General features: G+C 47.4%; 2 protein-coding genes and 1 pseudogene across 3 annotated transcripts; all 3 read right to left on the reverse strand.

Annotated features, from left to right (window-relative positions):
• Positions 1-9,187: 9,187 nt before the first annotated feature.
• LOC132424163 (Golgi-associated RAB2 interactor protein 4-like) lies at positions 9,188-11,280 on the reverse strand. The gene is made up of 2 exons (XM_060009975.1): positions 9,961-11,280; positions 9,188-9,923 (listed from the first exon to the last, which is right to left on the reverse strand). Exons 1-2 carry the CDS (start codon positions 10,989-10,991, stop codon positions 9,188-9,190), a joined length of 1,767 nt encoding a protein of 588 aa, XP_059865958.1. The 5' UTR covers positions 10,992-11,280.
• Positions 11,281-30,774: 19,494 nt separating this feature from the next.
• LOC132424175 (Golgi-associated RAB2 interactor protein 4-like) lies at positions 30,775-32,570 on the reverse strand (annotated as a pseudogene).
• Positions 32,571-38,444: 5,874 nt separating this feature from the next.
• ATF3 (activating transcription factor 3) lies at positions 38,445-50,457 on the reverse strand. Of its 2 annotated transcripts, none has more exons than XM_060009988.1 (4): positions 50,289-50,457; positions 44,144-44,391; positions 40,181-40,284; positions 38,445-38,972 (listed from the first exon to the last, which is right to left on the reverse strand). In XM_060009988.1, exons 2-4 carry the CDS (start codon positions 44,385-44,387, stop codon positions 38,775-38,777), a joined length of 546 nt encoding a protein of 181 aa, XP_059865971.1. In that variant the 5' UTR covers positions 44,388-44,391; positions 50,289-50,457; the 3' UTR covers positions 38,445-38,774. The 2 variants fall into 2 exon arrangements, with proteins under 2 accessions (XP_059865971.1, XP_059865966.1); XM_060009983.1 differs by lacking the exon at positions 50,289-50,457 and adding an exon at positions 49,692-50,107.
• Between the last annotated feature and the right edge of the window lie 20,535 nt (positions 50,458-70,992).

A 70,992-nucleotide genomic window follows, 5' to 3' on the forward strand; every position in this document is an offset into this window, starting at 1 on the left:
GCAGCTGTCTGAGAGGAAGGACTCAGTCGATACAAACATTGTCATATGCGGCAGCCCCAAATAAGATGCAGTGAAAAAGATGGCAGAACTTGGAGAGAAACACGGGGTGGGCTGCTAATTTCTTGGCCCTGTGCCCAGTGTGGCAGCTGCTCATACAATTTCTACTCAAGCTGATGCAGTCACAGCAGCAGACCGTGTGGACAAGGGCCAGGCATGGGCTCTGGCCAACCACAGGCTAGGAAATAACACTGTTAGCTGATGATGGTTCCTTTCCTTTTTTCTCCCTCCAGCAGGGGAGTATGAAGTATGAAGGAAAAGAAATGGCTCCTGTATTCGTTTGGCTGGAGAAAGGGACCCCAGCAAGAAAGAAAGGCATGGGACCCTTTGTGACTTGTTTCTACCACTCCCAATAGAGGGCCCCTGGGGAGGGCCTGGCATTGCGAGCAGGAAGGGACTGAACATTATTAATGGTCTCTCTCCATGTCCTGGGCCTCCCATCACTTAGAGCTGGCAGAGGGCTGCTGGAAGGAGGGGAGCAGGGACCATGGAAGGTCACCGTTGTGTCTGGATGCAGGAGAATGACGGATGGACTGGTGACTGTAGGTCTTTATAACAAACATTTATGGAGCCTCTAATATGTGTGCTGCACCTGGGGACTCAGAAACAATAAGACATGGCCACTCCCCTAAAGGAGGTTACAGGCTGTACCAATTGAAAAGAATTACTTCAATTCCTTCTTCTCAACAGAGTCCTCCACAGATGCCACTTCTCCCTCTGTCCCGGGCACTCAGACAGCCTTGGGGACTCTCACTGTTGGCCTAAGGTGACTTCCCTGACAGCACACCTGTGTCCCACTCTCAGCTTATCACCGGCTTGCAGAACTGCTCTCTGTGGCCGAAAGCACTGGGCTGGTGGATTACGAAGAGTTCTGAGAGGCTTCTCAGCAGGCTGTTCTCCACATCATTACTGCTCAGATCCCAGAGCAATGTGCCAGCCGCCTGCTTTTTCTCCAGCCCTTGCTCTTCCCTCAACATCTAGCTGCTGGGAATTCCCTGGCGGTCCAGTGGTTGGGACTCCGTGCTTCCACTGCAGGGGGCAAGCGTTCAGTCCCTGGCTGGGGAACTAGGATCCCACATGCCTCGAGGCACGGCCAGAAAAATAGAAGATCCAGCTGCTGATGCTATGGGATGTCTGATAGCCCAGCCTGGGATCACTACTCTGGGCCCCATAGTCCGCTTGTTTGAAGTGAATGGAGGAAATAGGCTTGAATGTAACAGGGTTGTTTTCTCTTGGACCTGGCCTTAAGAGTTGTGTCTTCTTGTTTTACATCACCTCCAATCTATCCTCAGCCTGACTTCAGTCATCACCACCCTAAGTTAAATCCTGGATGCCCAGAAAATTTCAAAACTGGCTGCTAGTTGATTCTTGAATTCAGAGAATTCTTGGACTTTGGGATCAAAAGAAGCTACTTGTGTCTGGGGTACAAGGAGGTGGTTGGAGGGGGGCTGGTTATATGGATCCCAACTTGCCGTATCTCTGTTCCCCCCTCCCCCCATCCATCTCTGAAGGCTGAGACCCAGGCCAGGGCTGGAACAGGCCTCTCTGGGCACAGAAGCCTGCCAGCATTGATTTTGCTCCTGAACCAAGAGGCCAAAAGGACATTGTGATGGTGAGGCAATGAACGTGAAACAGAAACGAGTGGCTTTAGTTTCAGGAGGTCCAAAGTGGAAAGCAAGTGTTGACATTCTTTAAGACCCATTGGAGGCTGTATTTTGTGCTGCGCTAGCCAGAACTCTGCTACTTACTTGAAGTAGGACCTTGGGAAAGTCCCTTTCCTCTCTAGGCCTCAACTTCCTCATCTGTAAAGTGCACGTGGGATTAGCCAAGATCCTTCTGGGCCTGACCTGATTTGGCCCTAGGTGTTCCAGTAATCTGTCACTCAGAGGACAAAGAGCCTGAAGGTATGTGGGGAGAGTTGGGGAGGAAGGGACTAAGAAAGGTTCAGTGGGAGTCCTTGTGAGTTTAGCCAACTGATAGGGGAGAGGAAGAGAGGGGAGTAGGGAAATAAAGTGAAAATGGGGAAGAGGGAAGAGCATAAGCGTGCAGGCTAAGGGGGCCCCCACAGTTACGTCAGGGCTCCTCGGGCACATCCGGGCCAGGTTTACTTTGTTAGGATGGGGGTAGGGTTGGGAAGTGGCAAGCTGTGTTTTCCATAGAGGGCCACAATGATATTGCCACCCGCCATGTTCTACATCGTGGTCTTGCCATTTCCCTGTCAAGAGGTGGAGTCTAGTTCCTCTCCCTTCAAATCTGGCCTGGCCTTATGACTTGCTTGTAACCACAGAATGTGGTAGAAGTTTCGCTGGGTGACTTCTGAGGCTCAGTCAGAAGCAGCTTCCACTTGGTTATCTTGGGTCACTTGATCTGAGTGAAGCCATCTGACTACCTGAGACCATCATGCTGGAGAGGCCACACGTAGGCCTTCCCGTTGACAGTCCCAGCTGAGGCCTACCTTCCAGCCATTTCCCTCAAGGCACCATATATGTGGATGAAGCTACTTTTGACTCTCCAGGCCAGACTACTGGCCAACCTCGCATGATACCACGAGGAGGAGAAGATTCACCCCACTGAGTCCTACCCAGATTTCTCATGTAGAAGAATCTATAAAATATGAGAAAATAACTGTTGTTTTAAGCCACAAAGCTTTGGGGTAGTTTGTTATAAAGCAAAAGGTACTGGCACAGGATGGTAGGAGGTGTTTAAAAATATAAGCTCCCTTGCAATGAAAAATCCTTAGAAATGTATAAACAAGACTTTAAAGATTTCAGAGATGTGTGAAATTTCAAAATTAATTTGGAAACCAACTTTAAATTTTGCCTATTAAGGACATTACAACAAAACTACCATTTTCTTTAGGTCACCATATTACATATATATATATATATATATATGTGTATATATATATGTACATATATACATATATATATATATAGTTTTTTGGTTTTTTTTCCTTTTTTTGCGGTACGCGGGCCTCTCACTGTTGTGGCCTCTCCCGTTGCAGACCACAGGCCCCAGACGTGCAGGCTCAGCAGCCATGGCTCATGGGCCCAGCCTCTCCGCGGCATGTGGGATCTTCCCGGACCGGGCCACGAAGCCGTGTTCCCTGCATCGGCAGGTGGACTCTCAACCACTGCGCCACCAGGGAAGCCCAATTATATATTTTTCAGTATATTTTTATCATGAAAAAGGGAGAAAAGTCACTATATCCCACCTGAATGGCTAAATGGAAAGAGCTAAACAGTATCAAATGTTGGCAAGGATGTGGAAGAACCAGGACTCTAATACATTCCTGGTGGGAATTATTATTTCCACAGTCATTTTGGAAGGAAAATAGCTTGGCAGTATAATCAGAAGCTGAACATATGCATATATTCAATTCCATTCCTATGTATATGCCGAGCAGAAGTTTATGTATATTTTTACCAACAGATCTGTATATAAATGTTCATAATAGCACTATTTTTAATAGCCCAAAACTGATAATAACTTAAATCAATAACAAAATAAGTTGTAGTATCATCACACACTGGAATACTGTATAGCAGTGAAAATAAATGGACGATCGCCAGGAAAGTCATGCACAAACCTCATAAATATAATGTTAAGGGAAAGAAACCAGAGTCAAAGAGTACATACTACGTGATTCCAGTATGTAAAGTTGAAAAGCAAACAACATTCATCTATGGTGTTGGAAGCTAGGGTGGTGGTTACCCTTGAGTGACTGCAGGGGGGCACTTCCAGAGTTGCAGTGATGTTCTGATTCTTCGCCAGGTGCTAGTTTCGTGGGGTTGCTTATCTTGTGAAATGTCATCGAGTGGTATGCTTACGATGGCACACTTTCCTGCATGAATGTTATAAATTGACGATTGAACAACAGAGGGGTTAGGAACCTCCCCGCCCCCAGGTGAAAATCCGTCTATAACTTTACAGTTGGCCCTCTGAATCCACGGTTCCACATCTGCGGGTGCAACCAGCCATGGATTGTGTAGTACTGTAGTATGTATTTAGTAAAAAAAAATCCAAGTTTAAGTGGACCCGAGCAGTTCAAACTCGTGTTGTTTAAGGCTCAAGTGCACTTCAGAATAAAATGTTAAGAAACAAGGACGCAGGACATGATCTCAAAGCCAAGGATAGATCTTTAAAAAACTAATTTAGTTTTCTGAAAAGCAATATATTTGTTCTTGTTTTTCCCTTGAACCTTGCATTATGGCAGGGTCCTGGGACTGTGAAAGTGTCAGTGGGAAAAGAAAAGAGGGGTGACGTGAGCATCAGCTGAAGCTGTGGGGAGCAGGCTAGCTCTCCAGGGAAGGTACTTCTCAGCAGCTCCTTGCTGCTGCACTCACAGTTCACCTGCAAACTGTATCATGTACGTGCATGTGCATATCTAGAAAGATGTTTCCCTACCTTTCACAGGCCGTGGCACATGCAGAAAATGACAGCATTGGAATGGCACACACTGGGGTACCAGATGGGGCTCCTGGCAGCCAAAGCCAAGTGGCCTGGTCCTCTAGGTGCTCCCAGGATGAGGGGTATCAACCTCAGCACACCTGTGGGATAATGTCCTCTGAGACAGAGTGTGGGAAGCCATGGGCCTCCATTATCCATTTCACGTTCTCTGAACTGGCAAAGGGGAAGAGTCTAGGCTTCCCTTGCCCTTCTGCTCTTGGAGAAGCCAACTCTGCACACCCCTCACCCCTGGGTTACAGGTCCCATTTGCAGTAATGAAGATCATGGGGTTCAGGGGAGTTGTGCAGCATTCTGGGTCCCTCCTCTATGCTGTGGCCTTACTTCTATTTCTAGCCTCATTTCCCACCGAACACCCCACTCTCTCTCCTGAGCACATTACACCCTGGGCACACTGCACTTGTCTGTCATCTGTGAACATCTCCCAAGCCCTTCTCTCTCTCCATCACACCATTCCCTCTGCCAGAGCACTCAGCCTGCCATCCCTGTGCTAAGCCCTCCACTTCTCTGTGAAGCCTCTTTCTACACACTGAGGCCACTACCACACTGTGATTTGTGTTACAAGCATGTGTGTGTGTGTGTGTGTGTGTATGTGAACGTCCTCATGGTCCCTGATTTCCTATCTTGCCCACAGTAGGTGCTCAACAGTTATTTCTCAAATGACTTCCGTGCTGCAGAGGGACCCTGGCGTTAACTCCACCCCTGTTCTTGGTGGTCACTCATTGTCCCCTTGGGTCTGGATCCCCAGCCTCTCAGGAACCTTTCAGCCATTTCCAACTCTGCCACTCCACTGCCAGGGGCCTGGAGCCATGCCGCCTGGATGAGACACATCCTCATTGCCCAGACCCCCTCACCTCCCCTAGCTCACACCTTTGGGGTTGGCATTAGACTAATTGTGGTGTGACAAAGGGAAAGGGTCACGGTGACTCAGCCTCAGTGCTGACTCCCCTCATTCAACTGCCAACCTGCAGTACCAGCACGTGGCCACAAGGGGCTCTCTGGGGCGACCCTTTGCCCAGGGTAGGAGGGCTCTGTGGGAAGTACTGCCCAGATAAACAAGGAACTGCTCAGGGGCTCTGCCCCTCTCCAAGTGCTGAAGCCCCACTGCCCGCCTTGGCTGCCTTATCCTGATGTTTTACCCTTAGCTGTCTAGCAGCTGTTGTTTTCTGTCTTAACACATTACTCCTTGCTTTCCCGTGAGCCTCTCTTCTGGCCACCCACTCTACTGACCAATAGCCGCCACCGGAGCAAGTCACCTCCACTTTTGTCAGTTCCACTTCCTTTAGATGAGGGCCAGACCTACACCATGAGCTCCCCGTCTTTCAGGATGTGGGCTGGAAAATTGTCCTGTTCTATCTCTTCAACACCTCCCGACTCTGCCCCCTTCTGTCTCCCCAGTGCCACCCAGGTTCGGGGCTCCCCGACTCTGCCAGGATGAATGCAGTGGCTTCCTGGAGGACCCCGTGTCTCCAGACAGCCCCCTGCCCATCAACTCTCCACCCTGGAGCCAGAGAGATCTTACTCCCATCAGACGCTGGCCTTCAGTGGTTCCCCAAGTCCCAGACGCTCAAATAGTACCCCAGGCTACCCAAGACCCAGCTGCCTGATTCTCCAGCCTCACGTCCCTCCTCTCTTGCCCTCCAACCAGTAGTACTGAAATACTTGTAGTTGCTCAACACACCGTGGTGTTTCAAGCCTTTGTACTTTGCACACGCTCTTTCCTGTGGCCTGATCACCTCCCACCCCTCCCCCACCTGTACCCTTGCTCCTCATACTTCCTTCACCTGGCTGAGCCCTATTCATCCTTAAAAGTGCCAATTCCCCTGTGAAGCCTTCCCTAACCCACAACTCCTTCCCATGCCCCAGAACCCCTCCTCTGAATAGATCCAGTCCCCAAACACACGTCTCTCATTGTATTTGTCACTCAGAGTTGTGATAATTACTCGTGCTGTCCTGTCTCCTCCACCATCTGTGTACCTCTGTGTGGGACCAGGTTGGCACACTGTCTGAAAGTTGTTGCACTGAGGTAGCTCCCTCTCTGCACCATCACCTCCCACCTTGAGCAAGTCCTTTAAATGCTCTGAACTTCCGTTTGCTTATCTGCAAAACGGAAAGATGTGAGAATTGGAAGGGGGCACACACATTCAAGAACTTTATAAACAGCTAAGGGCTATGGACGTGTTTTTGTTTTTGTTTTATAAATTTATTTATTTTTGGCTTCATTGGGTCTTCGTTGCTGCGCGTGGCTTTCTCTAGTTGCGGCAAGCGAGGGCTACTCTTCGTTGCGGTGTGCGGGCTTCTCTTGTTGCGGTGGCTTCTCTTGCTGTGGAGCACGGGCTCTAGGCGTGTGGGCTTCAGTAGTTGTGGCACGTGGGCTCTAGAGCGCAGGCTCAGTAGTTGTGGCACACGGGCTTAGTTGCTCCGTGGCATGTGGGATATTCCTGGACCAGGGCTCGAACCCGGGTCCCCTGCATTGGCAGGCGGATTCTTCACTGCGCCACCAGGGAAGTCCCTATTCACGTGTTTTTAATGCATTTTCTTCCTTCAGATTAGTGTTTACCTGCACTTGCCTGTGTGGAAATCATAAGATCAAAGGAATGTGATGTGATCTTTTTGTAATTTCTCCACCTTGGGTCCAAGGAAAAGCTGGTGGAGAGTAAACCATTAATTGTGTATCCCTGCACCTCCTAGTCTTCTTGGAAGCTCTGGGTTAATCCTGGGGTCCCGACCAGAGGACCAGAGGAAACAGCGCATATGTGTAGGTCTTGGGCTGTCTCCCTTTCTCGTCAGTGCTCCCCACCAAGTGCCCACCGTTCCCTCCACCAACAGAAGAGACCTCTCCCCACCCTCCCGTGATGAGGTCTGTGGAAGTCACAAACTGAAGGTCCAATCAACAAGGATGCTCTGACCTAACAAATAATCTCCCTCATGAGAGGTTTAAGGATTTGGTTTTGGAGCCCCAAGAAGAAAAAAGTTCCTGAAGATTTGGTATGGAGAAACCCTTCTGAGCAGGGCATTCAAAAGTTTAATTAGTGGCTGGAGGAGGACTGGACACTGGACGTTCCAGGAGTGAACGCTGGAATTCCAGGTGGGAGCCTGTTTATGGCTGCAGCCCGGGTCATGCCAGAGGCTAGAGGTAGAAGCCTGGGAGCCAGACACAGCTCAAGGGTGGTCTGGATGCTCTCGAGATAAGGCCAGCTAAGAGCTGTGAGGTCACTGAAGTTCGAAAACCGGCTCCCAGCCCCCATCCCTCCCTCCCCTCAATCTAGTAAAATTGATGCTCATCTCTGTAGTTTTGGGACATGATGGTAAGAATGCTGGTGCCTCGGGTTCTTGTGCTGGTCCTATCACAGGCTTGCTTGCTTCCTTCGCATACTACAGACAGGGCTTTGCAAAAAGAAGTGGGCTGGTGGATCAGTGTTCTGCAAAGATCCCATTGTGCGACTGGAGCAGGTTACCTTCTCTGAGCCTTAGTGTTCTCATCTGTAAAACAGGCATATCGTTCCTTCTTTTCCTAATAACCAAACAAGTGTTCTTACACTTTACCTTAAATAAATGTAATTTAAAGATGCCAAGCCTTTCCGACATCACTTTTGTGCATAAATAAAAGTGAAAAAAAGAGAAAGCCATTGGCAATAACTTCATCACAACTGCCACGGTGATTGTAGGACCATCCTGATTTCAGAGTTAGTAAAATGTGAAAAATACAACACCTGTGTACCTACCATCTTGCTTAAGAGACAGAACAATTCCCAGCAGCACTAACAGCCTTGTGTCAACCTCCTTGACCTAGCCTTTCCACCCTAGAGAAAACTGTCCTCAATTTTGTGTTTACTCTTCCCTCATTTTTAGCTACCATTTTTTTAAAACACGTACCCTATGCAATACATCGTTTGAGCTTCAGAATGGTTCCGTGAGTGGAATTGTATCCCATTCTTTTCATGTTTTTAAAAGTCATGAGAAGTTGATCTATGCTAATATGTGTAGCTCATTTATTTTTCACTATTAAATATTCCACTCTCTTCATATCCTGCTGTATTAATTCTGCGGATGGAAATTTGGGCTGTTTCCTGTGTTTTGCTGTTAAGTTATTTTTGCTATAAACATTCTCATAGTTGTTTCTAAGAACATGTGTGTTTCTTCAGGGTGTATACCTGGGCAGGGAACGGCTAAGTCTAGATGAGAGTGCTTGCGGTTCTGATTGCTAGCTAATACTTATTTCTGTCCACTGAATAGCCCGAGGGGACATGAGTCCTGTTCTTGCTTTGTTTACAGACCTTGGGGAATAAGCGTTTATAAAAAGCATAGGGGGATAGTGAAGGAGAGCTTCCCAGACCATAGTCTGACTTTGAGCCATGGCCCTGGGGGGCAAAGCCAGAAAGGAGTGGAGGCCAGATGCAGCACTGCTGTTGGCGCGGAGCATGTGTGTGAGGTGGGGCTGGCCTTGACTGGACACTGGGTCTCAGACTGTGGCACATCTGACATCACAGAATCCACTGTGAGGCTACGGCTGGGCTTTGGGGCCTAGAAATTCAGACAAAACACTGCATGCATTCTCAGATTGTTTGTTTTTTTATTGAAATTGCAATGAGGAAGCTGAAATGGGCTCTCCAGGGGTATTTCCCTGAGCCCTGGTCCCCTTTGCAGCTCCCAGCTCTAGGTCCTATTGATGGGCTTCAGCGGTCACTGGCTCCATGGTGTCAGATGTCACACCTCCAGTGATCTCCAGCCCCTGGCCACTCTCTGCTGTCTCTACAATGGCCTCCATTCGGATCCCTTCCACTGGCTTCGCCAGGATGCTCACATATTTATCGCGTGAGGAGGCCACTGTCTTTGCAGTGAGACTGGCTCTGACGTTCCTGAAGAAAGAGCTGATCCTGCTGAGTCTCTCGGTGGTGGGACCTGAACTCGCTGTAGATAAGCTCCTGCCCGATTTGTGCGAGGTCCTGGACTCGTTGGTGATGGGAGCACGGCTGATGCCTTTGTGAGCAGTGCCCTGCTCGCTGCCCCCCGGGCTGCCGTGGCCTTTGTCCTTTTGGTCATCTCTAGTGGCTCTGCGGCCGCCTGAGCACGGGCCAGCTGCTTTCTGGATGGTCTTGTTCCCCGCTGCCTTGTGGTGGCTTTCCACTGAACTGCAGAGCGAGGGGCTCGTAAGAGCTCTGTCCTCTCCCCAGTGCTCCCTTCTCTCCCTTCTTCCCTTGCGGGCCTGGGACACCCTCTGTGAGCTGCCATCCTGTTCACTCACTTTGCCTTCCTGTGGCAAGGTTGAGACGAGGGTCCCCTCGTCCTCCTTGTCGGCTCTTCCTTCAGCAGTCTTGCCGGTGGGTTCTGCTCCGACCACAGTCACGCCGGCCTCTGGGGAGAGGCTGGTGGACGTGCTGGAAGCATACCCTGAAGAGCTCGCGGCACCTGCCAAGCATACCCTGAAATGTTCGCAGCACCGTTTTCCTGCTCCTCAGGGATGTTCTGGCAGTGCCCCCAGTGGCTATGCTGGCTTTGCTTCCTCCTGGACCGTTGCTGGCTGTGGCTGCTGTGGCCGTGCTCTGCTCTTCAGGGGCAGGAGACTTGATCACTGCCACGCTCAAAGCACCCGCTGCGGTGCCTCCTGCCACCCCTGCTGTCTCCACCTTTGTCGTTGCCCGCGATGCTGACGCTTTGTCAAGCACTGTAGGTTTTGCTTTTGCAGTGGCCACATCGGGCATGGTATCGGGCTTGTGGGAGTCCAGTTGGATCCCCTCCCCACCAGCAAAAGCTACGGACGTGGCCCCGGCCAGCTCAGAGCACGTGTGGAGCCTGCAGATGCTCACCTGGTCCTGATCCCACTTTCCTTGGAAATCCTCCACTGCCGGGCTCCTGCCGTCGTCCTCCTCCTCGAACACAGGCATGCAGATCATGTCCCAGGCTGGAACGGCGTAGGTGCAGCTGAGACCCTCCACTGGTGGTCGCAGGAGGTAAATCAGCTCTTCCCAAGAGGTGAAGAGGTCTTCCTGCGCGTCCAGAGGGGCACACAGCTGCAGGTACCAGGAGCGGCCAGTGGCAAACCTCACGTGCAGCTGTTGTTTCTCACGATTGTGAGTGGAGATGCTCACGAGTGTCAAGGGCAGGAGCCTGGTGAGCTCTAAGGTCTTTGCAGCCTCGTGGCTCTTGCCCTTGGCGGCCTGGCTGTGCTCAGCGTGCTCTTCACAGCCGGTGGCGCATCGGGCCAGCAGCATGGTGTCTGGGAGTGGGAGGACGGGGCTGCTGGATGTGATGCCCACGGTCACCATGCAGACACAGTTGTGCACGTCAATCAGGTCTCCCCTCTTCGTGATCTGGATAAAGTCGCTCTCGAATACCGGTGCGTCCTTGAATATGTGGTATTCGCCCTTGCGCAGTTGCTGCTGCAGCTTCCCCGTGGTGGTGTTGAACAGGCCCACCCCGGTGCTGCTCTGGGCCGTGTGATAGGGGAGCAGAGAGTCCCCACTCATGGCTGCCTTTGATCACGACAGGCAGTGTGGTTAAGGTGGGCCCCTGGCTCTCCCCTCCCTGGGCCTCACTGGCAGAAGAGCGAGCTGCGGTGCTCTTTCGTCACACACAGGCGGCCCTATGGCAGGTCTTCCAAGCCCGCCCCACAGGCCCCACCTTTGCCTCAGGGTCTCCCAGAGGCAGGGGCGTGGGTAGGGGCACAGATGATCACAGTGGGGACGCTGTAGGGCGCCTGGACCCCAGGCTGAATCTCTTCAAGTGTGTAGAGAGGTATGGTAGGCTCCCCCTCTGCCTCCCCTCACTTCTGCTTCTGGGTTTTTATCTCCCCAAGAGGCTGTGGTGAACTTCAGTCCTAGTGAGAGAAGTAACCACTTTCTCAGCCTGACCCCCTGGCACAGCCTATTTATCCTCTGGGCCCTTTGTGACCTATCACTGTTGCATAGCCCTTTGCCTCATCCCCCAGCTGCCCCCTCAGGGCAGGGCCCCCATCCTCTCCCAAAGCAGGGGGAGGACATGTCCTCCCGCGGAGGACAGGCCCATCCTGCCAGGGACTCAGGTGCGTACCGAAATAAAAATGTCTTCAACTGGGAAAGTTTTGTGTGGGTCCTTTTTCTTTTCCTCCCCCAAATTCAGCTACTGGATGAAATCTATAGGAATGTAAGATGATGGGATAAATTTGAACCATTTAAGCTCATGGTTTAATTGTATCGAATAACGTAGAGTTGGCAGTTGCGATCCTTAGTCTGTCCTCTCATAAAATCTCAGTAATCGTTGATGATGGTGATTTTTAATAATCACATTAAAAATTGCTTCTCCTAGGCACCATGCTGCATTCTTCAGATATGGTGGTAAGAATGCACTGAGTTTGGTACTGTTAACTACTGTTCCCAGTTTATAGGTGAAGAAATTGAGGTTGTATCTCCTGTTTAAATTCCCAGAGCTAATGGTAGCAGAGGCACTATTTGAATGTAGGTCTACCTGATTCTAAAGCCTTTGTTCTGAACCACTACAGTACTTAGCCTCACAAAGAAAGCTTGGCCCAGCCAAACGTTTTCAAACTGGACTGATTTAACTGCCTTTAAGAAGACCTATTTGGTGCATTATTAGAAGCTGTGTAATTAATTTTATGTGTGTATATATGTTATGGAGAGAACCCAAGACAGCAGTTGGGCTGACGTGGGGATTGAATTATCCAGGGGAGCACTCAGATCCTCCCTTCCTTTATGCTTGTGCAACAGCCTGTGTGTGGAAACCTAGTTATTCTTATGACATGTCCTCCCCCAGTGAAATGGGGGGTGAGTAGCCTGAGATGTAAGCTTTGATTCCAAGAGCCTGCCAGATGCCGTCCTGTAGTAACCTCCCTACCAGGCAGAAGTGGTTTGGAAGCCTTGACACCTGTGGGGAGCATGTACCATTAGACATCCCGCCTCATTGCCACTCCCACAGAGCTAGTCACAGAACAAGTGATTTCTGAATTGTGACTTGAAAGTTCTGAGAAAGGCCCTTGCTGCCAACTCTCTTATCTCCAGTTTGATGTTATGCTTGAAATCCCACCATAGAGATTCATTCCTTGAGGATAAAGGCCATCCTTCTGTTAAAATACACACACCTGTCCCTCAACCCATGACTGGATAAGCAAAATGTGGTCCCTCCATACAGTGGAATATTGTTCGGCCATAAAAAGGAATGATGTACTGATATATGTCCCCACATGGGTGAACTTTGAAAACATTATACTCAGTGAAAGAGGCCACATATCGTATGATTCTATTTATAGGAAATAGCCATAAGAGGCAAATCCATAGAGACAGATATTAGATTAGTGGTTGCCTAGGGCTGGAGGGAGCAGAGAATGGCTAGTACAGGGTTTCCTTTTGTGGTGATGAAAAATTCTGAAACTACATAGTGGTGATGGTTACACAGTATTGTGAATGCACTGAATGCCACTGAATTGTACACTCTAAAAAAACAGTGGTGAATTTTATCACAATCACACACACACACACTCCTGCTCATTTAATTGGTGGGTTAAGAGCAGTTATCTTTTCATTGTTCCCTGTCTCAGGGGAAATCATTCAATCTTTCACCATAAAGTATGTTGTTAGCTGTAGTTTTATTTCAGAATTGCCATCTGTCAAGTTTAAGAAGTTCACTTCTATTCTTAGTTTTCTGGGCATTTTTATCGTGAAGGATTATTGATTTTTTTTCAAATGCTTTTTCTGCATCTATTGAGCTGATTACTTGATTTTTTTTTTTTTTTTTTTTGCAGTACGCGGGCCTCTCCCTGCTGTGGCCTCTCTCGTTGCGGAGCACAGGCTCCGGATGCGCAGGCTCAGTGGCCATGGCTCACGGGCCCAGCCACTCTGTGGCATGTGGGAACTTCCCAGACCAGGCCGCGAACCCGCGTCCCCTGCATCGGCTGGCGGACTCTCAACCACTGCACCACCAGGGAAGCCCAATTATATATTTTTCAGTATATTTTTATCATGAAAAAGGGAGAAAAGTCACTATATCCCACCTGAATGGCTAAATGGAAAGAGCTAAACAGTATCAAATGTTGGCAAGGATGTGGAACAACCAGGACTTTAATACATTCCTGGTGGGAATTATTGTTTCCACAGTCATTTTGGAAGGAAAATAGCTTGGCAGTATAATCAGAAGCTGAGCATATGCATATATTCAATTCCATTCCTATGTATATGCCGAGCAGAAGTTTATGTATATTTTTACCAACAGATCTGTATATAAATGTTCATAGTAGCACTATTTTTAATAGCCCAACACTGATAATAACTTAAATCAATAACAAAATAAATTGTAGTATCATCACACACTGGAATACTGTATAGCAGTGAAAATAAATGGACGATCGCCAGGAAAGTCATGCACAGACCTCATAAATATAATGTTAAGGGAAAGAAACCAGAGTCAAAGAGTACATACTACGTGATTCCAGTATGTAAAGTTGAAAAGCAAACAACATTCATCTATGGTGTTGGAAGCTAGGGTGGTGGTTACCCTTGAGTGACTGCAGGGGGGCACTTCCAGAGTTGCAGTGATGTTCTGATTCTTCGCCAGGTGCTAGTTTCGTGGGGTTGCTTATCTTGTGAAATGTCATCGAGTGGTATGCTTACGATGGCACGCTAGCTAATACTTGCTGTTCTGATTGCGAGCTAATACCTGGGCAGGGAACGGCTAAGTCTAGATGAGAGTGCTTGCGGTTCTGATTGCTAGCTAATACTTATTTCTGTCCACTGAATAGCCCGAGGGGACATGAGTCCTGTTCTTGCTTTGTTTACAGACCTTCCTGGGGAATAAGCGTTTATAAAAAGCATAGGGGGATAGTGAAGGAGAGCTTCCCAGACCATAGTCTGACTTTGAGCCATGGCCCTGGGGGGCAAAGCCAGAAAGGAGTGGAGGCCAGATGCAGCACTGCTGTTGGCGCGGAGCATGTGTGTGAGGTGGGGCTGGCCTTGACTGGACACTGGGTGTCAGACTGTGGCACATCTGACATCACAGAATCCACTGTGAGGCTACGGCTGGGCTTTGGGACCTAGAAATTCAGACAAAACACTGCATGCATTCTCAGATTGTTTGTTTTTTTTATTGAAATTGCAGTGAGGAAGCTGAAATGGGCTCTCCAGGGGTATTTCCCTGAGCCCTGGTCCCCTTTGCAGCTCCCAGCTCTAGGTCCTATTGATGGGCTTCAGCGGTCACTGGCTCCATGGTGTCAGATGTCACACCTCCAGTGATCTCCAGCCCCAACTCTCTGCTGTCTCTACGATGGCCTGCATTCGGGTCCCTTCCACTGGCTTCGCCAGGATGCTCACATATTTATCGCGTGAGGAGGCCACTGTCTTTGCAGTGAGACTGGCTCTGACGTTCCTGAAGAAAGAGCTGATCCTGCTGAGTCTCTCGGTGGTGGGACCTGAACTCGCTGTAGATAAGCTCCTGCCCGATTTGTGCGAGGTCCTGGACTCGTTGGTGATGGGAGCACGGCTGATGCCTTTGTGAGCAGTGCCCTGATATGGAAATATTAATTGGACCTGCTTATTTGTATTATGTTCTGAGGCTAAAAATTAGTAAATACAAAGCCTGAAGAAAAATGATGGGTACTTCATAAGTGCTACCTACATAAATGTTCAAGTATTAAATGCCTGGAAAAATAAGCAGGTTGTCTCCAGAAAGGGCACCTAGGAGGCTGCAAACAGGAGGTTAGAGCCTACTTTTTCACATTGATGACATGAGTAAGAAGTTTTAGAGCTCATGGAAAGAATATTATTTCTTGTGATGCACCGTGGGGTGGGCAGAGTAGGGGCTGTGACCCATATTTTATGGTTCAGGGCACTGAAATTTAGAGAGACTGAGTAGCTTGCCCAGAGTCACAACACTGATGAGTGATGGGTCTGAGGCAGGGGAGGGAGTTGATTCCTTGGGGATAGAGATTCCTGAACACATGGACATGAGATCGTGCCCTGGATACACAAACCAAGAGCTCTCCTTACTCCCTTTCCCACATCCTCCTGCCCCAAGGATGCTGCAGGGAGACAGCTGGTACTCGGAGGAGGTGCCTGGCCCAAGAGAATGGCCCAAATCTGGACCCAACTCCTGGCTCTATGTTTCAATCCCTGACCCCAAATACAATGCCTTTCCCCCAAATGAAGACCCCCTGATGGACCAGGGTATCCAAATATGTGTGCATCTCCCCTCCCTTCCCCCTCAGCACTTGATTCTAGCAGCTGATTTGCAGTGAGACTTCCTGGTGGTCAGGTGACCACCCTGAATGACCAATAGTCTACTTAACTCCCTAACTGACTCAGAACCCAGGACATTCCAAACCAACTGCCCACATGACAGTTGCACAGAGAATTAGCATCATCTTCAACTGACCAAACCTGGATGATGAGCAGTTAATATTCATTAGCTGGGAACAGGGTCTACTGGGCTGGTGTTTTGGTGGCTTAACAGATGAAGTTTACAGGCCCCCAGGGTCTCACTGACTAGAAACTGACCAGTCGTCTGAGCAGCTTGGACTAAGACCTGGCTAAGAGTGGGCAGTGGCTGCACGGGCTCTGAGTGGGCACCTTCCCTGCCCAATCCTCCCTCAGCCAGATCCAGGCTCTGCTGTACAAACTACAGCCATTGCTCCTGAATCTACTTGCTGGTATTATTTCCACAGTACCTTCAATGGAGTGGTTAGTGGGGGTGCTATTTGTGTCCCTACCCTGTTGTTTGGCCAGATGCTGATTCTGATGTGCCTGAACCACCGCTGCAGATGGCCAGCAGATTATCTTGATCGCAGATGATATTCTTGTGCATCCTGTGTTTGATTCCTTTATAATCTTCCTTTTCTTCTTGGTACCCGAGTCATGATCCTGGAAAACACAACAAAAACTGAGAGAACTATTGATATGTTGCTGGGAGAAGACCATGTAGAGGTGTCAATTCATTCCCAGGTCACACGTCTGTTCTCTTTGTTCACCAGCCTCCTAGGGGAGTCTAGGGGAGTCAAGTGAATCGAAGCTGGGCTGAGAAGAGGGTGTTGCAATGTGGTGTGCACTTAAAATAGCCAGCAGGCTGACTGCACGGGGACATGACTTTATTTAGTGAGATAATACAGAAAGGGAGCACAGCACAGTGACCGACAGAGTGGGGGCTGGTGCCTGATGGTCTGGATTCAAATCATACCAGAAGCCACATGAACCTGGGAAAGTTATGCAGACCCTCTGTCCTCAGTTCCTTGTTCTGTGATAATGGAAATGTTAATAGGGCCCACTTATTAGTATTACGTGATGAAGCTTAATACAACAAATCAGGTAGACCCTGACGAAAAATGATGGTTACTTCATAAGTGCTACCTAAGTGTTCAAATATTAAATGTCTGGAAGAATAAGCAAGAAATGTGGTAGTGCTGCCTCCAGAGAGGGGACCTGGATGCCACAGGGCAGGGGAGTGGGGAAGGTTATGGGTGTGATGCTTTAGAGCTTGTGAAGAGTATCTGTTATCATCTCCTGTGATCCCCACATCAGCCCCGTGGGGAACTCATGGCAGGTGCTGTGATCCATATTTTATGGTACATGGCACTAAAATGTTGAGATTTTAAGTGACTTTCCCGGAGTCGCAAAGCTGATGACAGATGAATGTGGGACAGGAATGTAGTTGGTTCCCTGGGACAGAAATCCCTGAACCCCTGAATCCTCTAGATGGTGCCCTGGACTCCTGAGCCCAGGGCTCCCCTCCCTCCATCCCCCCAATCCTCCTTCCTGCCCCATGGTTGCTCCAAGGACAGGAGGGGTCTGAGCCAACAGGAAGGCTCATGCCTGACCCACTGCCTCCCTTACATGTTGATCCCTGACCCCACAGCTGTTAAATAACCCTGAAAGAAGGTCCCTTGAAGGATCAGGGGGTCCCATCTACGTCCCTCCTCCCTCAGCGTCTTCACACACTGGGTGAGCCTCCTGGTGGTCTGACCAGTGGTCAGCTTGTCTCCACGTGGCTCAGAGCCCTGGTCTCTCCAAGCCAGTTGCCCACATGGCACGTCTCTAACAAATTAGCTTGGTCTTCAACAACCAGCCCTGGATGCACAGTTAGTGCTGATTAATGAGGACAGTGGCCTGCTGGGCTGTGCTTGGTGGTTTAGTGGGTGAAGCTGGCGTGCCCCACTGTCGCCTGACTGTTGATGTGAGCAACTGTCTGAGTAGCCTGGGCTACGGCCTGGCTGGGGAGGGGCCGTCGCTGCACTGGCTCTGAGGGCGCACCTTCCCTGCTCATCCTTCCTCATCAAAATCCAGCCCCTACAAACTCCTCATCCATCCCTAGACCCCGCAGTGGCACAGGAGAGAGGCCCATGTCCTCCTAGAGGGACCCTTCCATAGCCACAGCCTAGAGACCCCATCCCAGGACTGTCTCTGAGGATGACCCAGGCCCTCCTAATCTCTGTCACCAAATGTTCATTCCACTAACCCAATGGCATTGTCCCTTCTCTCCACGTTCCCAGGCAGCACCCAAACACCCAGTGATCCTGTCCACATCAACCACTGGAAATACCGCCATGAAAATCCCAGTTTCCTTCCTTTCTGAAAACCTCTAGATTTAGACTGCTAATATTTGCTTTCGGATTTTGACATCGACATTCAGAAGTGTTTAGCCTGTAATTTCTCCTGTCCTGTAATATCTGCTGCTGGTATGACATCAGTATTCTCCTGGTCCAATGAAAGCAGTGTGGGTGTGTTCCCTCTGTATCTGTTCTCTGGAAGAGTGTGTAGGAGATGGGCATCATTTCTGTCTTAAATGTTTGGTAGAAATCAGAGGAAGCCACCTGGGCCTGAAGTTTGTTTTGCGGGGAAATTTTTTTTGCATCTCTTTCTAATTGAAGTTTACTTGGTGTATATTGTACAGGGCACAGATCTTAAGCGTAGAGCTTTATGGTTTCTTGTAAATATAAACACATCTGTTACCAACACCCAGTTCAATATACAGGACGTCCCCAGCACCCTGGCAGCACCCTGTAGAAGGGGAGAAGAATAAGTGCTAACTTATTCGGTTATAAGAATGAAATCAGTTACTCCATGTATATTCCAAGTGCAGTGATTTACACACAAATAACTCAAAATTAGTGTGGCAGCACAATCAGAAAGTAGTGGAGGGCGCTGGAGGGCTGGGAGAATCCAGTCCCTTTGGGATTTCCGCTGTGGATGTCTGGGGCCAGAGTAAGGAAGCTGAGAGGAGCTTCTCAGAAGCATCTGGGCTTTTACAGAGGGAAAAACTACTGCTCCCCAGAGTGGAGCGCCCATTGTAATTCACTGAGCCCTCCCTTTGCGGAGGGTGCTTTTCTATACTTGTGTGTTATTTTACATAGAAATGTTTAAAAAATAAACCAAGGAGGAGATCAATTTTGCTTGATCTGTTAAAAGTAAGACATATATCTAAAATTTATGCTAAATCTGTACAGCTCCGACAGGAAGTAACCGGCACTCACTAGCTGACTCAGGAGCGGAGGGGGAGCAGAGAGGCGGCCCTCCTTCCTTGGCCTCGTGTCTCATTTAAGCTGCCAGACGCTGCACAAGCTCCATCCCCTCTGAGTCTCAGGCTGAGGCCTCCAGGTCACAGTCTTCACAGGTGTCAGACCAGAACCTGCCACACAAAGGCAGGGACTGGAGTCAGTGGGGAGGTGGGCTCCCTGGGGTCAGTGTGTGGGACCCAGGGGGCTACTCAGACCCTGCAAGTGGCTTTGGGCCCTGACATCCCCAGGGCTCACATCCCCAGGGCACTGGGGCCTGTTTGCTGCTCTTTGCCAAGTGTGTTCTGGTAGCAGAGAGACCTGTCCTACAGGGGCGATTTAACCTGGGCATTTGGCCGGGCGGCGTTCAAGTGACTGGTCCCCTGAACAGTGAAAGTGATGCAGAGGAAAGGGGAGGCTCTGGGGCTCCAGGGTGAAAAGTGTGGGTCCCTCCCACCTGGGCGCTGTGAGGAGTGGGAGGTCTGATGACACAGGTGGGAGTAGTGACCCTGTCCCTCCAGCCCACACGGCCCATCATGAGACCAGCACAGTGGAAGTGGGCAGAGAACCGCAATGTTCCCTTTTCCCCTAATAATCATTTTTCTCTCTTTAACACCCCAGCCAAACTTGCCTCTGCTTTTTAATTTAAAAATATCCTGATGCTGTGGTCATAGAATCATAAATTTTATAGCTTTGGTATATCCCAACATGAAAAGTTTATAGAAGACACTGCTTTTCAGAGTGTAATAAAACCAGATGTATTTGTTATTTAATTTTAAGGTCATAATTAATTTGGAATCCTGGCCCTTTAACTCATCCTAAATTAGCTTTGCTTTGACTTGCCTTCATTTTTTGTGTGTGTTGTGTTCAACTTCTACACATCTATGGAAAATCTATAGAACCTCAGGTTGAGAAATGGTGCCATGAGGTGACCCAGGCCCTTCAGTGGGGCTCCACAGAGGCTGCGGGGTCCCCAGGGGGTGGGCAAATCCCAGCCAGGTGTGGATCCTGCAGTGTCCCCTACCGGATGCCAGGGCTACCGCCTGCCCACAGGGATGCAGCAGCGCTGGGCCAGGTGAGCTGTCTGCTTGCGTGAGAAGAAGCCCTGTTGCCTCTGTCCTCCTCACCCTTTCCCCAGGAGGCCTGAACTGGGGGGTACCAGGGCCACTCCAGATATCTCACCACACCTGGTGATTAACTGGGGATGTTGCCTGCTGACCTTGGTGGGTTGGGAGGGCAAGGCTGGGTCTTGCAGAGGGAGATGTTGAACCTCACCAGGGACACTCTTTGCAAAGAACACAATGTGAACAACACCTCCAGGAGTGATGTATGTGGTGACCCCACAGATGCCTCCGGCGCCCCCCCCCCAAACATAAGAGCCTGGCATCTTCAGGGGTTCTATGGAACAGGGACCGTTCCCTGGCGAGATGCACTCAGGTCATCCTCCAGTTGCCTGCGCAGATTACCACCATTCTCTTGTCTCCACCTTTTTGTTCATACGCAGTGGTGACCACCTCTGTGCTCTTCTCTGGCTTTTGGGTTTTCCTGAAGCGCCAAAAAAAAAAAAAAAAGTCAGGGATGGCAAGGGAAGCACATACACTTATTTGCCTTCTGCTCTTCCTCCTACCCGCTCCACGCTCACATTTCCTCTTCCTGTTCTTCCTCATCCTTTTACTTCATCCCTTCTCTTGAATCCAGGATGAGAGAATTTCTTTTTTTTTTTTCATTGGATGAGTCAGTCTTCTTTTATTTATTTTTAACGTCTTTATTGGAGTATAATTGCTTTACAATGGTGTGTTAGTTTCTGCTTTATAACAAAGTGAATCAGCTATACATATACATACATCCCCATAACCCCTCCCTCTTTTGTCTCCCTCCCACCCTCCTTATCCCACTCATCCAGGTGGTCACAAGCTGATCTCCCTGTGCTATGCGGCTGCTTCCCACTAGCTATCTATTTTACGTTTGGTAGTGTATATATGTCCATGCCACTCTCTCACTTTGTCACAGCTTACCCTTCCCCCTCCCCATATCCTCAAACCCCTACCGTTTTTATGCTAAGTTATATGCTACATGTAGCTGGAAAAATGTTAAAAAGATTTTTAAAGAACTGCACATCTGTTTTTGAAGCTGATTTGCCTGTTCAAGGCTTGCTAGCACTTTATCCATCTCAGTACTATTTCACTTAGTAAACAAATGCAGTTGCCATAATTGCTGCATATGTGTCTGTGTTCCCTTCTAGGCTATATGTTTTTGAAGTTAGAAACTATATATCACAGCCCCTATGTGTAGCACAATATCCATTGCTAATTCAGATTGTGTTTTAAGATACGAGACAAAATTTAAGACTTTTATTATAGGCATAAACATCTAGCAAACCAACCAGAAAATAAAAGCTAATTTTCAATTGGTTGGCCAAGAACAAAAAAGAGAGGAATACCTAGTGCAAAACCATATCTCTAATAACTACTGTTGGATTTAGAGCACACACATGCTAAACTTATTTTAAAATATCTTCTTATCAAAGATTTGAGGTTGGACCTGAAAAAATTATATCAGAAGTGAAAATAATCATGTGGTCTGACCAGCCTGGATCACACAAAGTAAGTGTATATTATATATAAAGTAGATAAACTACGAGGTCCTACTGTATAGCACAAGCAACTATATTCAATACCTTGTAATAACCTATAATGGAAAAGGATCTGAAAAAGAAATATATATATCTGAATCACTTGGCTGTACACCTGAAACACAACATTGTCAACTATACTTCAAGTAAAAAAAAAAAACACAAAACATAGTAAGTGTAAAGGGAAGTATAGTTTTATAAATTCACCTCTGATATCCAATGGACCAACTGAAAGACAACAGAAACTACAACTTTCTAGGAGACAGGACATGACCTGCAAACCAGGCTGTTACCCTCGGTAACGGTCATACCTGCCAAAAAATATACAGACTAGCCTGCATTCATGAATACATAGGAATTCTTCATTTATCTGGCATATCAGGCAATGAGGTATTGTATGTTAGGAGAAGTTTTTTTTTAATGACAAATTTAAGAGGAGTTATTTTAACCTTCACTCAGTAATTTTTTTCTAAAATTAAGAAATGTATCCACTGGTGTATCTAATGTTTCCGTGATAACTCGGGGTCATCAGTTCAATCAACGTTTGCATGAATAATGCGAATGGAAACAAGACAGGCATGCTTACTGAAACTGAAAATGACATAGCACTGGCTGGAATAACTGATGAGAGAGCAAGAAAAAGCAAAAATGAAAACAAACCATGATCAAGAAACAGTCAAGTTCTGACTTTCTGTACTTAGTTTCAAAAAGAGATACCACAAATCCCAGCGAGAGACTCCAGCATCATTAGCTGTCTTTCTCCTTTGTTTCCACCTTCCTTTTCCTTCTACCCTAGATTGTTCCAGGAAATGTTTATAGCTCCCTGCCAAGACAAATTCTAATTCTTAACTTTCTCTCACACAAACTTCACAATATGTCCATGTGCTAAATGGTGTGGAGGTAAAAGACAATTCATCACAGGGACATCTCCTATGAAAATAAAATTAGAACCTAGCTTCTAAACATGCAGAGAGGAAGGCGTGGTGTCAGGCACTAATTTCCTTGCGAATTCCTCTCCATTTCTAATAGACGTTCTTATTTACCAAGATCCCTTTTCATTGGTGTCCCATTCCAGACTGCTCCACTCCGCCCATCCTCATCCTGTAAAATACATTCACACTCTTTTGTGACCCTACTTATTTGCCCATTAAATAATCAATCATAGAACTGTCAGAATTAAATATAGAGTGAAATTAAAATACTGGAGTCACTTGGAGGGTTTAAGCAGCTCCACCAGAAAATACTGGGCATGGATTTAAAAGAGGCTGCGTGGGACTTGCTCTTGTCCAAGTTCTTTCTCAAGAAGTATCTGAAATAAGCCTAAATTCAGAGTTAGTCAGACTGGCCTGCTTTCTCAGGTGGACTGGAATTCATTGCTCTTTCCCCTCAACTCCCTGATGTCAGTGGCACTTTCCGGAGAGGAGGTGGACTTCTCTGCCTACTGCAGAAACGCAGTTCCCCCCGGGTCCACTCCCCATCTGAATCCCACACTGGAGGCCCGATGCCAGCCTTCCCAGAACATTCGTGGTCTCCTTTCAGTTTTTGACCTGCTCAGATTGAGTCCCTGTAGACTCCTTCTCAGCTTGAAACCTGATCTTCCACCCCTTTCCCTGACCTCGATGGTTACCTTCCTACTTTAGGCCTCAGGTGCTTTAGCTATAAAATGATATATTTGCCCTTAGTTCTAAAGTCTTCTTTCTAAAGCTCTACAATGTGGTGGCTCCTTGAAAATGTTTCTCTTTGCTGGTTTTAATTTTGTAGAGAATTAAAACCCCAGCCACTCTAAAAGACAGTAAGTTACATTGGATGAGGAAAGTGTGCTTTTGTAGTTAGATTAACAGGGATGGAAGACGACTTAGTATGTTTTAAGATACTCATGATCCATTCTCGTGAGAGTCGGGGGAAGAAGTGGAAGAGAGTTAATAAAATACCGAACGATCGTGACAAATTAAGTTCACCAAGATGTAGTTGATTAGTTACTACCTGAATAAGCCACACAAATCCAATTCAAGTTGTCCTTTATTTTTCTAAGAAGGGATCCCAGTGAACTGAGTCCCATGTTCAGTAACTCCACGTTCAGTGGCTTAGTCTTTAAAAACTGTTATGTTACTGGAAGAAGAAATATTGCCCATCAGTCCTAATTGATGTTTAGCTATCACGCACATTTGAAATAAATTTATTACTTTGCCTGATCTCAGTGTAATACATTCCAAAGGGGCAAAGAGCACACGAAAAGTTATGGAGTCTCCATCTTCTACACTGAAGTGTGCAATAAATTACATATTATTTGGCCGTGAAATTCACAAGCCATAGAAACCACGCCATTAGCGATGTATACAGTGGTAATCAGCAGGTAATGAGAATGATATAAAACCAAACAGACTGTGTATGTTGGCACTGCTGCCAATTAAGCAATTATTAAATGCATTCATATGCATCTACGCTAGGTAAGCTCTTTAGGGCAATTGCTATGAGTTCTACATACCTGTCAGGATATTATATATAGCCCAGATTCTATGGCATTTATTCATAGACTCTGAGAAAGGGTTACTCTGGGTAAATCCAGACCTTTTCTCAATATAGAATTTGGTCAACATGCATTCTGAACAGCAAAATTTCACAGTATTTTCCTACACTAATTGCCACCTCAGCAAATGCAGGATTAAGTATAATGGATTATAAGAAGTTAGAAAGGAAAGATGGAAGAAAAGAAGGAAGGCAGAAAAAAGGTGGGTATGGAGTACTTCAACATTTACGTAGAGTGGACCTAAAACTAAACTGAGGTTTCCCTGAGCTATTAGCATACGCTATAGAAACTTAAATGAAAAAATAAAAAAAACCAGCAAGGGAAACTCAAAGATTCTTTGTTTTTTCACTTTACTGCATATACACGTCCATCTTAAACAATCTATATGCTTATATCCAATAAGAGAGCATTGTTTTGCAAGGCTATTTGGGTTCTATCAGCATGTAAAGGTCGGACAACTCAACTTTAGCAGAGTCAGCCTTCAGGTGAATAATTGCTTCTCTCAGGTTGTGAGCATTTGAATTTTCCAGCAATGTTTCCCAAAACATGAAAATTAAAAGAGTCCTAGGACAGCGTCCTTTAGAAGTTTTATAGTATCAAGGTTTTTGGAGGAAGAGTATCCTTGTCGATTATCAACAAAATGATTCCAAGCAGGTCAATTTATGCTGAGAATATTATATAACAGAACCCACTTCACCCCCATTATACTGACAATGATCTTCCTTACTTCAACCTTGTGCTTCTTAGTAAAGTTGGAAATACTGAGCCAAGAACAGACAGTGACAATGCCAGAGACTCAGATGTACCTATAGGTGCCTTCAGACAACATCAGCCACCCAGGCTAAAGTCCTGGTTTAAAACATCCCAACATGAATGAATCTCAAAAACCATATGCTGAGCAAGTGAAGCCAGATCAGAAGGGCACCTACTGTATTATTCAACTTACATGAAATTGTAAACTCGGCAAAAGTCATCTCTAAAGATAAAAAACAGATCCGTGGTTGCCTTGGGGTGGGAGAATCGGGGGATACTTTTGCAAAAGCCTAGGAGGAAACTTTTTAGGGTTTTAGAATTGTTATCGATCTTTATGGGGGTGGTAGTTATACAAATGTATACATTAATTAAAAGTCACTGAACCGTTGACTAAAAATGTCTGCATTTTACTGTATGTAAATGATACTTTAATAAGGTTGATTACAAAATGAACCAAAAACATGACAAAGCAGAAGAAAAACCTCTCAAGACCTCAAAGGAAATACACTGTTTTCTTCCAGGGTACCAGACTGGAAATGAGGCATTGGTCTGTTCTACCCTCAGATTATCCCTAGGATTATCTAGTCTATTTTAAAGCACTAGAGTCCCCTATCAGGAAAACTCACCCCATGTTTAATTACTTTGATTTCTTCTCTGCCTCTTCTCCCAACACAGTGAAGCCATTCACGGAAGAAAAACCAGCTTTTTCCAACTTTGCATCATCACATATTCTTTCCAAAGCTATTATTTATGGAATAAAATTTGGCTACACTTTGTAAAAATCTAGCTTTTTGAGCCTTACAAACCTTAACAGTTAACCTATTGCCTCCATTGGAATTTGGAAAAAAAATTATTTTGAAAATGAGTAGTTGAGATTTGACATTTTTGTTTCTTGTGATTTTCTCTTCCCCTAAGAGAGAAGTGAGTAGGAATGAGAAACACATACATAAAGAAAAAACAAATTATCTTGCTGCCTTTGCTTGGTTATAATTTATAGGAGGCCCTTTTCAACAATAATCTATTATCAGAATCAATAAAATATAATCTCCATGAAGGCCAGGCCAGGATATCTGTCTCTTTTTCAGCAGATTGCAATACGAACCACATTCATGGATATGCTTCTTGATGATCTTTGTAATACTGTAACAGTTGACCATTTCCTCATGCCTCTTCACCTTAACTTAAACCTGGTTTTTCACTAATGACCTCACATTTCCTTCTCTAACACTTGGTTGTGGGCCTCTTTTCCAACTCCAACTCCAACTCGCATTTCACTCTGGAACCAAAGGAAGACTCACACCTTCCTCCTTTTTAGTGATACCTCAACGTCATTACCATATTGTGATCACCCTGAAGAATAGCCAGACAATTGTTATTTCAGAGCCATCTGACAGTTTGTAGCTCTAAAAATTGACTAAGGACCGCATTTGTCAAAAATATCCTAGTTTAAGATTTTGGTAATACAGCAACAGTAATTCCGAAGTCATTTATGACAATCAGTGTGGGAAGCACCCTCCTTCGGGAAGATCCTTTGCCATACAATACTCTTTCCCTGTCAGGTAATAAGGCAACATGGCCGTGGAAAGTAACCTTTTCTGGAAAGAAATACTTGGCTTTGAGAAGGCTTGAAGTTCATACATTTTTCTTGAATTAGATTCCCCATTAATTACTTTATGCACAAAGAGGTAATTATCAGAGTTATGTAAGCAATTAAGGAGATGCTACTCCACATTCTTTCAGCTTGTTGACCTTTCTCACTTTATTTCATGTGGCTATCTGAAACATCAATGATTTACATGCCTTTTTTTTTTTAACAGATTTCTGTGTGTGTGTGTCCCCATGATGAAAACATCATTAAAATAAAATATCATGAATAGACTCTTAAGAAGCAGAGTCTACTTAAAGTCCTGGAAAATGTGAAAGCACTAATATTGATGGACAACTCTACACTCTGAAGGTTACTGCAAATTTTGTTGATCTCTATTTTGTCTAGGAGTTTTTCGGATTTTCTACCATGATCATTTGTTAGTTTTATAATTACATAATAAAGGCATTACATCATACAATCTTTTGTTATCCATTGCAGTTTTAAAACTATTCCTTTCCTTGTCCTCAGCAGATATGTCATAGATTATTAGTACACAAGCAAAGACTTTCAACGTAACAGTACTTTATAGTGAGAAGAACTATACTGAGCTATCTCTATCCTAAGACAATGCACTAGAAAAGCACTAGGAATTCTTAAGCACTAGGAATACAGAGACGACCAAGGGGCAAGTTCCTTGCCTTCGAGTATACATAATCATTATAGCAAATGCTTAAATAGCACTTAGTATATAACTCACCACAGCAGTCTTATTATCCTCCTTTTTAATAGGTGAGCAGAGGAAGCCACAGGGAAGTCACAGGGTAAAGCCAGAATTTGAACCTAGGTAGACTAGTACATTCTCCACGGCTTTAACTATTACGTTAAAATATATATATATATATATATAAGTTATATATATATATATAACTCCAAGTATTCCAAAGTTACAGAACACATATCTACCAAAACTCAAAAAGGAGCACACAAACTTGCATAGAAAATAAACATGTAAAAGTTCATAAATTAACCACAATATAACCTGCTCCACATAATATACTGCCTGCAGTGTCCTGGGCCTCTCCCATCCTTAGGTAGCCGGAAATTACAACAAAATAATACTTTTCACCTTTGGAAGCCACACCATCTCTCATACCAACCAACCAATTACTTCCTTAGAATAGGAAAGTAACCTGAATATCATAAAATTATATATATATAGCATTACTGATGTAGAATCTTTGTTTAAAGACAATAACTTCAATAGCAGAGGGAACTTTACAATTGCAGGCTTCAGATAACCTCTATATTTCCCAGATTTCATGCTAAATCATAAAATGCCATATTGTGTCTGAAGCTATTTTTTCAATAGTCCATTTTCTTCAATGGACTAGCAAAACAGTAAATACTGAGGAACATTTTGGCTCCCATATCCTAAAGCCATTCTGATTATGCCTGGGTGATCATGGGGGACGTCATCGGAACTTCCAGAGGACTGGCTGAAATACCAGTGTTGTGGCCAGCTTATAAATTAGAAATTATACAGAATCCAATTTTATTTTTTTGTTAAGTAATTCCTGTGAGGCTTTTGGGATGTCAATGTAAAGTCCTTTGATGTGTAATTTTATCCATTAGATAGGGAACAATACCAATCTCCGTCATAAATACTTTCACAACCTGACACTGAAAATCCACTGTAGGGCATAGGACCTGCAAATAGGATATGAATCACACACATCCATCCACTCATTCAGACAATCCACAAATATTCATTTTTAAGTCTACTATATGCCAATAATGTACCGGCCTCTCAGACGCTAAACCATGCTAAATGCTGAAACAGACATACTCAATTCGGGCCCTCCTGGAACTTATTACCTACAGAAGTGCCTTCGTTGTATATGGTCAGGTCTCAGCCAATGCTATTATCATCAGCAGGTGACCAAATGATAGAGCTTGCTCTCTAAACAAGCTGCACAGTCTGCTTTCAACATTTTTGCTTTCCTTCAAGGCACATAATCCAGTGGTCAATTTCTCTTAGTCAGTGAGGTTTGGGGAAAATTTACCCAGTGAAGAATTCCTTGTGGCCTCACTCTTTCCTCACACTCCCCTCTGTGCTCTTGAGCTAAAGAGACCTGGATTAAAGTCACTTGCTCTAACCTTATTATTTTAAAATAGGGCTGCTCCTGCTTTGAGGATTTCCACTGGACCAACAAGGTAGCAAAGCAGCACTGAATCAGAAGCAGGTAAATTTCAAAATGACAACTCTAAAAGTGTCCAAGGAAGTTCTAAGTGGTGGTCTAAGGAAGTTGCAACTTCTTCCTCGTTTGCAAAGGGCTGAGGAGGACCCACCTCCTAGAGCCGCTGGGTGGGCTGAATGACATCGGTGTGTTCGAGCTGCTGGCACCTAATGAGCAGTGAATAACCCCATCTTCCTTCCTTTGGCGAGCCTGTTCCTGGAGGTACACAGGATGTGAGACAAAGACCCCACCAGCTAGGAGCTTCCACCCCACAGTCTCGCCCAAACAGGGCAATGGCAGGAGGTCTGAGACTGGACCCGGCTGTGGGCGTTGGCTTCAGGAGGTGAGGCTGCTGGTCCAAGGGATGGGCACCCAGTGTGTGAGCTCTGCAGCTGGGTGACTAAAGCCTGCTCCGTGCCAGCTGGGCTTGAATGAGAACTAATGGCCTGCTAATAGTTTTCAGGGCTTTGCCTTGAGGTGTGGAGAGCTGTGTGACTCACTGAGAGTCCTGTGACTCACTGCTGTGCTAGCCGGGGCGACAGGAGGCTCTTCCATCCACCAGCCTCTGCTCTCAGCGCCTTTTTTTTTTTTTTTTTTTTTTTTTTTTGGCCATACGCAGGCTTCTCACTGTTGTGGCCTCTTCCGTTGCAGAGAACAGGCTCCAGACGTGCAGGCTCCGGACGCAAGGCTCAGCAGCCATGGCTCACGGGCCCAGCCGCTCCGCGGCATGTGGGATCTTCCCGGACCGGAGCACGAACCCACGTCCCTGCATCGGCTGGCGGACTCTTAACCGCTGTGCCACCAGGTAAGCCCAACTATATACTTTTAAGTATATTTTTATCATGAAAAAGGGAGAAAAATCATTATATCCCACCTGACTGGCTAAAAGGAAAGAGCTAAACAGTATCAAATGTTGGCAAGGATGTGGAAGAACCAGGACTTTAATACATTCCTGGTGGGAATTATTATTTGCATAGTCATTTTGGAAGGAAAGTAGCTTGGCAGTATAATCAGAAGCTGAACATATGCATATATTCAATTCCATTCCTATATATATGCCGAACAGAAGTTTATGTATATTTTTACCAACAGATCTGTATATAAATGTTCATAATAGCACTATTTTTAATAGCCCAACACTGATAATAACTTAAATCAATAACAAAATAAGTTGTAGTATCATCACACACTGGAATACTGCATAGCAGTGAAAATAAATGGACGATCGCCAGGAAAGTCATGCACAAACCTCATAAATATAATGTTAAGGGAAAGAAACCAGAGTCAAAGAGTACATACTACGTGATTCCAGTATGTAAAGTTGAAAAAGCAAACAACATTCATCTATGGTGTTGGAAGCTAGGGTGGTGGTTACCCTTGAGTGACTGCAAGGGGGCACTTCCAGAGTTGCAGTGATGTTCTGATTCTTCGCCAGGTGCTAGTTTCGTGGGGTTGCTTATCTTGTGAAATGTCATCGAGTGGTATGCTTACGATGGCACGCTAGCTAATACTTGCTGTTCTGATTGCGAGCTAATACCTGGGCAGGGAACGGCTAAGTCTAGATGAGAGTGCTTGCGGTTCTGATCGCTAGCTAATACTTATTTCTGTCCACTGAATAGCCCGAGGGGACATGAGTCCTGTTCTTGCTTTGTTTACAGACCTTCCTGGGGAATAAGCGTTTATAAAAAGCATAGGGGAATAGTGAAGGAGAGCTTCCCAGACCATAGTCTGACTTTGAGCCATGGCCCTGGGGGGCAAAGCCAGAAAGAAGTGGAGGCCAGATGCAGCACTGCTGTTGGCGCGGAGCATGTGTGTGAGGTGGGGCTGGCCTTGACTGGACACTGGGTCTCAGACTGTGGCACATCTGACATCACAGAATCCACTGTGAGGCTACGGCTGGGCTTTGGGACCTAGAAATTCAGACAAAACACTGCATGCATTCTCAGATTGTTTGTTTTTTTATTGAAATTGCAGTGAGGAAGCTGAAATGGGCTCTCCAGGGGTATTTCCCTGAGCCCTGGTCCCCTTTGCAGCTCCCAGCTCTAGGTCCTATTGATGGGCTTCAGCGGTCACTGGCTCCATGGTGTCAGATGTCACACCTCCAGTGATCTCCAGCCCCAACTCTCTGCTGTCTCTACGATGGCCTGCATTCGGGTCCCTTCCACTGGCTTCGCCAGGATGCTCACATATTTATCGCGTGAGGAGGCCACTGTCTTTGCAGTGAGACTGGCTCTGACGTTCCTGAAGAAAGAGCTGATCCTGCTGAGTCTCTCGGTGGTGGGACCTGAACTCGCTGTAGATAAGCTCCTGCCCGATTTGTGCGAGGTCCTGGACTCGTTGGTGATGGGAGCACGGCTGATGCCTTTGTGAGCAGTGCCCTGCTCGCTGCCCCCCGGGCTGCCGTGGCCTTTGTCCTTTTGGTCATCTCTAGTGGCTCTGTGGCCGCCTGAGCACGGGCCAGCTGCTTTCTGGATGGTCTTGTTCCCCGCTGCCTTGTGGTGGCTTTCCACTGAACTGCAGAGCGATGGGCTCATAAGAGCTCTGTCCTTCCCCAGTGCTCCCTTCTCTCCCTTCTTCCCTTGCGGGCCTGGGACACCCTCTGTGAGCTGCCATCCTGTTCACTCACTTTGCCTTCCTGTGGCAAGGTTGAGACGAGGGTCCCCTCGTCCTCCTCGTCGGCTCTTCCTTCAGCAGTCTTGCCGGTGGGTTCTGCTCCGACCACAGTCACGCCGGCCTCTGGGGAGAGGCTGGTGGACGTGCTGGAAGCATACCCTGAAGAGCTCGCGGCACCTGCCAAGCATACCCTGAAATGTTCGCAGCACCGTTTTCCTGCTCCTCAGGGATGTTCTGGCAGTGCCCCCAGTGGCTATGCTGGCTTTGCTTCCTCCTGGACCGTTGCTGGCTGTGGCTGCTGTGGCCGTGCTCTGCTCTTCAGGGGCAGGAGACTTGATCACTGCCACGCTCAAAGCACCCGCTGCGGTGCCTCCTGCCACCCCTGCTGTCTCCACCTTTGTCGTTGCCCGCGATGCTGACGCTTTGTCAAGCACTGTAGGTTTTGCTTTTGCAGTGGCCACATCGGGCATGGTATCGGGCTTGTGGGAGTCCAGTTGGATCCCCTCCCCACCAAAAGCTGCGGACGTGGCCCCGGCCAGCTCAGAGCACGTGTGGAGGCTGCAGATGCTCAACTGGTCCTGATCCCACTTTCCTTGGAAATCCTCCAATGCCGGGCTCCTGCCGTCCTCCTCCTCCTCGAACACAGGCATGCAGATCATGTCCCAGGCTGGAACGGCGTAGGTGCAGCTGAGACCCTCCACTGGTGGTCGCAGGAGGTAAATCAGCTCTTCCCAAGAGGTGAAGAGGTCTTCCTGCGCGTCCAGAGGGGCACACAGCTGCAGGTACCAGGAGCGGCCAGTGGCAAACTTCACGCGCAGCTGTTGTTTCTCGCGATTGTGAGTGGAGATGCTCACGAGCGTCAAGGGCAGGAGCCTGGTGAGCTCTAAGGTCTTTGCAGCCTCGTGGCTCTTGCCCTTGGCGGCCTGGCTGTGCTCAGCGTGCTCTTCACAGCCGGTGGCCCATCGGGCCAGCAGCATGGTGTCTGGGAGTGGGAGGACGGGGCTGCTGGATGTGATGCCCACGGTCACCATGCAGACACAGTTGTGCACGTCAATCAGGTCTCCCCTCTTCGTGATCTGGATAAAGTCGCTCTCGAATACCGGTGCGTCCTTGAATATGTGGTATTCGCCCTTGCGCAGTTGCTGCTGCAGCTTCCCCGTGGTGGTGTTGAACAGGCCCACCCCGGTGCTGCTCTGGGCCGTGTGATAGGGGAGCAGAGAGTCCCCACTCATGGCTGCCTTTGATCACGACAGGCAGCGCGGTTAAGGTGGGCCCCTGGCTCTTCCCTCCCGCGGCCTCACTGGCAGAAGAGCGAGCTGCGGTGCTCTTTCGTCACACACAGGTAGCCCTATGGCAGGTCTTCCAAGCCTGCCCCACAGGCCCCACCTTTGCCTCAGGGTCTCCCAGAGGCAGGGGTGTCGTTAGGGGCACAGATGATCACAGTGGGGGACGCTGTAGGGCGCCTGGACCCCAGGCTGAATCTTTTCAAGTGTGTAGAGAGGTATGGTAGGCTCCCCCTCTGCCTCCCCTCACTTCTGCTTCTGGGTTTTTATCTCCCCAAGAGGCTGTGGTGAACTTCAGTCCTAGTGAGAGAAGTGACCACTTTCTCAGCCTAACCCCCTGGCACAGCCTATTTATCCTCTGGTGCCCTTTGTGACCTATCACTGTCGCATAGCCCTTTGCCTCATCCCCCAGCTGCCCCCTCAGGGCAGGGCCCCCATCCTCTCTCAAAGGAGGGGGAGGACATGTCCTCCCGCGGAGGACAGACCCATCCTGCCAGGGACTCAGGTGCGTACCGAAATAAAAGTGTCTTCAACTGGAAAGTTTTGTGTGGGTCCTTTTTCTTTTCCTCCCCCAAATTCAGCTACTGGATGAAATCTATAGGAATGTAAGATGATGGGATAAATTTGAACCATTTAAGCTCATGGTTTAATTGTATCGAATAACGTAGAGTTGGCAGTTGCGATCCTTAGTCTGTCCTCTCATAAAATCTCGGTAAACGAGGACGACGGTGATTTTTAATAATCACATTAAAAATTGCTTCTCCTAGGCACCATGCTGCATTCTTCACATATGGTGGTAAGAATGCACTGAGTTTGGTACTGTTAACTACTGTTCCCAGTTTATAGGTGAAGAAATTGAGGTTGTATCTCCTGTTTAAATTCCCAGAGCTAATGGTAGCAGAGGCACTATTTGAATGTAGGTCTACCTGATTCTAAAGCCTTTGTTCTGAACCACTACAGTACTTAGCCTCACAAAGAAAGCTTGGCCCAGCCAAACGTTTTCAAACTGGACTGATTTAACTACCTTTAAGAAGACCTATTTGGTGCATTATTAGAAGTTGCGTAATTAATTTTATGTGTGTATATATGTTATGGAGAGAACCCAAGACAGCAGTTGGGCTGACGTGGGGATTGAATTATCCAGGGGAGCACTCAGATCCTCCCTTCCTTTATGCTTGTGCAACAGCCTGTGTGTGGAAACCTAGTTATTCTTATGACATGTCCTCCCCCAGTGAAATGGGGGGTGAGTAGCCTGAGATGTAAGCTTTGATTCCAAGAGCCTGCCAGATGCCATCCTGTAGTAACCTCCCTACCAGGCAGAAGTGGTTTGGAAGCCTTGACACCTGTGGGGAGCATGTACCATTAGACATCCCGCCTCATTGCCACTCCCACAGAGCTAGTCACAGAACAAGTGATTTCTGAATTGTGACTTGAAAGTTCTGAGAAAGGCCCTTGCTGCCAACTCTCTTATCTCCAGTTTGATGTTATGCTTGAAATCCCACCATAGAGATTCATTCCTTGAGGATAAAGGCCATCTTTCTGTTAAAATACACACACCTGTCCCTCAACAGATGCCTGGATAAGCAAAATGTGGTCCCTCCATACAGTGGAATATTGTTCGGCCATAAAAAGGAATGAAGTACTGATATATGTCCCCACATGGGTGAACTTTGAAAACATTATACTCAGTGAAAGAGGCCACATATCGTATGATTCTATTTATAGGAAATAGCCATAAGAGGCAAATCCATAGAGACAGATATTAGATTAGTGGTTGCCTAGGGCTGGAGGGAGCAGAGAATGGCTAGTACAGGGTTTCCTTTTGTGGTGATGAAAAATTCTGAAACTACGTAGTGGTGATGGTTACACAGTATTGTGAATGCACTGAATGCCACTGAATTGTACACCCTAAAATTACAGTGGTGAATTTTATCACAATCACACACACACACACTCCTGTTCAGAACCTTTATAGTTAAAAAACATAGCTTCCAGCTTTAGAGAGGTCACCTGTGTGACCTTGGACATTCTACCTAGCTCTCCCCTTCATCTATAAATTGGGGATAATAACAGTTGCCGGTGAGGATTAAATGAGATAATGCATGTAAAGTATTGAGTATATTGTCTCACTCAATAAATGTCAGCTATTATTGGCATTAGTTTCAACTGACCCTTTAAGCTTCAGTGTGAATTCCTTCCTGACAGCAGTTTTCGGTAAGACAAATAGAGAAGCTTCTGGGGTTAGAGCCACCATGAGAACTCAGAAGGATCCTCACTGGAGAAACCCAGCCTCCTCTGAGGTTTTTTCTCAGGCAAATCCATGAAAACACTTTACCCCACGGAGAAACTGTTTGAACACAACCAAAGAGTATGGGATGCAGAAGAGAGGAAAAGCTTGGTATGGGTTTGGGTTTCAGGGTTTCTTTAAAGCCCGTGGGAGAAATTCAGATAAAGATGGAAAAGAGCATTTTAGCTCCTGGCAGAAAGTGGAAGTTTCAAGTCCAGAACTCCTGTCGTGGGCCAGAACCCTTTACAGCTCTTTATTCTGAAGTAGGTGTCAGGCCAGATCTCAGGGAAAGGCCAGGGGACAGGATGAGGGCGGGAACAGGAGGGAGGGTGGGCTGTCCATGCCCTGCCACTGTGACATCACAACCCCAGCAGGTGGTGGCCCAAGGAAAAGACCTTGTCAAGCCAGGCGTCTGACTCTGGCAGAGATCCCATCCAAGTTTATTCTTTCAGAGCCCCGGTTTCCCTCTCTGTCGAACGTGAAAGTAGATGAACGAAGCAAATTGATGGTAAATACTTATTAATCCTTTCTTTTTTTTAATTTTTTTTTTTTATTCATTCATTTATTTAGTTTTTGGCTGCATTGGGTCTTCGTTGCTGCTGGCAGGCTTTCTCTAGTTGCAGCAAGCGGGGACTACTCTTCGTTGCGGTGCGCAGGCTTCTCATCCCAGTGGCTTCTCTTGCTGTGGAGCATGGGCTCTAGGTGCACGGGCTTCAGCAGTTGTGGGGCACAGGCTCAGTAGTTGTGGTTTGTGGGCTCTAGAGCACAGACTCAGTAGTTATGGCATACGGGCTTAGTTGCTCCGCCGCATGTGGGCTCTTCCCGGACCAGGGCTTGTACCCGTATCCCCTGCATTGGCAGGCGGATTCTTAACCACTGCACCACGAGGGAAGTCCCTAATCCTTTCTTTTTAAAGTATGGAAACATAAACTTGGTTACAGAAAAGAAAACTATTTTTAATGCATTTGTTAAGAGAACTTACACTTCCACTGATGATTTACATGCGTTTCTCAGATCAATGTTTCTTGCCATCGCCACTTCCCCCTTCCTCTCTAATTCGTTGTTGTCCATGGCAGCTTTAAAACTGTCTTAAGTTTCATAACGGCTGATTGGTGGCTCATCCAGAATGTAAGTGCAAGGAAATTCATCCCCCTCCACCAAGACAAGGAAGATAGATTATCTCCTGAAAGAAGTGGTAAATGGTACTTCCCCCAGATGCTCTGTGCAGGTTAGGAACTGCTCCTGATATGTAGTTAAAGCAGCAAAATTAGGATGCCTGTGTCACAGGTGACAGTTTAAAGGAACTATACATGAGTTCAAAGGAGCAGGCATGCTTCATGTGCATGAACATTCAAGGAAGCGAGGATGTCTCTGAAAAATGGCATTGGTGGCAGAGTAGCCAGTTTTTATTCCCAGCCTGTGAGTGTTACATATGTGCACAGGGAAAGAGCAAGGGACCCTGGTTCTGTTCCAGACCTAAGGAATCATATGCTCTGGAGATTCCAGAAAATTAGGTGGACTGTTTTCTTTGAATTATCACACCTATCCTGTCTAAAGTTATACTCTCTCTTCCTCCCCATCCTCACTGCCATTCTTTTCCAAATTTGAAATACCTGTTTGCAACAATGAGACACAAACCTGGACCTTATAAGAGATGTAATTCAAGTGAACACGAGGAGTTCTGTGACAGATTGTAAGGTTCAAGTTGAGCAACAGGTGTACATTTTAGGCTTTTGTGTATTCAGAGAAACTGGTAGTTGAGGTATTCAGATTTTATATCAAAATTCTATCTTTTGGGCTTCCCTGGTGGCGCAGTGGTTGAGAGTCCGCCTGCTGATGCAGGGGACGCGGGTTCGTGCCCTGGTCCGGGAATATCCCACATGCCGCAGAGCGGCTGGGCCCGTGAGCCATGGCCGCTGAGCCTGCACATCCGGAGCCTGTGCTCCACAACGGGAGAGGCCACTGCAGGGAGAGGCCCGCGTACCACACACAAAAAAATTCTATCTTTTTAAAATAAATTTATTTTATTTTATTTTTGGCTGTGTTGGGTCTTTGTTGCTCTGCACAGGCTTTCTCTAGTTGCGGCGAGCGGGGGCTACTCTTCATTGTGGTGCACAGGCTTCTCATTGCAGTGGCTTCTCTTGTTGCGGAGCACGGGCTCTAGGCACACAGGCTTCAGTACTTGTGGCACGCGGGCTCAGTAGTTGTGGCGCACGGGCTTAGTTGCTCCATGGCATGTGGGATCTTCCTGGACCAGGGCTCGAACCCGTGTCCCCTGCGTTGGCAGGCGGATTCTTAACCACTGCGCCACCAGGGAAGCCCCCAAAATTCTATCTTAATACCAAACAATCTAAAGGGTATGCTTGCTGTTGTGTCCTAGGGTTTGTCAGTGAGAAACTGAGCATCAGAAACCACAGACTGAGGAACAGGATTGAAAGTCAAAAATCCCACCTAGTGGCACCCCAGAGAACAAAGAACAACACCTGCAGAATATTTAAAGCTCGAGACCACCCCCTACACCACCATCTCCAAAGGAGAGGGGAGGGAAATGGTTAGATCTCAACAAACAACCAATTTAAAAGAACACAAACCAGCACAACACTTAAGTTCACCATGTCTTGGTTCCAATATTTATTCTATTGACAGGTTAGGAATACTAGGATAAATAAGTAATATCTTCTTTTACAGAAAATTGTAATGATACTACTGAGTAGGATTAAACACTCTGAGGATTTCACAGAAACGTCAGAATTTAAACAGACAGTAGCCAGAGTCCTCATGGCCAGTGTGAGTGACTGTCTCACAGCTATAAATGCTCTGGGCCCGATTTCTACAAACATCTGCATGACAGAAACAATGCCATTAACATCTAATAATGCTAAAGCCTAGGCATCACCTGGCTTCAAATGCATCTCCACTGATTGTGGTTTTCAACCACAAGAAAAGGAAAATGGAATATTCTTTGGCTCTTCCGGCCTAGAAAAAATTCCTGACCTAAGTCACTGAGCAGAGAATCTTAATCCTTCGGAAGCTGGACTCTGTTTCTGCTTTCTTCCTGTGACATTATAACTGAGTTTGCAACAGAGGACGTGCGTTAATGCTTGGGTGCCAAGGGGAAGAGGCCTTTTCTGTTGGCACAAAACTGCACTCAGTCCAGGCTGGCACAATTCTGTTCTTCCGGGGCTGACAACCTCTTCTGGCCACCTGAATACTTTGCAAGACACTGCACGTGCTGATATGATAGACAACCCCCCCCCCAAATTCTCAGAAACCAGATCTGAGGAAAGTGATGAGAAAGTCACAGTGGTGTTGTGTGGCACAAACGTCAGAAGAGCACAACGCCTAGTTTTGAAACGAACGCCTTGCACACGGTAATTCCTGTACAGAACAGCATATTTGCTAGAAAGCACAACCCTAGCCATCGCACAGCTTCACAAAATGCCATTCTCACTCCACGTCCCCTACAAGTGACAGTGGCAGCGGCAGCAGAGGAGGTGGCCCCACCCCACCCACCCAGGGTACAGATGATGCTTCTGCATGAATCCTAATGGTGGGAGGCCTGGTTTTTGCAGAATCCAGATGAAAGGCAGGCAGGACCCTAACCAGGGGCCATCTGGAGAATCCAAGGAAGGCCAAGATGTTAAGGCCTAAATTCTGGAGTTGAGGAAAAAGATGCCCTTGTTGCCCTGGTCCAAAGTCCACTCTGGGGTAGAGTGGAAAGTCACCGAGGGCCCTCCCACCGTGATGGTTCTTTGCTGCTGGGATTCAAGAGGTGCACAGGAAGTCAGATCTCCAATGGCTTCAGGGTTTTGGATGTAAAAGGAGGATTCGATGAGGACTCCGCAGTTGCCCCATACCACGGCTGCTTAGCTCTGCAATGTTCCCTCTTTTATCTGTTGGATAAAAAGGTTTCTCTCATCTTCTGGAGTCCTCCCGTTCTGAGCCCGGACAATGCATGTGGGCCGGTGCAGGTTGAGCATGTATATCAAATGCTGCTTCTCATTCTTGAGCTCCTCAATTTGGGCCTTCAGTTCGGCATTCACACTCTCCAGCTTCTCTGACTCCTGGGGGACAAGCAGCAGAGGGATTAGGAAGGGAAGCCACGGGCCAGTGAGGAACGGGGTGGCCTGCTCATGGCCCCTGGGTGGCAAGGGGTAACAGCTGGGACACGTCGGGGCTCATCAAGCTGGAAATGGCTGCTGGCTCCCTGCTACAGTGCCCCACAAAGCCAGGACAGCAGCATTAGGTTTGGGAGAATCCAGAGCCTGGAGAAGCCTTTGAACTTGGAGGCTCCTTCAGAGATGCCTTGAGTTTCCACTCAAGGTTGAGGCAGGTTGTGACCCTAATAGGAACGAAACAGCAATAGAAGCAATGGCAAAGAGATCTCCTTTACACAAGTACAACAGCCCATGGGCAGGTCTTCTGGACCCGAAAGGGCCTTGGGGACTGGAAGGCAATCCAGACTCATGGTGCTTAGTCTTCTGTGGGTCACTGATTTCACTGAGAAGCTCATCTCCCCAGAAAGAATGTACATAGCGATAAACAAAATGTCTTAATTTTCACTGACCCCCTGAAGCAACTGACAGAACCCTTGGGGACCTGTGGAACCTGGGTGAAGACTCTGCCCTGGCCTGTCTACACTTGGGAGAGGGGACACAGCCACTGGAAAGACTGCATCACGGCCTGCTCCAGCTGCCCACAGATGCCGTTGCCACTGGCGCTTCTCCCTTCTGGAAGGGGAGCCGGCTGAATGCAGCTGGGAGCACAGACTATTGGATGCACCAAAGAGAAGGGCTGCAGAGTTAAGAACGAGAGAGAAAAGCAAAGAAAGTGTAACCTCTGCCTGTAGATTAAGGAAATAGCTTGTTTGAAGAGATTAATTAAAGGCTTTTCACAGTGAGCCAGATGAGAGGTGGCAGCTTTCTTTCCTGAGGAAAATGGGCAACTGAAGCCTCTTTCACTGGACTGACGTATCCCGTACCCAGAGGCTTCTGGACGTGTATGGACCGGCCGAAGGGGAATATGGGCACCAGATGATCTTGCGGTTTTTAATTCACACACCTGCTTCTTACACACCCAGAGTCACATTCATTGTGCTAACAGCTTTGCTACTTCGTCGTTCTGCAACTGGCATTTCTGCTACCAGCTACAATGCCCTTCCTGGGAAAGCACTTCTGGGCGGGGGCTTTCAAACTCCCCTTCCTCACGTGACGTGAGGTTGGCGGGGGACAGGCGTGAGCAAGAGGAAGGAGCAAGGCACACAGGCACTCACTTTCTGCAGGCACTCTGTCTTCTCCTTCTTCTTGTTTCGGCACTTGGCAGCTGCAATCTTATTTCTTTCCCGTCGCCTCTTTTTCCTTTCATCTTCTTCAGGGGCTACCTGTAAAATTCAAGAGGCACAAGCTTAATGGGAGGCTAGAAATTCAATCTACCTCAAATATACTGCCTTTTATTTCCAGCTAAAACTGACAAACCGGGGCAGCCCTAAAGAATTTGGGAGAAGTAAAGCCCTAGACTTTTGCATGCAACCTCTACACACACACACACACACACACACACACAGACACACACACACACTCAAGAATAATGAAAAATCAAAGAACAGTTAAAATTATATTGGCAATATTAGTAAATTAAATTTATTTTACTTTTAAAAAACATTTGGATTTTAAAATAGGAGTTTGATATTCAAAGTGATAACTATTGGTTATCAACTAGAGCAAGAAACAGATTTTGTTCAGTAAATATGTCCTTTCCCCTAGAACCAGGAATGACCTCAGGAATATCACCTTGCCACCCATTCCCCCTGCCTCTTCTTTGATTCATCTCTATCTTCACCTGGAACATCATCATAGCACCTCCTTCCTAAATTCAGGAGAAGCCCATGCAGCTCCTGGAGAAGAGGAACCCAAGCCTATTCCCCAACCAAAGTGGCGTTATCAGCCCATGGCTTGGTGCCACCTGTGGGTGGAGAACTAGAACCATCCATTGATTCATCCAAGTTGATATTGATCTCTTCCTCTGTGCCCCACCCTGAGCCAGCCCTGCGATCCTCAGAGAACAAAACCCTGTCCTGCTTTACCATCTGGTCCTCTGTGAAGTTCACTCTGATCCTGACTTCGCCTCTGGACTGATGGGGAGCAAGCAAAGTCTGGCTGCTGGACTTGGCTCAGAGACCAGAGTCTAGCGGGAGTGAAGCACTCACAGTGAGCAGAGTGGGTGATGGTTTAGGCCACTAATGTCAGAACTTTGTCGTGTCACTTGTCACTGCTCCAGACAGCAGGAAAGGCCATGGGAGCCTCACTGCAAATCAAAGAGATCCTGGGACGCCACGATCACCTCACCTCTCACTTTGGATTAGATGTCACTGACTTAAGGTTGGGCTGAGATGGAGGCTTTACAACATAGGGAAACAAAGCCCAAGGGGGAAATACGATGAGAGGCATTTCTACCTTTTATGTCTTGGATCCTAGAACCACATAGGCGGACATTGGGTTTAGACTAAACTACCTTTGAATCTCAGCTTCACTGCCTATTAGCTGTGAGACCTTGTGCAAGTTACTATGCTCTTTTGAGCCTCAGTTTCCTCATTTGTAAAATGGGATCAATAATCTTACCTACCCAATAGGGTTGTGATGAGGGTCAAATTAGTTAATCTATGTAAAGCCCTCTGCACAGGGTTTAGGTGCCATGGAAGCTTTAGTTAGTATCATCATTAACCTCATCATCAATGTCTTCATTAAGAATTCAGCAAGTCTAGAATTCCCTTTGCAACTAACTCTACAGATACTTTTGGACCGGGGGGTGGGGGTGGGGGGAGGATTCAAAGTATTCTCATAAAAGGAAGTACTTGAAAGTAGAGCAAATCTCAGAGTCACAAAGTGTCAGACATGGAAAAGCCTTTCTAAAGGCCATTTAGATCAATCCCCTCACTTTATTGATGTGCAAATGAGGCACAGAGTGGCCAAAAGTAATGTGCCAGGGGAGGCCCAGGAATCACCAGCTCATGGTCAGCAGACCAGTAGGCTACAACACTGGATGTAAAACCCAGGCCTGTGGCTCCCGGTCCTGTGTCCTCTCTTGGCCACAGCTGCCTCATTCCACCGTGCTGCATTCCCAAAGGTGCCTGGGATCTGGGGAAGAGGCTCACGCTGCCCAGATACACAGGATGCCCGTGGGTTTCACAGGCTCAGTGCCTTAAGTTGAGAATTACAGCCACCAAGGAGACCAGAACATTCAACGAGGTCATTTGGTACATTCTCTTCCCAGTAGAAAAATCTACTTGTTAAACTGACCTAAGATCAGAAGGTCACTTGATGAACAAAAAAATCACAATACATGAGTTGGATGACTTTAAGACTGCTTCCATGAAGCTGGCTGCCTGCTTCTTGCTCTGGAGAACCCTCCAAATATCCCTCCAAAATGTTCTCCTTCCTTCCATGGCACCCCACTACTTCCACTGCATCCTGTAATTTCAAGATTTAATTAGAAAAAAATTTTTAAATTTTTTCCTTGAGTGTCCCATGTTCCCACCCTGCACTTTCCAATATTGGACTGGGCACCAGTGACTTGCCCTGAGGTTAACTGGGGGTACAGCCAGTGCCCCTAATGCTGCCTTAAGGATATAGCATCATATAGTAGTCCTGCCTACCATTCACTGAATGCTAACACTCAGCCAGGCCCTCTGCTAGACCCTTAACAAATGCCATCTCATTTAACCCTTAGATCAGTTCTATACAGGAGTCATTATTTACCTGCCCCCACCTTTCACAGAATCATAAAGGTTCCTAACCAACTTCCTTTAAAACTCAGTTCTTTTCTGGCCAGGTCCACTACCTCTTGCCTAAAGGCAGTGACCATGCCAGTTAAGTGAGCTTGAAACACTCCCATCTTTCATCCATGAGGGGGAGGCTGACAAAACAGCTGAGACCTCAGCTCTGAAGTTCTCGAACCACCACAGCATTCCCAGCAAGCACCTCCCAGACTTCTCACCATGCCTGTTACTCCAGGTGTCTTATAAAAGGCTGAGGAGTGGAGAACAGCACAAGCGTCAGAGACAGAAGTGAACTTGGAGCAGAACCTGTACCGAGGCTGTGAGCATGGCCGACTGGTCCTTGCTCCACAGCCTGGCCACCTGGGTTCTCGTAGTGATGAAAACAATCACCACACACTCTGCTTCTTCAGAACAACTGGACACAGAAGGTGATCTCATACAGACAGACTCATGGCTTTCAATACCATCCATACGCTGATGGCTTCCAACTCTGTATCTCTGGCCCTGACTCTCCTCTCAGCTCCAGACCCACGTATCCAACTGCCTCCTTCACACCTCCACTGGGGCATTGAACAGGATGGATGCCTGCTCTTGTCCCACCCAATGTCCTGCAGTCCCAACCTCAGCAGCAAATAGGCTCTCCATCTTTACTGCTGGTCAGGCCAGAAATTTTGGAGTCACCATTGACTCCTGTTTGGAGTCATACCCGATGTATGACTCCGGGAAATCAGCTGTACCATCAGGACAGCTCCAGAAACTGACAACTTCTCGGCACCTCACGGCCCTCATCCCGATGCAGACCCTCTCGTGTCGGTACCCTGCTTCTGCCCTCGCTCGTACTGCCCATTCTCGACTCGACAGCCAGGGTAATCATTTAGGAATATCAGGTTAGACCATGTCGCTCCTCTGCTCAGAAACCCTCCCAGGGGCTCGCCACCTCACTCTGAGTACACGGCGTGTCTTTACAATAGCCTACAACACCCAACGTGATCTGGCCTCCACCCGTGAGCTCAGCGCCTGCCTCACTCCCCACCCCACACGTGACCCCAGCCACTTGGCCCTCCTTGCTACTGGTCCTGTGCCCTCAGCACGCCCCTCCCTCAGTGCCCTTATTCTTGATCTTTTGCCAGATACCCATATGGCCCTTATCCACTCCTCCTTCGAGTCTCTGCTCAAAGGCGATTCTATCAGTGAAGCCTCCCCTGAACTCCTGGTTTAAAACAGCAACCCCACTCCTACTCCACTCCCCTGTCCCCCTTTGCTGCTTTATTTTTCTCATTTGCCTGTCTTTTATGGATTTACTTATCTTGTGTGTTGTCCGTCTCCTCCCAGTGGAAGGTAAGCTCCCTGTGAGGGCAGTGATTTTGTTTTATTCATGGCCGAAGCCCCCTGCCTAGAGCATGCCTGCATGGTAGGTGTGCAATAAGTAAGTGCAGGAAGAAAGGGCACCCCTGGGAGAACCTACCTCGGCTTTGGTGACTGACATCTCGAGGGGTCTGCTGCTGACGGTGACTGACTCCAGCGCCGAGGACATCCGGTGGCAGAGGTGCTTGCTCTGGATGGCGAACCTCAGCTCTTCCTTGACAAAGGGTGTCAGGTTAGCAAAATCCTCAAACACCAGTGACCCAGGAGGGGACAGGCAGGGGACGATGGCAGAGGCACTGACTTCCGAGGCAGAGACCTGGCCTGGGTGTTGAAGCATCATTTTGCTGAAAGACACATCAAAACCCAAACTACTTCAGGGATTTGGGGGCATGGGATCAAGGACCCCCCCCTGCACCTGCGACCTCCAATACCTGAGCCCCACCCCCAGAAGAAGGTCCCATTAGCCCTCGGCCTTCTGCTTTGTTTTCATTTCACACCATCCTCATCTTGAGTAAAACAGGTTCTTAAAATACACAGCTCAGTGATGTGGATAAAATGCCTAGTTGAAGTTTATAAGGGGTGGCATTTCAGGCTATTCTGAATTCACAAGAGCTATTAGTATTGGCTGGTGTGCATATATGCAAATGTAGCCTCAAACAGTCCTGAAAGAGGAAGAGCGTTAAAAAAAAATCAGTGAGACTATTATGTAACCCCATTTGCAGTCTCCTTTTCAAAAAAAAAGAAAGAAAAACTTGGAAGGTATCTGAAATCAAGTTAAATCTATCAGTGAGTGGAAGTAAAAGCAAGGAGTGGGGGACCTTTGAATTTAGCAAATATATCTCTGAAGCTTCCCCCTTGGGAAGTTGGATCCAAGTCATTGAGAATGAGGACAGTAACTGTAGCAGGTGCATTTCTTCGTCCCAGTTTGGCTGGGGTGTGGGAATTCAGGTCACAAGGGACTAGAGTAGCCCTTTCTTAAGGTAAAGGTTGGTGAAGCAAAAGACCTCAGAGTAAAGAAAAGTGAGGAGCTCAGAATGTGGACCTCTTTTGGGGAGTGTTGTTCAGCCCTGTGATGTTTGGAAGGGCTTGGGCTGGGCTCAGAGGGGGCCTGGGACTGGCTCTGGCACTAAGGAGTGGTGTGACCCGAGCTCTCTGAGTCTCAGCCTTTATGTGACAAATGTCTGGGAACTCCTACAGCACCGGGATGGAGTCTCCACTGTTGCTCTTTCCAGAGCCTGACCCAGCCCCTGGCACCGGCTTCTCCCAATGCCTGCTGACTGCTGGAGACTATCCGACTGAATACATGAAATGAGGAAGGGGTGGTTAAATCAAATGGCCTCTGAGGTCCCATCTACCCCCTATCCTTCTACAGCCCAGGGAAGACAAAGGGACAAAAAAAAGCAAGCAAGAAAGGGCAGAAATAGTAATGGTTCCATGGCCCCAGTTTGGAATAGCCCTCCATAAATCTCTTCCTGCTGTATACTCCCTCCAGCAGTGGCCATCCCCCCTCATCCCTGCTTTCAGTTCTCCAGGGGCGATGAATATGGGGATTCTCAGGGCAGGCGGTCCCCTTGGAGCATCCCTCTCAACCTGGGGACCTGAGGTCATTAGCTAAATCCAGACAGAAAAGAAGCCCTTTGGCAAGTCGCTAACATTTCACAAGTGCCTCCTTCATTCCAGAAACCTTATGTGCCTTATCTCACTTAATCTTCATGAGAACCCAGTTAGGTCCTAGTCCCATTTTATGGATGAAGTAACTAAAATTTAGACAAGCTAAATAATTTGCCCAAAGTCATAGAGTTAGTATGAGGCAGCGTCAGGATTTGGAATTAAGTTTGACTCCAGAACTCATGCCCTTAATTTACAGAACATAGAATGTTATTCTAAATTGTAAAAGCAAACAAAAAGCCAGAGCAAACTTTTCTGGAGGGTTGGGAGTAGGCATGGGGATGGGTGAGGGTCCTGGAACTGAAGTGATGGAGACTAAGCAAAGAGCCATGGGGAAAATGTGAATTCTGTATTGAATTCCTGAGCTTTCTCTGCCTGGGTGCACACTCAGACTGCTGCCTGCATTTAGGAATTCCCAGTCTGGGGTCAGAACATCAAGATTTGAGGCTCACTTCCTTATGTGTCATCATCTTACCTCCCAGAGCCTTCTCTCTCCTCTGTAAAAGAAGTCTAAAAACTATCACCCTATTTTCCCAGAGTTGTGCAAGGCATTGAAGAAATAATACCTGAATATGCCCTGGAAAATATAATGCAACTAGGAAATATGTTATTATTGGGCCTCCCAGAGATCTGTCCAGCCCAGGGCTGGCTCTCCCAACAGATGCTCTGTGGGGTCCAGGTGGGTGGGTGGTTGGTCACTGTCTTTGATCTCAGACACTTCTGAATACAACACCCTGTACATCCCCTCTACATCCCCCTTAAGATCCAAGATACACTGATGGTGGCAAGAATTCCAGGCCAATGAACACCACCATTGTTGACTATTCAGAGAAACCCAGGAAACGTATGTGATTCTCTTCCCAAAGCCCTATGTCATGAGTCAGAACTGATATTCTTCTATCAGTTGAATCCTGTAATCTTAGGATGCGGGGAGGAGACTTTTCCGATAAACTCTGAGAAACCAGCTCTCCAAAGCCAGAGGCTTAACATTCTCCCATGCAATTGTGTTTTCCCTCCCTTTCCAACGTTATTAAAAACGCAGTAGTTCAGGGATGGATTTCAGAGCTACCACTGGGCTGGCCTTTGTCTGAAGGACGGCATGGCTCCCTTCTGCACAGGCAGTTTGAATTCCACCACAGTTGAGCGTAGTTCCATTTCACCTCCCAAGTTTATTAATGAGCTTTCAGGGCTTGGGGTCTGCTGTGTGGGTTTTTTTCCCCCCTTCTTAGTGTAAAGTCAGCAGTCCTGATGAAAGAAACTGAAGAATGCCAGTGGTATGGAATGTTTTTATGAAAAGCATTGGGTGGGCTTACTTGAGGATGGAAACAGGTTGTAAAAATGTTTAAAAGCCTTTCAGAAAGTAAAGCAGTTGTAACTGTAACGATTTGGGTTTTTCCTGCACTCAGCTAAAGTTCAGTTTCTTGAGATACTTTCCAGTTATTTGTTGCCTCATTCTCTTAAAATGTGATCAGCCTAGACTCAGGCTGTGCCCCTACAAGAAAAATGAAGTTAAACCTTCAGTTTTTAAGAAAGTTGAGACCCTTGAACATCCCCCTTTGAAGAAAAAATTTTAGAGGATTTTCTGAGCTGACTTTCTGTACTGACCTTAAAATTGTCTAGACTTATTACAAAGAACCTGCATTTCGCTTCTCATTATCTCTAATCAGAAATCGTGTCATACAATCGGTAGTTTCATCATTTCCAAGAAAGTGAAACTTTACTCATATATTTCTTTAACTGGAAATTCAGCTCCCAGATTTTATTTCCTAGTAGCTGCTACTACCTTGAATTTTCACTTTTAATTTTCATCTCTTTCCACTAAGCACTGCTCATAAAACATCTTATAGTAGGTAGCCAGTTCTTTCACTAACTTCCTGTCTTGGTCTTTCTCCTGGCCCACTGGAAGTAGGTATATAGACACTGCAGTTGTAGGTGTAAGGCTAGACATCAGGACAGAGATGACGCTTGCAGGCCTATCACTACCACTCACACGCTGAGCACCCGCTGGCATGCTTTCTGGACCTCAGTCACCTCATATGTAAAATGAGACCAATACCGCCTGCCCCAGTTCCCTCCCAGGGCTGTCAGGAAGATCATATGAGATATGTGAAGGTGGATTTACACACATCCTGGGTAGCCATTATTACTGTGATTCCACTTTCCCCATTTCAGGGGGGACTCATAATGTTGCTGTCAATGAAGTTGAGCCCCACTAATCATGAATTAACTGGAACCCTCAAGAAATTCAGGTCAGTCACAGACAGCTTCTTTTGCACCTTGACCTCTGGGCTCTTGGTGCACCAGATCAATTCCACCCCACTATTTGCTGGCCCCAGCTTGTCCCCACTGGTCTTAAGTACTTGAGAAATGACCAGGTCTCACACATGAAACCGTTTCCGGTTCCTGTCGTGTCCTGGCTATGTACTTCCTCTTCCCCAGGCTGAGTAACACTTGGAACCACTGACCCTGTCCCATGCCCAGCCCATTTGAAAAGGGAAGAAACCATGAGCTCTATCCAATGGGATAGAACACCCAATATTAGAGTCGTCCAGGTCAAATCTTCATTTTGTAATTGAGTAAAATGGGGTCCAGGAAGGTAAAGTGACTTGCCCAAGGCCATAAAGCTGGCGAGTGGCCCAGCCCAGGCCAAGCTGTTGACCATCCACCTGCTGCTCATTTTGCTTCATCACCAACAGAGATTCAACACCGCGAGGATCAACCAACGAGGCAAATGGAGAACAGAGCCATTGGCCAGGTAGATGAAGGGTCAATAGTCCTAGGAACCTGTACCCACCACAGAGGAGGCTTTGATAGGACTAAGACAGGGAGGGGAAGAAAGGGGACAATGAGGAGAAAAGACCAAGAGGGGGAGAGAGAATGGTGGGGTTAAAATAGGAAGGATCTGGAGGCTCCAACAGCTGCCACAGGTGCTGGGTACTGTATATTAGTCACACTGTGTGCCTCGGATGCTGCCTGCGGTGTTACCTCTGAAACCACCCAGACAATAATAACACTAAAACCCACCCCCACCCCAGTCTTCATCCAGGATATCCTCAAAGCAGTAGCATTATTCTACAACAAATGCTACATGCAAAACAGGGGGACAGTTATACCAATTTCTCCTTCATTTAAAGTTAAGAGACAGAGGCCCCAAACATGTGACCGTCACCCACACTGAAACAAGTGCATTAAGAGAGCACCCAGATTTTCTAGCACCCAATTTTTTTTTTTCTGCCTCCATCAAGGGATTAGCAGCTCCTTTATTTGTAAGAAAGCATGTGCGATTTGGAAATGAAATTAGGGAAAAGAAAATAGAAGGAAAGGAAGTGATTCGATCAGATGAAAAGAGGGTGGGGGGGAGCAGAGAAGGAGAACCATTCCAGTGGAAAGAACGTGGGGAAGGGAAGAGATGCCCCACAAAAGAAGTCCCTTTTCCCCCACTGCCTCGGAGGCCGGCCAGTGACGTCCAAGCCCCCTCATTCAAGTCACTCAAGTCCCCTCATCCGTCCCTTGTCTTTCAATTACACCCCCCTAGAATCTGAAAACCTTCGTCCAGACAGGACCGTAACGGTTGTCCAGTCCAACCACCACCTCGTGCCCGCAAACAGGCAGAGGGGCCCGGAGTGTCTATATGCCCACATTTCCCAGCTGGGTATATTGAGCGAGGCCCAGGACATCAAGTGCAGTGTAAGCTCTCAGGGTCCTGCCCCCTAGACCACAGAGCCAGTCTCTCAATTACCTGAACTGGCTTCGCACTGTCGCTTCCCCCCACGGTGGGTCTCCCCGATGGAAAGCAGAGAAATCCGCGAAACGCCAGAGGAAGAGCCAGAGCTTGAGTCACAGGTACTAGAGAAAAGCGTGTGAGAAACTTGGGACAGGAAGTCTCCGGCCCAGACACTGGGCATCTGTGCCGGGAGCCTCTCCGCCTTCTGCCCTAGGGCAGCCACATGAGCGCGCGCCACCTCTGTAAACTTACCCAACTAACTTTCGCTCCGGGCTACCGGCGCTGTCCTGCCTCCCGGCGCTCCGGGGCGGGCAGGGCGATCCCCAGCGGCCGCGCGCGCGACCCCGGCTCGCCCGCTCCTTCCCCATTCATTCCGTTCCGCCTCTGGGGCAGCCCTTCCGCAAGCATCGGCCTCCGCGCCTCTCGGGAAGGCTGGGCTCGCAAGTGGCAGTGCCCGCGCACCGAGCAAGGGATGGAGCCGGTCGGCGAGCCCGATAGGCTCGGACACCCTGAGCACCCACCACCCGTCGACCGCTCCCAGGGGGTAAGTAAACGCAAGGGCGGAGAGGAGCTGTGCTCCGACGCCAGTGGAGGAGCGGGAGCCCGACCTCTCGGTTGCCAGGACCATTTCGCGCCCCAGGTCAAAAGAGAAAGTTCTTTGCGATAAAGTTTCTAAAGCGCCGAGAAGCAGTGGTGGCTGGGAGAAGTTCAGCCAGAGTTCTTTCGAAGCCAGAGGCGGGGGGCAAGTGTCGGGGGTGGGCGCAGGGGCCGGCGACTGGTTACCAGAGGGGCGCAAAGAGAATGAAAGCGAGCCACCCTTGCCGCGCTCACTCGGCTTCCAACGCTCACCTCCTGGCTCCACTCGGGGCGCCCAGGGTCCGGAGGGCGGGCGGGGTCGGGGTGGGGTCGGGCTGTTTGTGGGGCCGGCGGGCGAGCACAGAGGGCGCACAGCCGGCGCGCGGGCTGGCGGGTCCGCTGGAGCGGCGGCGCGGGGAGAGCGCTGTGCAGTGCGCGCCTCGCTGCGTGCGCCTGTGGCTGGGAGCGCGTTGCATCACCCCTTTTATAGCCCTCAGGCTGGCGGCGCGCCCTTCTCCGAGTTACCAGTCCCAGGCTGACGTAATGCTATTAATAGCTTCCCCCGAGAACCAGCCGAACTAGGCTGGGCGAAAGCCGGGGTGGGGTGGGGGGCGGAGAGGAGGGGCCAAAGAGGAGGAGGGGAAAAGAGGGACCGGTGATGCAAGCTCGGGGAGGAGCCGGCCGGGGAGCGTTCTCCCGGCCTCGCACGCCGGGACACACGCACCCGCCCGCCCTCTCTCTCCATATCAGGACCGGAGCCGCCCGGGCTGGCCGCCAGATGTGCGTACTCGCCGCTGCGTGTTCCAGGCATGAGCCAATGGTGCCCAAGCCAGCGGCATGACTCCACCGCGCTGGCATCTCTCCCTCCGCTAAGTTGCGGAGGGGGGAGTTTGGATAGACGGGTCCTGGCCGCTGCCCAGACTAGGTGAGGCTGGAAGCGAGCAGCGACCTTTCTCTAAAATGCGTGGTCATTTTCTGGCGCTTCGTGAAAATACTCCCTTCGCAGTCAAAAGCCTCCTTCTCAAGTAGGGGACGGGATAGGAACAGAAGGATTATTCCCCAGTGTGGGAGAAGTGCTCAAAGGCACCCCTACGGTGAACCCACACCGTTACCCGCCGGGGGTGACCTCTGTGGCGGGGACCGTGAGAAGTCTGTGATTTAACTCAAGCGCGGAGAGCTCCGCGGGCTCTGTGCGCCCACGCCCGCAGCCCCGGCACACCCCACAGGGGCGCACACGCGGAACCGTCTCCCGGCAGGTTGGGAACCCGACTCTGAGGCCAGGCCTAGTGGTAGGACCCTATGGGGTTAGGATTCTTTTAACAACCCCAAAGCGTTTGAAATTGACAGCGAAACGAACAAGCCCGTGAAAAGATTAGCGACCTGGAAAAATCAGAGGCAACTCAGAGAGGGGCTAAGAGTAAGGCTGAAGCCTAGAGGCCAGGGAGAGGAGTAAAGAAAAGGTGCTTTAGTGTCCGCGGGCGGGACGGGGCGCGGGTCGCCTCGCTCTCTGGCAATGTTGAGGGAAAACCCATCTTCGGCTTTCCTGTGTTTTTCTGCGCCCAGAGAGGATTGGGTTGGGACCGGACGGACTGGACTGGGGACGCACTAACTGCAGCGGAAATAAGGCCCCGCAGCAGAAATCCTTTTCGCCTTAAAGCCGGTGGCGGGAAGGGCGGGGTCTTGTGGCCCAGATTCTAGCCGAGCCTTCAGCGGAATTGGATTTGAAACTTAAAATCGATTTCCCAGTTCCGATTCCCCGACCTCAGCTGTCTAGGCTTCGAGACCGGCAGAACCAGAGACCTTGTCAACTGCTCACGGACTAATATAGATGAACGCGAGTGTGGCCAGCCATGTTTCGTTACCGCCCGGGAGGGAGACCCGTGCGCGCCCGTGGGGTGTAGGGGCACCTGCTTCCAGCTGCCTTTAGGGAGGGAGACGGCCCAAGGCCATAGTTTGGTAATTTGGGGTAGGAACTAGAAGGCTCTCAGAGCCCAGATCTCTCCCGCAGCCCCGCCGCACCTGCAGCCCTCGGGTGTTAACAGTCGTGAAGGAGGGGGGCTGTCTGTCTCTGTCTCTGTCTCTCTCTGCCTTACACACACACACAGTCCCGCACCCTCGGGGAATCTGTCCCTCTCCCCAGCCTCTCCGATTGCCCAGCAGCCTGGCATAGATACCCTCAGAGTTACAGGTAAAACTGAGTCCCCCGCACCCAGGTTCCTCTCCCCCGAATCCGAGCCTCACCGGGACACCCCCCAAGCTTCGGGGCCCAGGACAACGCGGAGAGCCGCCTTGGAAGTCCCCCCGCCCCCGGGCCGTCCGGGAGCCCAGAGGTTCCACGCAGGATCCCGGGATGTTGCCCGGGACCTCACCGGGTTTCCAGCGAAGTCACACGGCCAGAGCGGGGCCGTTGTTTTTGCTTTACTTTTCACCCTGGTAACGGGCCTCCTGGCCTTACCCCACGCTCCTACACTCCGCCCTCCTAACCACGCACCTGCAGGTAAACCCCGGGCTGGCAGGTAGACCCCGGGGCGTGTCGGCACAACCCCTAGAACACCGCGAGAGCAAAAGGAAAGGCGTTTGTAAATTCACATGAAAGTTATTTGAGGTTATCTACATATCTTTCCTATCTACTTGTCCGCTGCCCTCGAATAAATTGCACCATTATAAAGCGAAACAAGGAAATGGGGGAGAACACTTGAAAGCTACCCCCGCCCCCCCCCCCGGCTTTTTTTCCTTTGTGAAATGCCTACAGGAATCTTTAACCAGTTTACATTTTAAACTAGGATTCCATTAATACACCCAAGCCAGATTTGTGGAGGTTTTGGTCCTGTCGTTAAGGGGAAATTCGGCTTCGGGTGTAGGTAAACAAACAGCTAGACCAGCCTCCACAAAACAATGCACGAGAAGGGTAATTGAGACAGAGAAGTTCACAACCGCTGGTATTACCGTGGTGCCTCCCGTTCCTCTTATTAAATCTGCTTCATTCTAATAATTCTTGGTTTTGAATCCCCAAGTCACACCTGGATAGAAATGCTGTCAGCTGTTCGCAGAAGTCTGAGCCTCGCTCTCCCACTGAAACTCCGAAAGCGATAAGAATCTTGACAGAGAAGTCAGTCCACCGCCTTGTGAATGGGACTCCTATCCAAGGAAAACAAAAACGGCCGCTGCCTGCCTCCCTGCCTCCAGCCCCCAGGAGAGCCGTGAAATCTGCCTAATCGAAGAGAGACTGGGAAAGGGCAGGGGAAGGGAGCCCCAAGGTGTGTGCCCCCAAGGCGTGATCAGTATGAGTTCTGTGCGTCCTCATTTTACCCTGACTTTGGACCCACCGTTGTCCAGCCTGCATACTCGGTATCGTCTAGAGGAGGGGCAAGAAAAGCTTCCCAGACCAAACTGCTTCTCTACACAAAGGAAAAGAATGCCTCTCCCCTCCCTGAGAAGCAAGCCCTGGGTAGGGTTATTTCAGGGGTTAATCCTCAGTGAAAGAGGGTTAAGCAGAGACTTGAATATTGCTGAGGTTTTACGCTGGAGAACTGCCTGGGGAATCTACATTCAGACCAGCCCCAGTATGTTTTGCTGAGTGAGATAAGAATTGGAAACTTCATGTTGGGGCATGTGCAAAAGGAAGGGAAAAAAGTTAAAAGGGGAGGGGATGGAACTAGGCAGCTAAAAACAGCCCACTGTGGCAACCGAATCTCAACATCAAAACATTGCAGGGAGCCAAAAGAGGAAAAAAAAAAAAAGTTCAAGAGATATTTAAAGGTTTTAGCAGTTTCTTAGTCCAGGGAACAGTCCCTTCCCACTCCTTCCCCCACCCCCATTATTCTTCATCAAACCTCAAGATTGTATTTGCTCACAGATCTCTAGAGAGGCAAGTGAAACACAAGTTAAAATCAGTCAGGGTACTAGCAGCTCTATCCTCCTGGCTCAACCCACTTCACCCCAGAAAAGGTGTGGGGTAGACTTTTTTTCTTCTTTCTTCTGCTTTCCAAAGCCCACACTTTCTATAAAGTGAATTTGAATGCGGGGATTACTAATTTAAGAGTCTGCTTCCTCAGGAAACATGGGGAAACTCTGAAATGTGGAAGGTGGTGCTTTGATTCTGGATTCAGCACATAGTGGCTGTGTCATCTTGGATAAGTCATTTCACTGAGGCATCTAACACATAAGGATTCACTGAGGATAAGGCACACAGCCAGTCCTCAGTAGTGGTATCATGAATCATGAATCAAAGGAGGCATGCTGGCGATACCCCTGAAATCTCTCCCAGAGCCCATTCTGTCCCCGTAGTCAGTGGCAAAGAGTTGTGGATGAAGCTGAGCTTCATTCAGGAATGACCATCTTCACGGGAGTGGGGTTAGGACTCCACAAAGAAAACAATGAAAGCAATCCCCATTTTCCTTCCACACAACTCTGGCACACATCTGGGGCTCTCCTCAGTGCAGGACGGACCAGTGCTAAGTGCCCCAGGCTAGGATCTGGGAGTGCAGGGTGGGCTGGGAAGGGTGGGGGAAGCTGGGTTCTGGTCTGGTTCTGCCTTTGGTATTCCTGAGCAAAGGATCTTCCCCTCTCTAAGGCCCCATCTTTTCTGAAGTGAGGAGCCCTGGGCTGAGCTCTAAGGGTCTTGAATGGAGACCTTCTGCAGAAGCCATCCTACAAGTCCCTGGCAACCCCTCCTAAGAGAGCTGGAGGGAGGGAAGGCGTCAGGAGGAAGGCATTGGAGAGCACGAGGAACAGACTCATTTCAATCATCTCTCTTCCCCTCCAAAAACTAGAGTCAAGAAAAGTTGTCCAACTTTACTCTCAAACACAGCCTGTGGTCCTGACAACCTTCCTTCCCCCCACCCCCTCCTCCTCCTTCTTCTTCTTCCCCTTCTCTCTGAACATCTCTAGGGAATTTTACCCACGGACTTGGTGCCTTGCTAGGTAGGAGGGGCTGTGAGAGGAGCACCCCAGGCAGAGAATGCATCTTTGGGGACCTTCTGGTGTGTAGTCCATCTTCTATGCCATAGAAACCCACTTTGGACCACAGGACAAAAGCCCAGGTAGCAGCTTTTCCCGTTTAAGAGTGGAGATCCTAGAGCCCTGGGGCATCCAATTCCCCACAACCAGGGGATGAGCAGGGCTCAGGAGACCTGGGAGCCACTCGAAGTTTCCCCTCCAGGCAACGGAGTGACTTGGTGCAAGTCATAAACCCTTCATCTGTGTTCCAGTCCATAAACTTTATTTCATATTTAATATCGACTATTTAATACTGACTCCCCCCAAAGCATTGTTGTAAGAAGTAATGAGATAACAGGTGTGAGAGTCATTTGAAAATAATTAAAAGACTCATACTTTTAAAGATTCCTTTGGGGGATTCAGTATAATGTTTTTTTTTTATCATTATGAAAATTTGGGAAATGGGCAACAGAAAAAGATTACCTGTAATCTCAACACTGTTAGCAATCTGGTGTGTTTCCCTCTGATCTTTTTTCTTATGCATATGATTTTTAAAAACAGAGTTGTGATCGACATTGCAAGCAGCTTTGAAATTTGCTTATTTCTGAATTATATGTGGTCCTTATTACCATAATTTTTTCTTCTAAAAAATGTTCATTTTATTGTGAAATGTAGCATACATACAGATGATTATAGAACATATATATTCATTTTAATAGTAAACCAAGGGCTTCCCTGGTGGCGCAGTGGTTGAGAGTCCGCCTGCCGATGCAGGGAACGCGGGTTCGTGCCCCGGTCCGGGAGGGTCCCGCGTGCCGCGGAGCGGCTGGGCCGGTGAGCCGTGGCCGCTGGGCCTGCGCGTCCGGAGCCTGTGCTCCGCGACGGGGGAGGCCGCGATAGTGGGGGCCCGCGTACCGCAAAAAAAAAAAAAAGGATAATAGTAAAACAAACTTCAAGAACCTACCATTCAAGTGAAGAAGTAGACCACCACCTCAAGTACTTAGAAGCCCACATGCGACCGTTCCTGATCACACCTGCCTCTCTACCAACCAGAGGTCACCACTGTCTTGACTTTTATTACCGTAATTTTTAATGGGCTATGGTCGTGATATGATTTACTTAGTCATTCCCCTACTTTTAGCAGAGTGTTGCTAGAGTGCTGTACAAATTTAAATCTTTATTTTGGGGAGAGGCATCAAATTCCATCATTGCCCAGGTTGTTTACATGGAGTTAGAGAAAGGGTCTTGATATCTATCTTCAAGTGCTGCACGGGTCACAGTGGAAGATGGAAGGATCTCGAATGATCATGACTACCAGTGCATTTTCCTTGTTTCCTAACATCCAAACAAAAAACCCCTGCAGGCAATTTTCCCATGAAGCATCTCCTTTAATCCTTCCTCTCTCTATTTTCCCATCCCCCTTCATTTTCTGTTTGTCCACCTTAGAACAGACAATCTAATCTGTGGCAGGGGTGAGTAGTACAGAGGCAGAACAGCTAGAGCAACGCTTCTGCCTGTGCCCTCCAGGCAAATGCTCACTGTGGTTCAGGTAGCAGCTCGGCTCTGGCATCTCTGTGCCAACTCGGTGGCATGGATGATGCCAGGTTGGTGGCCACTGGAGCAGGTTCCTGGAGCCTGGTGGTACTGATTCTCCGAACCACAAAAAGCCAGAGGCAAGAGGACCCTGGAAATCATCTACTTCCATCAAAATGGGCATAAGCATGTACACGGGTACGCCGTTGTGCACCAGAGCCAGGAGATAAATACAGGACGTCTTGCTGGAGTGTTTGTCTTAATTAATACGTGCTTTGAATATTGTTTTATATTAAACAAATATGGATATGTTGAATTTAAATATGTCACACAAGACTTTTTAAGGAAAGGAAGAAGACATCAAATACATTTTGGGCTTGGGATGGGCTACCAAAACTTATACTCCTAGGACCCTGGGGGGATTAGTTCCCTCTCTTCTGCCTTTAAGTGTAGAATAATGGGAGCCAATGCCGTTGTATAGCACTCACAGCGTTCCAGACTGTAAGCTGAGCCCTTTACGTAGAGTTAATACCTGTAATCGTCATGACAATCCTATTAGGTAATTACTGTGGACATCTCCATTTTGTAGATGAGGAAACTGAGGCACAGAGAGGGTAAATGATTGCCAGAAGTTACACGGCTAGTGAGTGGCAGAGCAGGATTTGAGCTCAAGCAGTCTGGCTCCCAAGTCAGGGTGCTTGGCCACGACACCTACTGTCTCTCAACAAATGCTCACAGGAAAACTTGGGGAGTTCTGACACAGTTCAGTGTGCTCACTGGATAGGTGGGGATGTTGAGCTCACAGAGGAAAAGTGGCTCTCTTACAATTCTCCAGATTCATAAATTCTTTTTATTTTATTGAAGTTTAGTTGATTTACAATGTTGTGTTAATTTCTGCTGTACAGCAAAGTGATTTAGTTATACATGTATGTATATTCTTTTCCATTATGGTTTATCATGGGATTTTGAATATAGTTCCCTGCGCTATACAGTAGGACCTTGTTGTTTATCCATCCTATACATAATAGTTTGCATCTGCTAATCCCAAACTCCCAGTCCTTCCCTCCCCCATTCCCCACTCCTCCTTTGCAACCACAAGTCTGTTCCCTCTGTGAGTCTCTTTCTGTCACATAGATATGTTCATTTGTGTTGTATTTTAGATTCTACATATAAGTGATATCATGTGGTGTTTGTCTTTCTCTTTCTGAATTACTTCACTTAGTATGCAGAATCATAAATTCTTATACCAAGGGACTTCCCTGGTGGTCCAGTGGGTAAGACTCCATGCTCCCAGTGCAGGGGGCCCAGGTTCGATCCCTGGTTGGGGAACTAGATCCCGCATGCATGCCGCAAATAAGAAGCCCAAATGCTGCAACTAAAAGGCTCCCTAAAATCTTCCCGCAACGAAGATCCCGTGTACCACAGCTAAGACCCGGCGCAGCCAAAATAAATAAATCTTAAAAAAAAAATAAACAAAATAAATTCTTACACCGAAAGGAAGCTTAGCAGCAGACTTCTGAGCCCCCTGTTTGCCCTTTGCTCCAGAAGATGCTCCATTTGCTAAGGTGGGGCCAAGGTAAAGAACAGGTGCTTGTGAGAGGGATGGACCACCTTTCAGGGGTGTCCTGTGCTCGTGGCTGACCACATACAACATCCCTGGAGCTGAAAGGGTGAGTGGCAGAGGGGTGGGAGCCAGGGATGGCGGAAAGAACCTTAGATCTGCACTTTTGTCCTTCCTCATGCCTTACCCTTGAAGCTAACACATCATAAAGAACCCTGATACATCAGAAATGTCTAGAGACCAATGGAAAGCGCCATCTGTCAGGCCGACTTAATGACTGATTTTAAAACAAACAAAAAAAATCAATGCAAGTCTAGGTCATATTTAGTAATTACTATTTACTGAGCACATGCTACATGCCAGGCACAATGGTAAGCACTTTTAAAAATACCCAGTATCTTATTTCATCCTTGTAATAACCCAGTGAGGTAGGTATTATCATTTCAGTTTTACTGATGAGGAAACCAAAGTTCAGAAAGGTTAAGAAAATTGCTCTTAGGCACTTGATTCAAACACAGGTCTGATTTCCTTCAAAACCTCCGTTAAGGTCTACTATCCGCCAAATCTTAGAGAGCTTTACACATGCTTACTTTCCTTTAGCCTTGCCTTCTTCTTGAAAAGGGGCACCCCCCTTCCCTTTACCAAAGTCTTGTTGAATGCATGGAACCTTCTAGTATGCACCTTACCATACTCCTAAAGTCTCAGAAGACTCCCACGTGACAAATTCCAGATCCCTGTGCCCTCGTGATACTATCCTGTCTGCCAAATTTGCAATTATTCCATACTTTGCTTTAACCACAAACATAAGCCCTGCTATTGACTGAGTAAACCGAGTAGGGCTTTTTGGACTTTTATTCTGTTTCCCAAAATATGATGAACTGAAATCATCTGATGATGAACTTGTACTTGAAACTGGAGTGGCTGAGGGTGGAGTGAGTCACTCCGGTGAGTTTATACCTACCAGTCAATCCTTCAAATTCTGTCCTGTTGCCAGATCCTGTGCTCAGCAGTATGTTTAGACATCTTGGGGTTACAAGGGCAACATAAGAGCATCCTTTGCCCTTGAGGAGTTTAAAATCTTGTTTGGGTGGCAAACTAAGATGCATGAAACAGTATCCAGCACATTGCAGTCGCTATATATATATATATATATATATATATATATATATATATATTTCAGCAAGCATTTAATGGACACCTACTCTGTGCTGGTATGTGCTGAGTGGTATGTTGGCAGTTGCAGATACACAGTGATGCTTCCCTGCCTGGAAGATGCTCACAGGGAAATAGACTAGCTCATAGGGAGATAGACTTTTGACAGCAGGTAGGCTGATGTAATAAGGGCTAAAGTGGTGCAGGAAAGCTCTACCCAGGAGAGCTGGCAAAGGCTGATAGACAAAGTGACTTTTGAGCTGGATGTTGAAGCTGAGCATTTTCTGGGCAAGGGAGGAGGGCAGGCATTCCAGGCATAGAGAGAAGCATATGCAGAGGCAATGGGTGCCAGAAAGTCAAGGACTGTGCCCTGCTCATCTCTACATTCATTCCCAGCTCCTTGCACTGCTCCAGACACATGCTTGTGCATGTAAATGTGCATGCAATGTGAATGTGCATGCAATGAGTGAAAATACAGAATTGTGAAAACCTGTAGCAGGTCTGGAGAATGGTGAAGCAGCTGTTGAGCAGGTATATGTATGGAGGGGAAGGGGATTGGGGAGCAAGTGGGAGAGGATCAGACTGTGATAGGCCTTGAAGGTTGTGATAATCAGTTTGAATTGTGTCCCAGGACACAGGGGAGAGGTGGGCCACAGGGTCTTTTGGCAACGGATGGACACAGCAGATGTTGTTTAGGAAAATTGCTGGTGCAGGGTTGAGGGAGGACTGGATGGGAGAGGAGGATGTGGGAGGAGGCGTCAGGAGGCTGCAGCACTGGTCAGGGGAGGCGATCAAAACCACATGAACTGAGGAGATGTTGGTACCCCACTCTCATATGTTGTTTATTCAAAGTAAAAATTATCCATGAAACATAATGCTTTTACGTGTGCTGAAAGTAAAGGAGCTGTTTGTCCCCTTGATCTTTTCATTGCAAAGTTCAAGATTCCTTTTCTAAAGTCAAGCTTCTCCCATTTGAGGGGCTGTGCCTCACTTTACCTCATATATATATATATATATATATATGTGTGTGTGTGTGTGTGTGTGTGTGTGTATGTATATATGTGTGTGTGTGTGTGTGTGTGGTGGTATTATAAATTGTGAAAGTTTTTCACAGTTCTTCAATTCTCTGATCTTAAGCTCTGTGTCTGCAATCGATGATGATGAAGATGATGATCATGATGGGGATGTTACACTTTAAAAGCCCCTTTTCTCCTGTTGTCATTCCCTGTTGACCAAGGGTTCTACAGAAGAGGCGTGTACCTGGTTGCATAAAAGTTAATCATGGAGGAAGCCCCACGTTACCTCCGTCAACCTGGGACACACCTGCCTGGATAGACTATCTCTTTCCCTCAATTTCCAGCACATAGTCTTGGCCTCTGTTTCCTGATCTGAAAAGTTGCCATAGCCCCATTGGATTACTGTGGGGAATAAATTCATTCACTTATTCATCAAATATTTATTGAGTGCCTGCTACATGCCAGGCATTGTTCAAGGTGCTAGGAAGACAGAAATGAGCAAGGCCGACAAAGGCTCCACACTGGGCACTTAGCAGATACCCAAACATTAATTATTCCTCTTACATTTAATTTAAATTAAATTAAAGTAAGGCTGGTGTGGAAACCCAAAAAGATTCTCAATTCAGAAGGACCAGTGTTGTCGCTTTCGCACCCTTTTAATGAATTAGGGAAAAAATATTGACCTTTACCAGTTCATCGTCCATGTGTTAGAGGGAAGCCAACATCTTCTTTTCCCTTTCATTCTGGCCTTGAAAGGGGAGAGCCTGGGAGAATGGGGACCATGTACTTTCATTTTTACATATAAAGCTTTAGTTTTAATTTTCACATTCCCCACAGCACACTTCTGCATTGGCTCCACTTCATGTACTGACATGTAGAACTAAAAGGAAACACAAAATGAAAATGAAACAATGTTCCACCTGAGTCACTGTGTTTCTCCTTTATCACCAAAGCAATGTACTCCCACACAATTGAGGCTTGTTCTATTTAGGTTTTAAAACGTCATCTTTGTAATTAAAGCACACTATTATTGCTATAAAGTAAACAAGTGGAAAACACGTTCTTAGAAACATGTTTCTGATTCATAAATATTTGGATGGTGAAGTCACAGAGGTGGAATGCTAACCTTGCTAACACGCTGATGATAAGGATCAGTAGACGCTAATATTACACAGTGAAAAGTTAGCCTTAGTCTGGAGCAGAAAAATAAGGTGGAAAATTGGGCAGTTATTTTGTAATGCTCAGTTGGAATAATACAGGTTTTAAAAAATAAATACTCTTTTCTGATGTTGTAATTCACTTGTATTTATTAATTCATTTAAGGAGTATTTACTGAGTGCCAGCCTCCTGGCTTGACACACCAGGTCCTTCTCTGCCCCTCTTTCCAGCTCAGCGGGAGCCGCTCCCCACCAGCAGTACAAGCCTCAGCCACTTGAGGCGCTAATACTTTCAGTTTCTCACTGAGCCTTTCACATTGCTACATTGTTGCCTGTGCTGATCCTTCTGCCTGGAATTTCCTCCTCCTCCCCACAACCCAGCCCTCTCCGCCTGGAAAATTGCAATTTTATTTTATCTTTCAAAATTGAGTTCCAAAGTCACTTTCTCATCTATGTAATTTTAGTCACAACCAGGATTAGCTCTGTCATTTGTAATGTAAATGAAAACATGGATCCCCTTGTTCAAAAATGATTAAGAATTTCAAGCTGTTGACAGCAGCACATTAAACCAAGTGTGGGACCTTTAGAGAGTGGGACTGCAGATCACATGCTCATGGAGCCAGCCCTGGTCACACCTTTTCTGTGTTCCCATAATTCTTAGTCGATATTGTATCTTGGCCATTCAACATCTATCCACCCCAATTTAGGTACTGGTTTCCCAGTTTTCCACTGGGAAAGCCATTCCCCTCACACTCCTGGTCCATGTGCTTTGAGGGATCAGTTCGCAAACCATGCCAGGGCCCAGGGTGATTGGTCCAGGAACGGGCTTGGTATCCAGTCGAAGCCAAGGAGCTGCTGGGAGCATTTGGCTGGGGCTGCTGGAGACTCACTCCCTTTCCTGCTGGACTCGAATGTGTGAATGGGGGGGGTGGGGGGTGGGCTGTGAGCCAGAGGTTGCTGGGGGAGTCACATGGAGCAGGAAATAAAGGGCAGAGCCAAGACATGAGAGGCTCTGCCGCAGGGGGGCCTGCAACCACGTTTCAGTTATCTGAGCTAGTAAATCACCCCTTTTTGCTTAAGCCGTTTGGAAATGGGTTTTCTGACACTTGCAAACAAGAATCCTAGGGGATACACACCTATCTGGTCCTTATACATTTTTGTATGTGTTCCCTCACTGTTCTATGAGTTCCTTGCGGGCAAGAAGCTTGTTTTTTTCATCTTACCATCCCTGGGTCTTTGGGATAGTATTAAAATATCCTTTCAGTTTTAAAATAAATAGAATGATTGTGGTAGTGGATGGAAAAACAACAGTTGGTAACTTTATCTCCATTACCCCAATTTTTGTTGTGCAATAACTGGTCTTTAACATCAAGATATCTGTGGGCCCCTGCCACATTTTCATTCAGTTCAGTACATGCCGAGTCCAGGTGAGCAGGTGATAGGTTGGTAGGTAAATTCTGCTCACAGGAGCTGGCCACACTCTCTTCTTTCTCCTAAGGTGGGAGCCTGTGAGGAGCCTACAAAGCACATGCACACTCATTAGCTCCAGTGTATCCCATACACCCTGAGAAGGGATCAGGGCAGGGAGAGTCATCTCTGCTTTAGAGAATGGAAGTTGAGAGAAGAGTCTGAGCAGTTTTGTCAAGAGCATCGCTGTCCGATACGATAGCTACCTGCCGCATGTGGCCATCGAGCACTTGAATGTGGCTAATCCAAAGAGAGACGTGCTGGAAGTGTAAACTACAACTGGGTTTCGAAGGCTTAGGACAAAAAAAAAGAAACAATGTAAAATAGCACATTAAAAATTTTTACAGGGCTTCCCTGGTGGCGCAGTGGTTGAGAGTCTGCCTGCCGATGCAGGGAACGCGGGTTCGTGCCCCGGTCCGGGAAGATCCCACATGCCGCGGAGCGGCTGGGCCCGTGAGCCATGGCCGCTGGGCCTGCGCGTCCGGAGCCTGTGCTCCGCAACAGGAGACGCCACAACAGTGAGAGGCCCGCGTACCGCAAAAAAAAAAAAAGAAAAATGTGTGCACAAGATTAAAATTTTTCCAATAGTTTGGGAGTCTAAGAAAACCAACGTTGTTCACCCCACACTCATGCCAGTTTTCAGAGACCGCTACTTTCACCTGCCTGTTTTAAAAATTATTTAAAAAAATTATTTAGATTAAAAAAAAAAACCAATTTCTTGGTCAGTTTAAGACATTGTCTATTGACTCATCTCCATAAAATATGAGGATGTTAGCTTCTTACTTCCCTGCCCCCAGCTTTCTGATTTATAATTTAGTTCTGCTGGTTCCCTCTGTACACTTATATGATATATCCTGTTTCTCTTCCATCTATGCAGTACCTTTTAACTCCCCACTATGTGAGCTGAGGATATTAGCACAGTTCCCTTCTTTTCATCTCTCCCTTCTACTTCCCATTATCTGCCATTTGTGCCTGTACCTTTACATCAGGAAGGAAAGCATCTACAATCAGCTCTGTCACCATCATTGTCATCCTTGCTTTGTGGGTAGTTTGATTTCGAGAGTGAAAAGCTAATAGACAGGGTTTGCATTATTATGACTATGTAAATTGGGGTTACAGATCTTCCTCAACTTACGATGGGGTTACATCTCAATAAACCCATCATAAGTTGAGAATATCGTTAAGTCAAAAATGCATTTAATACACCTAACCTACCAAACATCATAGCTTAGCCTCACCTCCCTGAAATGTGCTCAGAATACTTACGTTAGCCTACAGTTGGGCAAAATCATCTAACACAAAGCTCATTTTATAATAAAGTATTGAATATCTCATGTAATTTATTGAACACTGTACTGAAAGTGAAAAACAGAATGGCTGTAAATGTATCAGTTGTTTACCCTTGTGATCATGTGGTTGAGGAGGTGCTGCGGCTCACTGCCAGGACCCAGCGTCTGGAGAGAGTATCATATTGTGTATCACTAGCCTGAGGAAAGATCACAATTCCAAATTTGAAGTACGGTTTCTGTGGACTGCGTATCACTTTCAAATCATAATAAAGTTGAAAAGTTGTTAAGTGGAACCAACGAAAGTTGGGACCGTCTGTACTGCGATGCCCAGGGTCAGGCTAGGATTATATTTCCTTCTCTGCCAGGTCAAAATCACCACCTCTCTGCCATTAAAAGTAGAACTGGCTTAGCAAAACCAGTCGCCTGGATTTTCTCTTTTTTTTTTTTTTTTTTTTGTGGTACGCGGGCCTCTCACTGCTGTGGCCTCTCCCGTTGCGGAGCACAGGCTCCGGACGTGCAGGCTCAAAGGCCATGGCCCACGGGCACAGCGGCTCCGCGGCACGTGGGATCCTCCCGGACCGGGGCACGAACCCGTGTCCCCTGCATCGGCAGGCGGACTCCCAACCACTGCGCCACCAGGAAAGCCCTGGATTTTCTCTTTTGCTCAAAATGATGCTATGTTTTAGTTGGCTTCAAATTGGGACAATCATTTTCTTTTTAAAAATATAACTATGTCTACATATTTTTGAAAAGGAAGCTTTGACCACCTATGAAGACTACCAAAATGTGGCATTGTATTGAGCATTTGAAGAAGAGATTATGCAGATGGTGGAAGAAGAGAACTAAATCCAAAATGTCCAGAGTTGGAATCAGTAGATAACGTCCAAAAATGGAAAAATCAGGAAGTTAGCAGAGTAAGCGTATTATTTATAAATACAGAGAAGAAATGGCTAAAAGAATGGAAGACAATTGCCTTCAAGGAGTGGAAATCAGGGGTGGAGCTACCTGGTCTGGGAGACTGCTGCGTTTTTCATTTTGGAGCCTTGTAGTGTTCCTGGACTTTTAAAACTTTGTACGTGTATCACTTTGATAAGAATTACAATTAAATTTAAAAAGAGAGTAACTATCCCTTTCATCCCACTCCCAAGATAATCACTGCTGACCCAATCTAACAGCTGAGACTGAGACGTTAAAAAGAGGATGGGGGCTCTTTGTGTGTGGGTGAGCCTCATGGTCTGGTGGTAATGCCCCAGGGTGATGTGATGGGATTCTTCATTGGAAGACCTCAATGTCATAAACCCTATCTTTTCTCTAACTTCCCTTTGATGGGGACTGATGGAAACCTGCCTGGTTGGGGGCTGTCTGTGAGCAGGGTAGGAAGTGTGCCGAGCATCCCAAAGTTCAGAATGTGCAGAGTCTCGTTTAAGCCCCTCATTTTCATCCAAGTCCACACCCTGCCTGGAATCTTCATGTCCTGAGCCTCTCCAGTTTCAGTTTTCCTTCAAGAGAAGCTTCTCAGGGTGGGAATGTAGTCATCTGGCTGCAGAGGGTAGGGTAAGCTACTTAGGGGGTCACTCTCTTGATTCAGATTTTTTTTTAAACATCTTTATTGGAGTGTAATTGCTTTACAATGGTGTGTTAGTTTCTGCTCTATAACAAAGTGAATCGGCTATACATATACATATATCCCCATATCTCCTCCCTCTTGCGTTTCCCTCCCACCCTCCCTGTCCCACCCCTTGATTCAGATTTATAAGTAGTCTCCCTGGTTTCAGCCTCACCCCTCACCTCCTGCAGTTACTGGTGCCCCCAGATCCTGAGCCCCACAGGGGTCTGTAGAGAGAGCTCCATCCCCCGGCAACAGGCACCTCAGTTGGGCTCCTTCTGCTTTGCTAAATTAGTTACATGTGCCCCAACCCATGCCTGCTTTTCCATCTTCTACAATTCTGCTGATATCTCTCGTCTGTTGTTATCTATGCTCCTGTCCTTTCTGTTCTTATAAGTTAATACAATTTTTCATTTTTTATCCCTTTGGTGTTATTTTCAAGGAGCTTGTGGAGAGAGAGATACATGGAGATACCCATGGTTTTGGGGTTTTTTTTTTTTTTTGGTTTCTAACAACAATCAGTTATTATCTCCTGCAAGTTTTCAGGGTTGGTGGAACTAGATAAGACAAGGAAGGGAAGTTCTAGTCCAACTCACATATATGCAGACAGTTGAAGATTGGCTCTCTGGGTTGGGTTGGAGTCCCTGAGTGGGGCTCGCTTTCATGTGTCTTTTTTTTTAATGAGTGTGTGAATGAACGAATGGTTAATGCTCCATTTTAACTGAAGTTGCAATTGATTTTAAAACAGCGAGGCTGGATTTTATTTACCATTTTTTGCTCTCCGTTGTGAGTTCACATTCTGGGGTATTACCCTGTTAGCAATACTCTGTCCCTCAGCCTACTTCCCTGAGCTGAGCCTGTAGGCTACTAAACATGTGGGTTGGTCACAAGAGGCCAAGCTAGAGACTGTGGTTTGTGTCACGTAACCCACCCTTATGGAAGAAACCCTAACTTCTGTAAAAGTCCAGTTGAAGTCAGTTGTTTGGAATGCAAAACATATTTTTCTATAGAAACAATATAATAAAGGAATATTTTAGTTCCCAGGCCAGCTTTCAAGAGCCTTTTTTAAGCTCATAGTTATGAATATTCTTTATTTATTAATGTACTCATGTCATAAATTTATTGAACACCAGTTATGTGTGATTTGAGCTTTATATTATTATAAGAGCCTATCAAACACAATCGTTTAAATACATCACTTTGCTCAATTATTAGCCTCCACTGATTTTAACTTCCAAATGGTCATACCTTTTCTAAACCTAACGCTCTTCATCTCTCCTTCCCCTGACTCACCCACCCCACCTTCAGAGAAAAAAGCGAAGCCTGTGTCAGAGTCAGTGCAAGTGTTCATTTGTCAGAGACGGAAAATCCCCACTGATGCTCGCTGCACCCAGAGGGCTCCTCTACCCAGGGAAGGGCCCTCCTAGAAAGTAATCATAATGCTTTCTCCAGGGCACTGCAGTGACTTGGGAGAAACTGGGAATTAGCTCTTCATCAACTGCCTTTGGGATTTCTAAGTCTGTAGCACTGACATGAACAAAAAATCACTTTTTAAGGCTTATCACCGGTAACTGTTGGTTATTTTTTGCTTTCCCGTAAAATTCAAAGGTGATTGGAGCATGTTGCCAGTGCAGCACTTCATATGTTTATTTTCTTGTACTCCGATTCACCCCTGGCTTGCAGAGAGCAATGCTCTCACTCAAGAGGAGAGGGGACAAACTATTCCGCAGGGGACATTTGAATCTCTCACCAAACTAAGTTCTTTGGCACTTTCTCCAAGGTTATTCTGGGCAGGAGTACCATCCAAGATAGAAAACATACTGATACAGTCATTTGTTCATGTGTTCTTTCACTCACCAAATACTCACTGAAGGCTTACTGTGTGCCAGGCACCGTGCTCAGGGCTGCGGATGTCCTCCTGGATCTACCTCTGCACCATCAACTCTGCACCATCGGCTCTGTACCATGTCTCAAGAATAGTGTTCCTTCCCACTGACCTCCCTCCCACCCCAGATAAAGCTCTACCAGCTTGGGAGAGAAGGGAGAATCAGGACAGGGAGAAATGGGGGGAGCTGCCTGTGTGGGTCTCCCTCCATCTCCAGTCTGGCTCTGGGCTCAGAAGATCACAGAAGCCCCATGAAAGTTTGAGTAACCTCAGAACAGAGGAGACTTGTATCTCCTACCACAAGTAACTTCCCAGAGAAGCCTGTGTGTGAGGGTAAAGAGGCATGGCTGAGTGACGCATCCAGGTAGATGGACCCAGAGCAGCCTCATGGCATGGTGCACAAAGAGTAGCCAAGACCCCCGCTGCCCACAGGCGGGACCCCGGAGAGTCGAGAGAGGCTGGAGAACCCAACAAGTTTGGGGAAAAGGAAGATGCAGAGGGCATGGGAAGCCACAACAAGACCTGGGTCATTTAGGAAGAAGTCAGGGGGACAAATGCCAATGATGAAAGGCTAAGGGGACCCTACACCTTAGCAAAACCATTATTTTGAGAAAGGGACCCAAGGGCAGAATGTTGAATTTGACTGAATGGATAACCTGAAATGATTCCATAATCATTAATCTGGCCAAGTTCATCCCAAGAAGACTAGATTATGATTCCTGTGATAGATTAATAATTACAAAATATAATTGATTACATTTTATGCATAAGAGTATGAAATTTGCTCCTGCTTCACAAACAAGTAAATTGAAAAATCACACATCTTCATAAATTCTCTGGGGGAAACAAACAGGTGGTAAAAGAGAGGCTGAGAGGGAGGATCTATGTTGGATGGGTGGTGTGAGGAGGGCCCTTTTTTTTTTTTGCGGTACGCGGGCCTCTCACTGTTGTGGCCTCTCCCGTTGCGGACCACAGGCTCTGGACGTGCAGGCTCAGCGGCCATGACTCACGGGCCCAGCCGCTCCGCGGCATGTGGGATCCTCCCGGACCGGGGCACGAACCCGTGTCCCCTGTATCGGCAGGCGGACTCTCAACCACTGAGCCATCAGGGAAGCCCAGGAGGGCCCTTTAAAGAGGGCTCTTGGTAAGCTGAAGCCTGAAGGATGAGAAGGAGCCAGCCACACAAAGAGGTATAAGAGGCAGAAGGAACAGCATGAGCCAAGGTCCTGAGGCAGGAAAGAGCTCTTCGGTTTGAGGAACTACAGGAAGTTCAGTGTGACAAGCATAGTGAGCAAGGGAGGGAGCAAAGACGAGTTTGGGGTGGTGGATAGGCAGGTGGATCCAGCAGGGCCTTTGGGTCCTTCTGTACTTAGCAGCCCCAAAGCCACCACAAACAGAAAAAGTCCTTCTTCAACCCCTGGTTTCATTAATAAGCCTCCCTCTTTCCCCACTATGCTTGTGGTTCTGCCTCACTGTGGAGGCCCATCTCCCCTGTGCCTTTGGAGGCCTCCCTGGACCTCAGAACACACCTTCCCTTGTGGAGTTCTCTTCAGCTCCTCCTGTTGGTTTCCAGCAGGTTGGAGAGGGGGCACCATTAGGTGGTCAGAAGGATTAAAAATGGGGAGATTCCTCAGTCTCCCTCCCAGGCACTCTCATGTAGGAGGCCTGGCTGGGGCCCTGCAATCTGCACAATTGACAGGCTCTCACAAGAGTTTGATGCAGGTGGCCTGGGAGCCACACCTGGAGAAACTCCAGGTGAAAGAGAGGAGTCAGATTTAGGCAGGAAGGAGACAGAGAGGGGCAACTTAATTTTTGACCCTAGGGCAATGTGATGTTTAATTTTGTTTGTCAACTTGACTGGGCCACAGGGTGCCCAGATATTTTGTCAAACATTATTCTGGATGTTTTTGGATTAGTTTAACGTTTTAATTAATAGACTAATTGCCCTATTAATGTGGGTGGGCCTTATCCAATCAGTTGAAGGCCTTTGAGCTAAGACTTGAACTGACACATCAGCTCTTCCTGGGTTTCAAGCCTGCTGGCCTTCAGACTGGAACTATACCACCAGCTCTCCTGGGTCTCCAGCTTGCTGACTGCTGATCTGAGGACTGGCCAGCCTCCATAATTGTGTGAGCCAATTCCTTATAATAAATCTATCTATTTATCTATCTGTTATCTATTTATCTGTCTATCTATCATCTATCTATCTATCATCTGTCTATCTATCTCCTGTTGGTTCTGTTTCTCTTGAGAACCCCAACTAATACAGGTAGTAACAGCTGTTTTCTCTTTTCAGTATGGTCAGAACTTTGTAGTTCGGGGGGAAAACAATGCCTGATGGTAAAGGTTGTTAATAAATATTGTTATGAGAAATTGAGAAGTGCTATGTGAGATGGGTTCTTTGGGAGACTTTAAAAAATAATTGTAGCTACTATTTATGAATACCCTCTCGTGGTGTTTTATCTCCTCCCCCTTTTAAATACTTATGTAACGTCTGGCTTTTTTTTTTTTTTTTTTCCGGTACACGGGCCTCTCACTGTTGTGGCCTCTCCCGTTGCAGAGCACAGGCTCCGGACGCGCAGGCTCAGCGGCCATGGCTCACGGGCCCAGCCGCTCCGCGGCATGTGGGATCTTCCCGGACCGGGGTACGAACCCGTGTCCCCTGCATCGGCAGGCGGACTCTCAACCACTGCGCCACCAGAGTAGCCCTGGCTTTCTTTTAAGTATAATCTCCATGAGGGCAGAGATCCTGTCTGTTTCAGTCAACACTGTACCTGTGGGAGAGAGCCTGGTACACAGTAGGTGCTTGGTAAATACTTTCTGAGTGTGTCAGTCGATTTATTTCTCATCTTCACAGCAATGCCACATGCTCGGTGCGGTGATTTCCATTTTTAAAAAAGCAAACTGATGCTCAGCTTGAGCGCTGTTGCTCTCTGATTACAGTGCCCCAGCCCCACCCCTTCCATCCATGTCCGCCCTGGTCTGGGCCCTGGGAGGCTGACCTCTACAGACAGATAACCTGGGCTCCTGGACAGGGAAGGAGAGGCCGAAGTTAGGACCTCTGTTCCAGGGTATGGTTCCGACAGTGGCTGCGTCCTCCAGAGCCACAGCTCCTTTTAGGCGGGCCCTGTTTTATGGTTCCAGCTTTCAACAGGATCCAATAAAATATTCCCTCCTCTTTCCCTTCAGGCCTGGGGTGGCAATGGCTTCCTGCTATAACTGTCTCTCTGTATTTCATCCTCCCCTGTTGGTTGCCTTAATGCTGTCAAAGCCTCAGTTAAAATTCCCTCTATTAAACTCTCCTCAGTTAAACCCCGTGTCTCTGCCATCATTTTCCTGCTGGGATCCTAACTGATGAAGAGAAACTAGATAA

Source organism: Delphinus delphis, chromosome 1, assembly GCF_949987515.2.
Source record: "Delphinus delphis chromosome 1, mDelDel1.2, whole genome shotgun sequence".
Taxonomy (NCBI): Eukaryota; Metazoa; Chordata; class Mammalia; order Artiodactyla; family Delphinidae; genus Delphinus; species Delphinus delphis.

Excerpts from the sequence above, each read along its gene's own strand:
- LOC132424163 (XM_060009975.1), bottom strand. The coding sequence starts at position 10,991 with ATGAGTGGGGACTCTCTGCTCCCCTATCACACGGCCCAGAGCAGCACC. Across the intron at positions 9,924-9,960 it reads AGGAGCAGGAAAACGGTGCT|CTCTTCAGGGTATGCTTCCA; the intron begins GCGAACATTTCA and ends AGGTGCCGCGAG.
- ATF3 (XM_060009983.1), bottom strand. The coding sequence starts at position 49,807 with ATGGGGAAGGAGCGGGCGAGCCGGGGTCGCGCGCGCGGCCGCTGGGGA. Across the intron at positions 44,392-49,691 it reads CCGGAGCGAAAGTTAGTTGG|CAAAATGATGCTTCAACACC; the intron begins GTAAGTTTACAG and ends TGTGTCTTTCAG. Across the intron at positions 38,973-40,180 it reads AGACAGAGTGCCTGCAGAAA|GAGTCAGAGAAGCTGGAGAG; the intron begins GTGAGTGCCTGT and ends CTTGTCCCCCAG.